The sequence below is a fragment of the Vulpes vulpes genome, chromosome 11 (assembly GCF_048418805.1).
Source record: "Vulpes vulpes isolate BD-2025 chromosome 11, VulVul3, whole genome shotgun sequence".
In the NCBI taxonomy this organism is placed as follows: Eukaryota; Metazoa; Chordata; class Mammalia; order Carnivora; family Canidae; genus Vulpes; species Vulpes vulpes.
In genome coordinates, this window is record NC_132790.1 from 56046507 (window position 1) to 56118595 (window position 72089).

The window sequence follows — 72089 nt, forward strand, 5'->3', positions numbered from 1 at the left end:
CTCAGAGCCTCTCAATTATGGTTTGAGCTTACTGTTTAACTCAATTTAGTTCACATAATGATTCAAAGGATTTGTCACTGGAGTGTACCATATTTGGAGTTTGGACTCTACATTTTGATATTGCTTCATTTAGTAATAAAGGGTGGCATTGGTGTCAAAGAAAATTGCTTAATTAATATTTTGTACGCAGGTCTATATTTCAGTTTTATATTTATTAATGGTAGAATTAAAGCTTCCATTCTCATTACATTATAATAACTGGAAACTTCTGGGAACACTGAACCCTGACTGGATGTTCTAAGTGATAATTTTCCCCTGAAGTTTGTAGTTCCTGTTATGAGGCCTTAGGCAAGTCCCTTACATAGTTTGACCATCATCATTCTCTGTGGAAAAGACTCTGGACTAGGCAAAATCTCCATCTAGTTCTAATATTTATCCTACGATATTCTTCACATACTAGACATTGAATTGTGTTCAAATGCAATGAGCTTTGTCTTAATGAATAAAACAGATGACAGTATAAAAAACTGAAAGTTTAGAGGAGGTGCATATATAGAGTGACTAGGTATTTTAACTAGATCATCAATCACCTGTTTCCTTTTGTCTCTTCTCTGCCCAGACTTCTGGGTTAAAGTATCTCTAATTGAAGTCTAGGAAAAGACACCCTGACTTCTTGCAGGTATTCCAGAATAACAGAAATCTGTGTCTCCAAAGCCTCCATAATTCTTGCCACAGTAATTATTGACTTAAACTGGATACATAATTAGAACTGGTTCTTGAGCTAGGTAAATGCAATGTGTGGACTGTTGTACAATTAATCAAGAAAAACTTGTTCTGAAAGGCAAGGACACTATCGATGACTACTGGACTATGTCCAAAGGACATAAGAACGGATTTGAAAATCTCTCACTAGTCAACGATGTAATAATTTAAACATAATTTAAGCACACCAGAAGGTGGTCCAGAGACAGTAGACACTGGACATGCTAAAATGGGGGTGGTAAAATCTGGGGGTGGGATTGCTTTTTGCTTCCTGTTTATTGAGGCTTTGTTTTTTACAGGCACATATTCATTTACATTGTCATGACTTTCCTATAAAAATTACCTTTTTATTGTTTTGAAACACCTTTCTTTATTTCTGATAATATTCTTGCCTAGAAGTATATTTTATCTGATGTTAATATAGGCATACCTCATAGATATTACTAGTTTGGTTCCAGACCACCACAATAAAGTAAATATCAGAATAAAATGAGTAAAATGAGGCTTTTTGGTTTTCCAGTGTACATAAAAGTTATGTGTACACAATACTGTAGTCCATTAAGTATGCAAAAGCATTATGTCTGAAAAAATAACATGCATACCTTAATTTAAAAATACTTTGTTGTTTAAAAATGCTAACCATCATCTGAGCTTTCCACAAGACATAATCTTTTTGCATATGGAGTGTCTTGCCTCTATGCTAGTGGCGGCTGACCCATTAGGGTGGTTGTTGTTAAAGGCTGGGGTGGCTGTGGCAATTTCTTAACATAAGACAACAATAAAGTTTGCCACATGGCTTGGCTCTTCCTTTTACAAATTATTTCTCTGTAGTATGAGATGCTGTTTGACAGCATTTTACCTACAGTGGGGTTTTTTTCAAAATTAGTCAATCCTCTCAAGCCTTGCCACTGCTTTGTCAACTACATTTCTATAATATTTTAAATCCTTTTGTTGTCATTTCAACAATCTTCAGAGTGAATAGATCCCATTTCAAGAAACCATTTTCTTTGCTCATCCATAAAGAGCACCTTCACATCCATTAAAATTATGATGAAATAGAAGCAATTCAAATATAATAATAATGAAAAAAATTGAAATATTGCAAGAATTACCAAAATGTGACACAGAGACACACTTGAGCAAATTCTGTTGGAAAAATGGCGTCATCAGACTTGCTTGAAGCAGGGTTGCCACAAACCTTCAATTTGTAAAACAGGTAATATCTGCCAAGTGCAGTAAAGCAAAGCACAATAAAACAAGGCATACTTGTATAGCCAATTCAGCTGTCTTTTCCTTTCATTTGTTTTTACCCAGTATGTGTCTTTATATGTAGAATGTGTCTTTTATAGATAGCATATTACTAGATCTTGTCTTCTTATACACCTTGATAATCTCTGGCTTTAAATTGGAATGTTCAGACCATTAATATAAATGTAATTATTCATTTGGTTAGAATTAGATATGTCATCTTTTATTTTTCCCTTTGTATCTCTGTTTTTTTTTTTTTTTTGTCCCTCTGTTCTCCATTTTTTAACTTCTTTTTATGACTTGAATTCTTTACTTTGTTCCATTTAATTTACCTCTTGGCTTTTGGCTATATATCTTTGTATTACTCTTTTAGTGGTTTTCTCTAGGAATTAAAATATGCTTTCTTAAACTTTCAAAGTCCTCTATCAGTAAATATACCATTTTACAAAATTATGCAATAAACCTATAACCATAGAGGTTCCTTTAGCTACTTCCTGATACTCTTTATAGAATAGTTGTCATATGTCTTACCCTTACTTACAGTAAGCATTCAATAAGACCATGTTATAATTTTTGCTTTAAATAATTATATATATCTTAAAGAACACAATGAAGAAGATAATATTACATATGTGCTGAGGAGATATTTGCTATTTCTAACGTTCCTAATTTGTTTTCATTTCTTTTTTTTTAAGTTTTCCTTTAAATTCTAATTAGTTAACATAGAGTGTTATATTACTTTCAGGTGTACAATATAGTGATTCAGCACCTCCATACAATATCCAGGGCTTATCCCCATCCCTTATCTGACCCATCCCCACCACCATCCCCACCACCACCTGACTCTCTCTCTGGTAACCATCAGTTTGTTCTCTACAGTTAAGAGTCTGTTTCTTGATTTCTTCTCTCTCTCTCTCTCTCTCTCCTCACTTTGTTTGTTTTATGTCCTAAATTCCACATGTGAGTGAGATCCTATGATATTTGCCTTTTTCTGACTGACATCTTCTACTTTGCTCCATCCACATCATTGCAAATGGTAAGATTTCATTCTTTCTGATGGCTGAGCAATATTCCCTTAAGTATATATACCACTCTTCTTTCTCTATTCATCAGTCAATGGACATAGGCTGTTTCCATAATTTGGCTATTGTAGGTAATGCATTTCTTTCTAAAAATATTTCTTTCTGATAAATTCACTTCAGCCTGAGGAACTTCTCTTAGCACTTTTTCCCTCCTAATATAGACTTGAAGGTTATAAAGTGTCTTGATGTTCTTCAGTTTAAAGTGTCTTTGTTGGGACACCTGGGTGGCTCAGCAGTTGAACTGCCTGTGGCCCAGGACATCATCTTGGAGTCCTGGGATTGAGTACCACATCAGGCTTCCTGCATGGAGCCTACTTCTCCCTGTGCCTTTGTATCTCCCTCTCTTTCTATCTGTGTCGCTCATGAAAAAATAAATAAAATCTGTTTAAAAATCTTAAAAATAATTGTTAAAAAATAAAGTGTCTCTGTTTGGCTTTTATTCCTGAAAGATATTTTTACAAGATATAGAATTCTGACTTGCCAGTTTTTCATTTTTTTTAAGTACTTTATAAAGTTTGTGCTCCACTGTTTTCTGGCCTCTGTGATTTCTCATGAAACATCCATAGTCATTACAATTATTGTTGCTCTATGTGTAATTTTCATTATTTTTTCTACTTGCATTTCTTTACTTTTTAGCCTTTATAAGTTTAACTACTGTAAATTTGTCTCACTTCTTCCTTTCCTTCCTTCCTTCTTTCATTCCTCTATCCCTTTTATTTTCCCTTTCTTTCTTTTCTATTTATCCTATCTGGGTTTTGCTGAAATTCTTGATTCTGAAAATTGATGCCTTTCAACAAATTCAACAGTGTTGATCAATAGGCCTTCAAATAGTTTTCCTGTCCTACTCTTTCTCCTTTTCTTTCTGGTACAAGAGTTGTACATGTGTTAAAACTTTAATGATGAACCCATCCCCCTCCCCATCCTTAGCCAATTCATTTTCTTTCTTTCTTTTCTTTCTTTCTGTTTTTCTTTCTTTCTTTCTTTCTTTCTTTCTTTCTTCCTTTCTTTCTTTCTTTTTTTCTTTCTTTCTTCTTTCTTTCTTCTTTTCTTTCTTTCTTTTTCTTTCCTCTGCAGATTGGATAATTTGCATTAAATAGTTTCCTTTGTTTATATTCTACTAGTAGTCCCAGTGAATGTTTTATTTAATATACTAATTTTCAGCTATAAATTGTTATTTCTACTTATTTGCTGAGATTTTTCATGATTTTATCTATTTTTTAGTGCATTTCCCTTTGTTTTACTGAACATTGTTAAAAATAGTTGATTTCACATGTTTGTCAATTGTAACATCTGGATTATTTTGTGGTCATACTCCTCTGATTTTATTTTCTATTGAGAGTGGGTCACACAAATTTTCCTGGTTCTTGAATGTTAAGAAATTTAGGGGTTGGTCTTGGATATTATGAATGCTCTGATGTGAAGATTCTGAATTCTGTTACTGTTACATTCTGTCAAACAATTTGATTCTTTTTGGTCGTTGTTTTATTGGGCAATTAATTTGTTTTCATTCAAGCTAAACACTCTGACTCTTGAATAACAATAAAATTCTTAGTTCAGATCATTTATTCTTTAAAGGAGGATTGAATATTTCTTGCTTAGACATTACTTAGTGGTCATCCAAGTACTTAGACAAGGCTATGCACTGATTTAGAGATCACCTCCTGTGGCTCTCCTTCATGGAACTACATATCACTTTTCAAATATCTAGATTTTCTATGAATTATTTCTCCTTGTTTTTCAGGTCAGAAAGATAGCGTGATTTCCATTAAAGTTCTAGCAGCTCTTTGTACCTAGGTGCATTCTATATTTAGAACAAAACCTATAGAAAACTGGAAAACCATTTTGTGGCACTCCCTTTTCCTTAATGTCAGCTTTCTACAATGTTTGTCTGCTTTTTATATTTTCTAGAGCTTCTGATAGTTCTTTTAAAATATTTTTAATAGAGTTTAAATTTATTATTTCAGATCCGAAAAGAAATGTCTTGGAAGTTATCACTTTTATCCACCAGAAAAATCTGTAAAAACTAAAAATAAAACTAATTTTTCTGGACCATCAGAGAAGTGAAGCTGTAGGATAAATTATTAACTCTGGAATCTGGTGTATTCAGAGACTTAGGAACTGAGATTCTGCTCACTAGGAGCAGAAGCTGCTAAATCTACAATCTAAAAAGATAAAGCGAGCATCAGAACTAGTCTCAGATATGACACAAATGCTGTATATTACTTAGGCATATGAAGTAACTAGGATTAATATGTTTAAGGATCTAATAGAAAAATAGAAAATATGCAAGAATATATGGGTACTGAAAGCAGAGAGATGGGAACTCAAAAAAAGAACTGAAGGAAGTAACAGGAAAAAAAAGAAACAAGAAAGATCCCACTGTAACAGAAAATAGAGTCCCTTTGACAGGCTCATCAGAACACTCAAGAGAGAATCAGAGGACTTAACGATAGGTCAACAGAAAATTCTCACATCAAAAATCAAAGAAAAGGTATTTTTAAAAATGACACACAATAACTATGGGACAATATCAAAAACTGTAACATATATATTTTGAATAAACAGAGGATAAGAAAGAGAATGAAACAGGACTATTTGAAGGATTAATAGCTGTGAACTTTCCAACATTAATTATCAAAAGCAAACCAGAGATCTAGAAACACAGAAAACACCAAACAAGATAAACTTAAACCAACTAAACAAACAAAAACCAACTATATATATTATATTCAACTACAGAAAACTGAGTAGAAAAACTTGAAGGAAGCCAGAGAAATCTTAGAGTTCTATATCAATTGAAAATCCTCCTTTAAAAATGAGGAAGAAAAAAGACTTTCTTAAAAATCAAAAATTGAAGGAATGCATTAATCAGTAGACCTGCCTTGAAAGAAATATTAAAAGAAATTCTGCAGATGGATGTAAAATGATATAGGTCAGAAACTGCTGTCTCAAAAACAAAACAAAACAAAACAAAAAACAGAAAAGTTCAAGAGAAGGAATAGGTGAACGTAAAATAAGATTTTCTTTGTTTCTTATTTTTCATAGGTATAAAAGATAACTGTTTAGTTTTAATAATTAATAATACTAATAATATCCTGAGTAGCATATGTAGCATGTGGATGAGTGAAACTAATGACCATAGTATCACAAGTATTGGAAAGGAGGAATTGGAAATAATCTGCCATAAGGTACTTGCACTTGGAGTGGAGTTATATAGCTGTATTCGAATCAGATGTGGGCCATTTTAGTGAATGTATATTGTAAATTCCAGGGCAACCACTAAATTTAAAGACAAACGTAATGATACAGGAGTCAATTCTCTAAGAAGACAAAAGAATCCTTACTGTGTATAAACCTGACAGAACTTCAAAATACATGAGGCAAAAGCTGGTGGAATTGAAAGGATGAATAGACAAATCCACTATTAGAACTGGAGTGTCTCACAGTTTTCTTTCAGGAACTGATAGATCAAGAAGGCAGAAAATCAGTAAAGGTATGGATGACTTGAAGAGCATGATCAATCACCTTGACCTAATTGACATTTATAGGTTTCCCATCCAACAGTCACAGAATGCACATTCTCCTCAAGCTTGCATGGAACAATCACCAAGAAATAACACATTCTGAGCCAAAAATACACTCGAATAAGTCGAAGATAACCAAAATGATACAAAATATATTTTCAGACCACAGAGGAACTAGACTAGAAACAGGTGACTAAAAATACCTTGAACCCCTCCCTCCAAACAAATATTTGGAAATTAAATGACATATCTCTGAATAAACTATGGGTGAAAGAATTATCAAGACAAACAAAAAATTCTTTTAAACTAAATGAAAATATGCATTGTACAGTGTACATTAGTTATCTTTCAGTCTAGTAAGACTTACTTGGCCATTAAATTATATAACGGTTCTTAGAAATATTATCTTACTTCTTGTTTTTTAATACTAGCTATACTATATAATGCAAACTGTTATTCTCTGGGATTTATCTGGTAAGTTTAATTTTTTCATGTATATTAAGATTACTGATATACTTGGTCTTTTTAGGTTTTAAATGATCAATTTTTTTCTCTGCATCTTTCATTTTTCACTTCTGGCCTTCCTAGATTCATAATATTTTCATTAGTTCCTCCAATTTCTTATCTGTTAGTAATGTTCTTAATACTTGATGTGATATGATATATGAGCATGTATAATATTTAACATAATTGTTAAGATGCAAATTATCATTACAGATCTATAGTAGCTTGTTCCAATCCCATGGTGCTAGATGTCTTTTTGCTTCAACATTTTTCAGATCTTAGAAAGATAATACATCCATTACATATTATGTAACATCAGGAGCAGGATCTGGAGACGCATTTCTTAAATTGCACATCAATCTGTCTGCACTGAATCATGAGGTCGTTGATACTGAATACGACAAATAAGACTTTACATATCCTTGCACATTAGTTAAGGTCACATTTTGCTGCCAAATTAGCTTTACTTCAAATTGAAGGGAAAGATTTCAAAAATAATTTTTATAATTTTTCATATTTCAGAATATCACATCAGAGGTTAGAAACCTGAATCTTTATCCTGCTTCTGTAGTAATATGGACCAAAAAAAAGTTTTTATTAGAATCTCGCACACCCATCATCTTCTGTGTTACCCTTTATCAATATTTTAGCTCTATTTTGAATTTAAACTCCCCAGCACAGTCATCACTATATTTACAATAACATTTCATTTAGATTTGGCAATATGTTGCCTCTTGTTCTACTTACCATTATTTCTTGCAACTCATTCCCTTTTCTGTGTGTCTCCTTTTGTTCTAAGGAAAATACTTTAGCATTTATTTAGTTAGTCTATGATTGGTAAGCACTCCCAGTCTTTCTAAGTCATGTATTTTCTTTTTCACATTCACTCTTAGATAACAGTGTAGTTGTGAGTAGAATTCTAGGTTTATACTTTCTCTAAATGTGTGAAAGACAGCATTATAGTGGGTTTCCATTTTTGCTGACAAAATGGCTTTTGATTCATGATCTTTCTTATATAGAAAAGTCTGGGGTTTTTAGAAGTCTGAGAACTTTTAATATTTTCTCTCATTCTCTGAGCTCATATGTTTGTGTTTTGAATTTGAAAGATTGTATTTTTCACATCTAGGGTTTCTTACTTTTTAAGATATGCCTATACCCTTCTATGCCTATACCCTTCTATTCTTGCTTTTGATCATCTTTATGTTTTACCTCTTGATTATCTGAAAGTATCTTATTATTTCAAGAGCTTAGAATACGAATTCTTGTGTTTGGAGGAGATGTGATCATCTCTTTCTTCATGCTCTCTTCAAATATTCCTTGGGAGACTTAGGGATTGTCTCAATGGGTACATCAGTCCAACCTTTACTCTCCTATTATTATCCCTGTACTGAGTCCTCAACTTTGAGCACAAGTTCACTGGTATTACTTCCATGGCCAATGACATCCAGCATCAGCACCATTTCCCTTCTGCCACAACCAGCACCATTGCAACAGGTACAGAGGCTCTTGCAACCCCTTCTGATAATGTCCAACATGGATTCAGTTATATGTAGACCCCTGAAAATGAATACTTTCTCAATTCACATCATTATGGGTGCTGGAACAAAGTAAACATGGGAATTCTTTCTCTACATTGAGATATTTTCTATTATATGGAAACCATAACAAGAGTGTTTGAGCCTCATGATGTTGTAGTAAATTATGTTCTTAATTTCACAGAAAGATATTTTTTCTCCAAAAAACACATATGGAATTTCTTGAAGTTTCCTAGGCCACAAACCTTTCAACGAACATCTGTGATGCTCAGTCCAAGACTACAATTATCCTTGGAAATGTTCACTCTCCTGCTCATTTTGGCCTTATTCTCAAGGCCTATGGAAAATTTGTTGCAAATGGACATTTGTACCCCTCCTACCCTACAAAACCTCAGATCAAAAGATGTACTTGTTTGTTTCAGAGCAGTTTTTACATAATTGAAATTCTTATGTCAGAAAGTGTGTTAAACTCTGTATATGTACTGGAACGCAAACAAGGATTACTTAGGAAAATCTCTATAGATTACCAGTATGCTGACATATCTCTGATATGCCCCTACATATGGGCAAAAGATATTTTCTCTTCCAGATTTGTTCAAAATCTAGTAATGGAGGTGAACAAAGGAATAGATCATCGCAGTACTACATAAGTGCAATTGTGAAGATAAATATTACCTCCAGTCAGACGTGTTCAGAGTATAAAGGACTCACTTTCTTGCAGGACACGTCTCAGTGGGTTTAATGTTGTATTTGCATTTGTTTTGTTTAGTAGCTGCATCAAATGACAGACTCATTAAGCCAAAAACTCAAAATAATTCATTTGTGAAAATATTTCACTACTTCTCTACTGTGTAGCCATAGTAGTTTTCAGAGGGAAAAAAGTAAAAGGAAAAGCATAATAGAAAGTTACCACAGAAAATTCTAACAAGATTTCTACTATCCTTGTTCAACTGTTAATTTAGTTTCACACATTTTGGGGGGCTTTTATTAGCCTTAGTAGTGAAACTTAGAAAGTGGAATGAGTAATGTAAAATTTTATTAGTAGTTGGAGCTGTTACAGATCATAGTTGAATACAGACATGCATTATAATGAAAAGCAAAAATAGATGCATCTAATATTTTCTATTGGAAGAAAAAAGATCCTATTAAAGAAACGAATGTGAAAAAGAGCAAGTAGTAAGTATGGCTATTCCAGTTAAAGTTTTCAGAAGGGAGAAAATATGATAGCTAGCATTTATTAATTTATTCATTTACTCAAGAAACATTTATTAAGTATCTACTGTCTACCAGCTCCTGTATTAGATGCTGATGAAGTACCAAAGAGCAAAACAAGTAAGAATCTATGTTTTTCTGGGACTTAGTTTCTAGTGTGAGAAAAAATAATCAAACATTAACTAGAAAATATATAGATTATGGAAGTGACCAGTGCTATGGGGAAAAATAAAGCAAGGAAATAGGACATAGTGTCAGAAAACCATGACTTTACACTAGGCACTAAGCAATTCCTTGTGGCATAGCTGATGTTTGAGTAGAGCCAGTGCAGGCAAGTGGAGCAAGTCATAGGTCCATCAGGAGGGAGAGCACTTACTTGCTGTGTTTTACAAGCCACATAGAGAATAATACGGCCATAGAGGAGTAGATGAAAGGAAAGTAGTACAGCTCAAATGTAAAACCAGAGAAGTAATGTTTTCAATACTATGGAGTCATTTCTAAAAGACCCCTCTTTACCATGGAAGCTAGCCTCATCTTACCTTACCAGCCCAGTTTCTTCCTGTTATCTTCTCTGATATCAGGGAGATATCTTGCCATCTATCTATGCTCTGAGCTTATTGAATTCTTCTTATCCTTCCTCCAAATTGTCTGTGTTCTTTTCAGCCACCAAGATTTTCACAAAGAAGTTCCTTTGCTTAAACAGTTTTCCATTATTTCTTCACTTTAGCGTCAATACTAATCTTACTCAAGAGCTTAAACATATAATTCCTTTAGATTTTCCTTCTCCTAGAATTGGTGAGGCATGATGCCAAGTGCTACCATATTACAATGTGCCTAACTCTTACCACTTACAATCACACCATGTATTAAATGCTGGTTCTGCTTACCTGTCTCTCTAAGTCTTCTTGAGTTAAAGAGCTTTATCTTATTTATATATATTTTCCTTATATGCAGCTCAAGTCTTGGCACAAATGTTTATGAATAAACAAAAATTCATTTGGCCTTGAAAATGATGATTACCACGATTACTTTAACCTCAAAAATCATAATAATCTTGCTTTGTAATGAAATGTTCACTCTGAACATGAGATAATATATTTTAAAAAATGACTTTCAGTTTGATTCATTAGCATTAGAAACAAAATCCACAAAAAGGGGAAATCTAAACACTGAGAAAAAAATCTTCTGAAAGATTTCAAGGAAAGCAAAGTAAATTGCTGTTGATATGATTAGTTTCACCGTTCGACACATGCATCTCAGAGGAAAAAAAACTACTTATGAAGGAGATTAGGCTGTTGATTAGCCTCTAATATGAGAGCAGTATTTCTTATGTATTCAAACTATGTCCTATGAGTGCTTGCACTGAGGGCTTGCACTTCCAAATTTCCAGCACTATTCTCTGTTTGAAGTACTTGAGTTTTTAAATTACATAGATAAGGATCCTCAAAAAATGGTGTCAGAAGAAAAAAAAAGTAGCTGTGATACCTTAATATTTTTGTTAATAAATTAAAATGTTTCATGTAAAACATACCTTCTTATAAAGGATATTGCTTTTCCTTATTTCAGTATTTTCAGGTATACTTACATAATCTTGTTAGTTAATGCTATGAAATGGTATTTTAATAATCACAGACAGATGGCTTCTGTTGGTTAAATACGCATCATGCTTTCATATACTTCCATGTCTTGTTGACTAGAGCAAAGGTGAAATTAACTCCAATATATGGCTCCTAAAATTAATCACGTTAGTATGACCACAAATAACTTATGCCAGGATATGTTGATTACTCACTAAAAATATTACTTGCATTAGTAAAAATATGTTGTCTGGGCAAAACATACCCCTGATATGAATAAATATCTCAGTGCAATCTTGCATGAATAAAAATATAGACACATATTTTTTCCTGATGATAATCAAATAAGAGTGGTTTAATATGATTTGCTTCGCATATATGTATGTATAATGTAAATTTATATACATTATTTCTTTCTTTTCTGCTTGCTTCTTTTATTGTTTTCCTCTGTGAAAGTATGAGTGACCAAGTTTAGTTTTGAACTTTAAGCCCTATATTCCTTCATATGCTGTTTTAGCTGAGCTAATAGTAAGATTTATAATAACTAATAGGAAGTGTGATTCCAAGTTCTCTTGATTTATTTCTGGAAAGAGCCAAGAAGATAGTGAATAGTTTCCTAAATCCAGGTTTGGAAACAGCAGGGTATAATTAAGAATATAATGTGGATAGATATTCCTAAAGTCACCTCTAACTGATGCATCCTTACATGGATCTTGTACCTGGCATCCAAAGTATTGCCTAATGTCACTTGCAAAGTGTATAGGATCTATTTTCAAAACATTCAAAATATTACTGAATAGATGGAAATAATCACCTGCAGAAAAATAATAGCAAAGAAACCCAGCTTGACATCTTTGGTTGTCTTTGTTTTTATCTTTCTCTGTACTCAAGATCAAGTGTGTTCAGCATAAACTGACCATGATCAAAAGAAGTGTCCCAAAAATCAGTCATGGTAAACACAGCTCACTACACACCATAAATCTAAAAGCTGAATACAGGTAGGTGTCTTCACATGTCTATAAGGTATGTCAGATTTCATTCTCTATCCTGGGAAGTCATTAGATCCAACATTTAATCTTATATCTGGACTTATAAAGAGTTTTCCACTGTAGACTCATCAGAATTGATGAATTAAAAAGACTAATATTACCATGAATTGGCGAACATACAACTCTAAAGGAAAGCTCATACATTGCTGGTAGGACTATAAATTGATGAGAAAAAATTGGTAAATTGGTATAAACAACAACACTTTGTTTATATATTTATAGTAGAATTATTTACAATAGCCAAGATATGCAAACAGCCCAAGCATGCATCAATTGATGAATGGATAAATAAGGTGTGTATACACACACACACACACACACACACACACACACACACATTATTCAGTCATTAAAAAGGATGAAATTATGTTCCCATTTGGACATAGATGGAGCTAGAGAATATAATGCTTAAGTGAATAAGGCAGTCTGAGAAAGACAAATATGATATAATTTCACTTATATGTGGAGTTTAAGAAACAAAACAAATGAGCAAAGGGGAAAAAAGAAAGACAGACAAATCAAGAATCAGACTCTTAATGACAGAAAAAAAATTCAAACTGATAGTTACCAGAGGGAGGTGGGTGGGAGCTGGATGGAATAGGTGAAGGAGATTAAGAATACTGAGTAACATAAAGAACTGTTGATTCACTATATTGTACACCTGAAACTAATATAGCATATATGTTAACTAACTGGAATTTAGATAAAAACTTAAAAAAAAAAACACTTTGAAGAAACGTTTGCAGTTTCTACTAAATCTAGGTATACAAATTCCCCTCGACTCAAAAATTCTGTTCATTGGCATATAACCAAAAGAAGTTGCATGCTTATGTATATTCGAAAAATATATGCAAGAATGTTCTTAGATGCTTTAATAATGACAACTAAAAGCAATAAAAAATCCCATATACCCACTGACAGTAGAATAAGTAAATAACTGTGACATATTGAGAGAATATCACAGAGCACTGAAAAAGAATCATCTCTGATATACTCAACAGAATGGATATATTCCATAGATACAATATTGAGTGAAAGAAACCAAACACAAAAGTAGTGAATTTTATATGATTACACTTATACAATGTTCAAAAACTGAAAAATAATCTAAGGTGATAAAACCTAGAATAGTAATTACCCTTGAGGTATACTTATGTGGATGGTCTACATCTTGATTTGGATGGTGTCACATGGATGGTATTCTGTGAAAAAAGCATCAGCCTATATAGATTTGGAATGTGTGTATTTTGTGTTTGTATGCATATGCTTTCTCTCACATTCAGAATATAACCACATCAACTGTCTTGGAACTCAGAGCTCCCTTCCAGCAAATATGCTGGAAGTAGGGAGAGAGCTCTGAGCTGCACAGCAGGTTGATATGGTGATAGGGTAATCAGGCCTTTGACTTGGGACAGGGAGTGTCATGAAACCAGCTGAGGGTGGATTGAGACGCTAGAAAACAAATAGCAGAGTAGGGGGGAAATACAACTGGGCAATGGGGGAACAGGAATCAGATTCCAAGTTAAGGGGATGCCTGGGGGGCTCAGTCAGTTAGTCGTCTGTCTTCAGCTCAGGTCATGATCCCAGGACCCTGGGATGGAGCCCCGCATCCATCCCTGCTGAGCAGGGAGCCTGCTTCCCCCTCTCTGTCTGCCTACTGCTCCCCCTGCTTGTGCTCTCTCTCTCTGTGTGTCAAATAAATAAATAAATAAAATCTTTAAAAAAGAAAAAACAAAGAATTCCAAGTTAAGGATTGGGAATAAAGAACAGACAAACATGAGAAGGTTCAAGAGGTTTACTCCAGATACAGGAAGAGGGAGGTACCTAAAGAGTACCTTAAGGCAAAAGGGCAGGTATCAAGAATGCTGAGTTAAGTTAAACATAAGATGTCCTTCGTATTCTGTCTCTTGGGCAGTGATTTCCCCTGGTTCACTTCTGCTCCGTGGGCTTCCTGATGTTTGGAGGCAAGCTCCGTCACATACCTCTCCAGAGTATACCACTGGACAAGCATGTATGGAACATGTACAGTGTGCCAGTTTCAGCAATCATCATTGCATCATCAAGATTTAGTACTTGCCTCAAAGCTTCCTCAGTTTTCACAAACCAAGTCATTCCAGTCTGTTACCAAGGCTAGAAGGTAGTGAGTAATAAATTAAGGAGGCATGTGCCTGGAATTTTGAGCTATTACTAGAAATACAAGTGTGAATGTATATAGGCCCTGTCTTAACCAGCACAAGATTTACTTGAACATCAAGTCAAGATTCCATTCGTTAAATGCTGACCGAAATACTGATCAAAAGAAAGAATTCTCATTTTGCTATCTCTGCAATGATGTATATAAGTGAATTAACATGCAAGACTCCAGATTTCAACTGTTTAATTGTTAATGACACCCATTTTGCTCTCAAAAGTATCATGGATAATATCTTAGTCGGATAATAGTAACTTAGTCGGTCATTGGATAATAACTTAGTCGGTCATTCTGCTTAGCTTGTGGGTCACCCTACCTATGATCTATGCATGTACATCATGTTAATGATTGTCATGTGATATTGAAATGTATTGCTTTTCTGTCTCCCTCCATCAATGATAATTTCATTTTTGTACTTGCCATGTATTCCGTGAGTATTTTCTGAGTGAATATGTGAATCACTGATTTAAAAGCCTGGATGTTTCATGGGTTTCTGGGTGGCTCTGTGGTTGAGCATCTACCTTTGGTTCAGATCGTGATCATGGGGTCCTAGGATCAAGTCCCGCATCAGGCTCCTGGCAGGGAGCCTGCTTCTCCCTCTGTCTATGTCTCTACCTGCCTCTCTCTCTCTCTCTCTCTCTCTCTCTCTCTCTCTGTGTGTGTGAGTGTGTGTGTGTGTCTTTCACAAATAAACAAATAAAGTCTAAAGAAAACCAGACTGTTTCTATAGTTTGGTGAAGTAGAAAGTAATATGGATAACTAATATGGGAGTTGTTTGCCTGGATGTATCACAAAGCTGGCTCAGGAGAGCAGTAGTTTAAAAGTGTAAAACAAAACAAAACAAAACTAGTGACTACAATAGGCATCCAGAAGAAGCATTTATTAGCTAAATACATTCTAATTCAGGAAATAAAATCTCTCTTGGATATTTCAAGTTATGCTAGTTAGAATTAATAATCAACCCATAGTCATTTATCTATCTCATTTCAAAAATAGGCAATTATACTGTCAAGTTCAGGTCAAGTAGCTTGTTAGGTAGAGTTTATCTGGAATGAAGTGTGGAAAAAGGAGGAAATCATCCATCACTTAAAGCTATATTAAGAAAGTTAAGCCATCACTGCAAGTATGTGCTTCATCAGCATGATTGCATATTTTTGTTAACATTTTTAGCTTCAAAGTCTCTTCTTTTAATTGAAATCCAATATGTGTTTATTGCTGACACATGTTAAAAATCTTGCTTATACAGTACATAGATCTCTCTCCCAATCCAATAGTCCTACATTGTTTGTTTCCTAATTAGCACAGATACTATATGAAAAATGCAAGAGACACTGCCAGGTGAAGATGCCTATCAGTTTTATTTTTTTTTTTTTGTCCTGGATAGTCCAGAGGTACTCATGGTTTTGGCTCATCTTGAAGGCTCTCTTAATGAGCACATTTTCCAGGTGTGTTTAACATAATACTAATTTGGAGGTATTTTTAGTAAGTTCTAGATTCACCTCACATAGTGGTTGGTGGCAGCGTTGAACAGCAGGGATCATACTTTCTTGTCTAGATTGATCCAGAGTTTGAAATGAAGTCAAATAGTGTTGTAAGTGTCCTGATAACAGAATGGCATAAGCTGCAGAAGACTAATTATAAAATGTGCTATTTACTTTGAAGCTATTTAAAAAACTCACTACCTAATCTGCAGCAGAGCTTGAGAAATAGACTTCAAATCTTCTATAGAATTATTATTTTTAATTAAAATGTATTTGTTCTTGTGTTCTAGATACTGCTAGACAATTAGTGGCCTATGGACTATATTTATGGTACCATGCAATACCCTCCCTGTCTCTACCCTACACACACACACACACACACACACACACACTTTACAATACACCAGCCTTATATGTATAAGGAAATTTGTGCCCCTGTGCTGGCACTGCACATTAACTAGTTACTTTCTGTTTACTGTCTGAAATCAAGGCCATTCCTGCCTTCATTTTTGTATTCCTAATGCGTGGTATATTATCTGATATACTGAAGGAGCTAAGTAAATAATTGATAAATGAGTAAAACCTTGGGCAAACTATGATAAGCTTGTGTCCTCAGCTATAAGATGGAAATGATAATATCTGACCCATATTGCTATTGTGAAACAGATACCTCACACGAAATATGAAATTCCACATCTAAAATACAAAATAGTATACCAAGGAATTAAGAGTTATATTTTCAAAATAAATTAATATGATTTTCTTTTCTTGCATATAAGTATCCCTGAATTTAGCCGGGAATATCTATGGTCTCAGAAAGGATTAAGATGAAAGATAGCTGATCATTTATTTAAAGGGAGTTGTTCGTTGGTGGAGGAGGGTGGTGGTGGTAGTGCATTTGCACACAGGTCAACACTAAATGTATTAATTCATTCCCCATACGTGACCACTGTCAATTAGAGAAGTATGCTGACATATACTGAGAGTCAACTTTATTCCTGTTGCAGCGCTATTTGATTTACAAACATCTTGTCAGCTAGTCATTACAGCAAACTCTGAGTTTGAAATTATTACCTACATTTAACAAAGGAGGGCACCAAGGTGAGAGAACTCATGTGCTGATGGTGGATTGGTATTCAAAATGCAACTTTCTCAGAATCATGTTTCTTAGGAGTCCAGCAGCCTGAGAGAGAAGAAAAGGGAATGTTCTAGGCATAGGAAAGACCTGAGTGAGTGCATCATGAAACTCCCAGATGCGTCTGTGAATTGTCTTTTCTAGTTTATATTCCCTACAATCTTTAAATCAGAGCAAGATATAGTTAGACAAGACTTCATTAAATTTTATCTAACTCCCTGACCTTATTTATGTCAATGATGAACTATTCAGTGGCATTTTGTCTCTGTCCTTTCTTCAAATTTCTCCTCTTCACCAAGAAAACCCTCAGGTTTCTTAATCCAAAGGAAGTAATTACAATCAGAAGTATGGCTATCATTTGCTTCGTACTTTTTCTAGTAGCAGCCAGTCTTCTAAATGTCAAGCCTGTAAGTTAATTTTATCCTAATTTTACAGATGAGTAAGCTGAAGCCCAGAGACATTAGTGGTTTATTCAAGGTCAAAATTTAGTATGGGACAGTCTCTTCTCTCTGACTCTAACATCTCTTTTCTTTACATCATGCTTCATCTTAGATTGAAATCGTTCAGCATAGCATACACAAAAATCTAACCAAACCAACCAATATACAAGCAAACAAACAAAATGAGGCCGGAAAGTCTTGTGCCAGAAATAATGCACTCCAAAGTAAATGGAGATGTATCAGAAAGGACATCAGATTTTGAAAAGTCTCCAGTTTATCCGTCACTTTACTTCATTCTATTGTTGCTGCTAATTATTACTGTTCCATATAATTAATTACTTCTGACCTTTAGAGCATATATATTCTCTCCTATTTCTTTGTTTTTACACACTTTCAACTGCTATGATGTAATTCATGATCTGGTTGTAATATTCACTTATCTACTGAATGTCTATTTAGACTCTAAATCTTTTGATGGATACCGAGGATCCTTCCACAGTTTGGCTATTGTGGACATTGCTGCTATAAATATCAGGATGCAGGTGTCCTGGTGTTTCACTGCATCTGAATCTTTGGGGTAAATCCCCAGCAGTGCAATTGCTGGGTCATAGGGCAAATCCATTTTTAACTCTTTGAGGAACCTCCACACTGTTTTCCAGAGTGGCTGCACCAGTTCACATTCCCACCAACAGTGTAAGAGGGTTCCCCTTTCTCCACATCCTCTCCAACATTTGTGGTTTCCTGCCTTGTTAATTTTCCCCATTCTCACTGGTGTGAGGTGGTATCTCATTGTGGTTTTGACTTATATTTCCCTGATGGCAAGTGATGCAGAGCATTTTCTCATGTGCGTGATGGCCATGTCTATGTCTTCCTCTGTGAGATTTCTGTTCATGTCTTTTGCCCATTTCATGATTGGATTGTTTGTTTCTTTGGTGTTGAGTTTAATAAGTTCTTTATAGATCTTGGAAACTAGCCCTTTATCTGATACGTCATTTGCAAATATCTTCTCCCATTCTGTAGGTTGTCTTTTAGTTTTGTTGACTGTATCATTTGCTGTGCAAAAGCTTCTTGATGAAGTCCCAATAGTTTATTTTTGCTTTTGTTTCTTTTGCCTTCGTGGATGTATCTTGCAAGAAGTTACTGTGGCCGAGTTCAAAAAGGGTGTTGCCTGTGTTCTCCTCTAGGATTTTGATGGAATCTTGTCTCACATTTAGATCTTTCATCCATTTTGAGTTTATCTTTGTGTATGGTGAAAGAGAGTGGTCTAGTTTCATTCTTCTGCATGTGGATGTCCAATTTTCCCAGCACCATTTATTGAAGAGACTGTCTTTCTTCCAATGGATAGTCTTTCCTCCTTTGTCGAATATTAGTTGACCATAAAGTTGAGGGTCCACTTCTGGGTTCTCTATTCTGTTCCATTGATCTATGTGTCTGTTTTTGTGCCGGTACCACACTGTCTTGATGACCATAGTTTTGTAGTACAACCTGAAATCTGGCATTGTGATGCCCCCAGCCATGGTTTTCTTGTTTTTAATTCCCCTGGCTATTCAGGGTCTTTTCTGATTCCACACGATGGAATATTACTCAGCCATTAGAAATGACAAATACCCACCATTTGCTTCAACGTGGATGGAACTAGAGGGTATTATGCTGAGTGAAATAAGTCAATCGGAGAAGGACAAACATTATATGGTCTCATTCATTTGGAGAATATAAAAAATAGTGAAAAGGAATAAAGGGGAAAGGAGAAAAAATAAGTGGGAAATATCAGAAAGGGAGACAGAACATGAAAGACTCCTAACTCTGGGAAACAAACTAGGGGTGGTGGAAGGGGAGATGGGTGGAGGTGGGGGTGACTGGGTGATGGGCACTGAGGTGGCTTGATGGGATGAGCACTGGGTATTATTCTATATGTTGGCAAATTGAACACCAATAAAAAATAAATTTATAAAAAATATGCAAAAATGTCTTAATAAATTCATAAATATGAAAAAAAAACTCTAAATCTTAGGTTAAAATCTCCCTCCTCCTTGATATCCTTTTCAACTGCCTTACAAGGACTTAAGGCTTTCTCTTCAGTATGCACATATTAAGTGCTTCTATTCCAGGTATAGTTTATCATTATATTAACTCAGAGTTATTTGAGAGTTGTGATGTTTACTTTTATATGTCAAGCTGGCTAGGTCCTGAGATGAAGATATTTGGTCAAATATTATTTCCGATTTTTCTAGATGAAGTTATTTTTATACAAGATTAACATTAAATCAGACTTTGAGTAAAGCAGGCTATCTTCCATTCTAGTGGGCCTCATCCAATCAGTTGAAGGCCTTAATAGAAAAAGACTAACCGTTCCTGATGAGAAAAACTGCCAACAGTCAGCATTTAGACTAGAACTACAGCATCAACTCTTTCTTGGACTCCAGCATGCTGGTGTCTTCTGTATACTTTGGACATAACAGTCTCCACAACTATATTAGCCAATTTCATAAAATAAATCTTTCCAGATCGATAGGCAGATAGGTAGATAGAAAGATAATATAGATACAGATATAATTTTCTGAGTGTTCTGTTTTTTCTGGATAATTCTAAGACAAAAACCTTGTCTTGTCATCTTGGTATTCTTAGATACTAGAGAGTTTGGAGCAGCATGTTCTCAAAGAATGAAAGGATGAGAGATTTCATAAGAATGGGAAAAAATGGGATGGTACTGGGTGATATGGAAAAGTCATAAATATATTTAGTATAACAAGAGCAAAGAGATTAGATTTGTTTAGGTTATATGAGAGTAGGTTTAAATTAAAATGCTTTTAAAAATTATGTTCTACAGTGTGTTGACATATAGTATATGCTGGCCATTAAGAAAAAAATGTTTTTCTATTCATATATGGAAAAAGTAGATGGAGTCTTTAAATAACCACTCAAAGAACCTTGCAAAAGAAGATATCACAGAAATCTCTAGGGTATTAGGTCTATAGGATTTTTTTTTTTTTTTTTTTTTTTTTGGTCTATAGGATTAATCAGTATTGTACCATATGGAAAGCCGGTTTGCAATAGATGATTGGAATCTTGGTCTGGCTAACCACCAGGAAAGAATTGTGGAATTATCCAGTGATTCTGCCTGCATATATTATGTTATATTTGCACAGAGTCTAAAAACCATGATTGCTGGATACATGGAAGACATATGAGTCAAAAAAAAAAACCTGTCTTTTTCACCTAAATTGTGAATTCATATATACGAAAAGTATTCTTAAATTATATGAAAAATGCCTTTAAGCAAATTCCAAATTACTCTTATGATAAAGAACTAAATTATACAAAATTGATACTATATTTGAAAATTTGAGGCCTATAATCATATTAGCTTAAAGTGTTTAACACTCTTATAGAATTAAAGCACCTTAAAGATAAAATAAGTTCTGAATTCTTATAAGGCAGAGCTTCTCAACTAGAGTGTGATTTTGCTCCTCCTGGAGGATATTTAGCAATGTTTATAGATATTTTCGATTGTCACAACTCAGAGGCATACTACTGGTACCTAGTAAATAGAAGTTAGGGTGCTGCTAAATATTCCACTTTATGCAGGAAAGCCTCCCACAGTGAAGAATTACTCAGTCCAACAGGTCAATAGTGCCAAGTTGAGAAACCTATCCTAGAGATTTTGGATTTTCCTTGAGGCGATCTGGAGCCATCTAAATAATTAATATCAGCATTTTCAAGGTCTTTACAGAAGCAGACCTAAACAATGCCTACCTCCTTGGATGCAGATTTTATTATTTCCCTTTCTCACTTGTGGCAATAAACAAAGGCCATCGAGATGAAAACAAGTGAAGGTTATCTTTATATATAACCCAGCCATCATCAATTTGTGTTTTTGGTCTCTAACAGTCCCACCCACAGACATAACTGCATGAGTTCCAGCATGAATGCTGGACTTAGATCTACGGATGTCCACTACTAGGCATCTGTGGCTCAACCCAGAAAGTACAATTTGAGAGAAAGGTTTATACAAATGAGCTTCCAAGTAGGAGATGAGACAATATGTAACTATTAACTTTAGAAAGTTTAAAAAGGGGATCCTACTCTCTTTATAATTTCATTATAGTTTATACATATGTTATTTTTCATGGGTACACCCAACTCTATGCCTTGATCTTTTCTGCTTGGATTGTATATTCCTTATTTCCTTGCCTGCAAACTCTAGGTCAGTCCCTTCCAGTACAGAGTTCACAAAATAGATCCGAATATGGGAATAAAATTTAAAACAATGAAAACTAAGCCTCCCTGCTTCTGGCATCAACAAGGTAGCAGTTATTAACAATTCCAGGAACAACGTGGGAAAGGAATAATCCCAGATTATAGCAGCCCAGGAGGAAGTAGTATTTTACTGGTGAGTCTTTAAAGAAGCATCTTCAGTTCCACAGCAACACACTATAACTTTTGGACTCTGACCCAGACACATCAATACTTTTGGTGCATGGGAATCATGCCTCTCTTTCAGCCATTTTCTTCACTCCTATGCCCCTAGTCTTCTTATACCAGGTCCCTACACTCATATAAATATATTCAGTGTATCTATATAGAGATATACATCTGTCTATCTATTGAGAGAATTACTACTATATACAAGATTCTAACCAATATACTTATAAGTAATGCTCTGGGGAAAATGTTGAGGCTTTGAAAATGAAACTTTAATTTCACTTAATATAAGTAGAATTTATTAATATCTGATATTTATTGAATATCAGATATTAATTGACTCATCATTGAACTTAATCTTATCAACAGTGTATTGTTCAAGTAGCCAAGACTTGTTCAAGTACCTGAAGACTCTTAATTCTTTACTTCTACCTCTGTTATGAAGAATCATTGTCTGAGTTTTTTCAAATATGTTGTAGAGAAATTACTTCCATTATTACTAAAGGATTGTTGGTTACAAAAAACATGCTTACTCAGCAAAGCCATCTATGATGTTCACTTGGCTACCTTGAAAAACAGAATATCTACTTTTCCTTTTGGATCATGCTTCCTGTTGATAAACCAAATACAGTTTTAGAGAGTGAAGGGTCATGCTGCTACATCAGCTTCTTCTTAAAGCCACGTCTATATAGGGCTAGGTTCTTTCTGAAATAAATATGCCTTGTAGTAGAATATTTAAGTTTTCTAATTGCTTTTCCTTTAAAGCTATCTCTTGTGTTTAGAAAGAAAAGGAAAAGAAAAAACTTTGTCTCCCTCACAATGCACACATCCCTTTACCTCATTTCACAAGGCTTTCTTGTATTTAGTAAGTTTTCCTGATTTTATTTACATCAGAATACAGATTTAGAGTTCAATTCTAATAAGATTGAAACAAGGTGTGAGTAGAACCTAAGCTGGCAAATTTTGCAGTAATCTTTCCATTACTAGAATCCAATTTCTGCATATATTGTCTTAGAAATAAAGCTGGAATGACAGCAAAAGAAAAAACAACTCATTCTTTTCAGCCTAATTGATTTAGGGAAAGCAATAATCCTTTGATAATTTCTTCCATCAGAGCATATGTTGTAAAGAAGCACATTTAGAACAAAAGTAAGCTACATTAAGTACCAAGAAATAATGCAAAGAATGGTTTGCTTTCTGAATATGTGAGATTTTCAAGAAGCAAAGAAAGAGCCTTTTTCTATGGGATATGCAAACTCTAAGCAACAGCCACAAATTCTTGTGGGATACCAATCTTGCTATTTCAGGTTATTTCAGAGTGATACTGACTTCTTCCCTCATGGACTATGTTGTTTGAAAGTTGTAATCCAATTCGAAGTAATTTGGATTGCAAAAACACCAATTTTGAGGAAAAGTGTATTTATTCTAAGAGATAGAAGTATCTCACAGTCTATCAGTTGGCTTCTACTGAAAAACACACCATCCCAAAGCATAGTGCCTTCATCTTAGTCTGTTTAGATTGTTATAACAAAAAAAAATTATTCTGGGTAGCTCAAACAGGAAACATTTGTTTTCTCACAGTTCTGGAGGTTGGGAAGTCCAAAATCAAGGTGCTGGCAAATTCAGTTTCTGGTGACTGTCCATTTCCTACCGAGTTCATAGATAGCTATTTTCTTGCTGGGTCCTCACATGAAGAAAGGCGCAAGGAACTCTCTGGGGTGTCTTTTATAAGGATACTAATCCATTCAAGAGGGCTCCACCCTCTTGAGCTAATCATATCCCAAGGCCCCCACCTTCAAAAACCATCATATTGGACATTAAGTTTCAACATGTGAATTTTGGGAGCATACAAACATCAGTCTTTAGCAGCCTTAAAACAAGAAACATTTATAGGCACCAGGGCTCTGCCAATTATGGGTCATGGACCACCATATCAGACCAGCAGCCAGTTCTAGTATAATTCAAGGGTGGTTTCCACACTTTTAAAGGATTATAAGTGAACAAAGAAGAATATGATATAGAGAAGTTATTTGGCTCACAAAGCCTAAAGTATTTATTTTCTGGCCCTTTCTAGAAAAACTGTGCCCACATCTGGTTTAGGTCATGCTTCTGTTATTCAGAAACACTCTGGGCTCAGCAGTCTGGGTTTTTTTTTTTTTTTTTTTTTGGTCTTCACTAGGTTCTGTCACTCACCTATGGTCAGAAGCCTGTCAGTTAAGGGGCTCTGCTTGTGGAATTAATGGCTGTTGATTGGGAGTTGGGAGTAACCAGACTTATCATCCACTAAGTAACCCAGACTTATTTACCTGGGGGCTCCAAGAAGGAATACAGTAGTACCCAAGGCTTCGCCTTCACATTTTATAGGCTAAAGTAAGTCTCAAGACTGGGGGATGAGAGGGTTATGTGTAGCTGTGTTTACAAACTACCACACACAGAAAACAAGGGCTTCAAGAGCAACCGACATTTCCCTGGAACTGTAACAACGAAGTGGAAAGCTTTCAGCCACTGCAACCTCCATCCTGAGGCTCTCCTGCTTTCACATTTACATTTTGCTTTCTCTGTATTTTTTTAAAGATGTTATTTATTTATTCCTGAGAGAGAGAGAGAGGCAGAGACATAAGCAGAGGGAGAAACAGGCTCCATGCAGGGAGCCCAACGTGGGACTCGATCCCGGGTCTCCAGGATCACGCCCTGGGCTGAAGGTGGCGCTAAACCGCTGAGCCACCCTGGCTGCCATTTCTGTATTTTTATATCTTGGTATCCACTCTTTGACATGGTTCCCATGCCTCTTCATTCTTAGCCTTCTGTGGCTTTCTCTGCTTCTCTTTACCTAGATGCCAACTGTATCTCAGCCACCATGAGCTCATATAGAACTTCTGGGGTAAGTAGTATCTTATTCCTCTGTCAAACACATTTGGCAAATGAAGCACAGGCTGGTTTTCACGCAATATAATTTCATGGGTAAAACTTGCAAATTCATTTCCAGGAGCCCTAGTCACAGCCTAGTTCCAGATGCCTATGTATCTGCTCACCTTGAGTATCAACTAAAACTGACTTCAGCAAGAATCTGACTATGTCTCGTTTCAAATACTTGTTCCTGGCCTATTTGGAGCTGACAGGTGACTAGAGGCATCCTGTGTCCCAACACCTATCCTGGGAGAAGACATCAGCACAAGCTCTGAGAAGCACAACTGGTCAAACTTTTAAAAGAGGTTGTAGAGAAGAAATGATTAGGAAGAATGGCTTGGACTCGTGAATATATTTTGTGCTAGAAATTGGAAGAAGGCTGAGCTTTATTTTATACTTACCTAGAGATTATAAATGACACAAGAACACATTTCTATCTCTGCTATATGTTTTGTATGTTATTATATAAAAACAACATATGCCTTACCTAGTCTATAATAAACTGATTAAAGAAAAAGGTTTTGCTTTCATAACTTTTTCTCAGTGGGTACCTGAATATTGATGTAAATTTTTAAATAGGTTTTCTCAACCCATGTATCATTACCTCACTATCTGGAAGGATATAATGCCTGGAAAATTTAATAAAATAACACAAAGAAGAGGTAAATATTATCAGATAATACTTTGCAATGAAAACTATGTAAAATTTACCAGTTTACTCAAGCATAATTGCATATAATTAAAACATGCTATGAGATCTGTTATGAATTTTCAACTAATGAAAGCATTTAATTAGTTCTGAGTAAGAAAAGAGGCTACATAACCAGTATAGATTTTCTTTATTGTTCACATTCTTTTCTTCTGGATAATCCATGCTCTGTTTATCGCCTTCCCACTGGTGCTGAGAAATCAGTATCGGGTCTTTTTTTTTTTTTTTTTATTGTAAGATTTATTTATTTATTTATTTATTTATTTATTTATTTATTTATGAGAGAGAGAGAGAGAGAGAGAATCCAAGCAGAGGGAGGGGCAAAGGGAGAGGGAGAAGCAGGCTTTCCACTCAGTAGGGCTCAATTCCTGGGCCCCAGGGTCACAACCTCAGCCAAAGGCAGATGCTTAACCAACTAAGCCACTCAGGTGCCCCTCAATATCTGTTCTTATATTCCCCTATTCCATATTGCTTTCCTCAGTTTCTAAATGCATTATCAAACCACATTATGTAACTTAAAACTGTAAAGTATTTATCAAGAGTGCCTCGTTTCCTCCAGAAACCAGGGATGCCTTCTCATTTTACTTAGTACTGTCTGACTTGCTGGGTGAGGGGCCAAAAAACAATTTGCATTTGGTGATCTCTTTAGCAAAAAAAGATCAGTGGATCCATGCCTATTTCTGTCATTTTGTATGCCTCTGTTTTTGGTACAAAACTCAAAAGACTTTGAAAGAATTCTATGTTCTATGTTGGGGGGCCCTGGCTCATTTTTATTTTCCTGTGTCTTTCATAATCTTTCAAATAACTTTAAGGGTAAACTGGAAGGTGAGTTATTTGGGCAAGCACAGGTGACTCTGAATCCCAGTTCCAGAATGTATAGCTGAGTAGGGTTTAAGTAAGACACTTACACGTTCTAAGTCTCCACTACAACGTCTGCAAAATGGAAATAAAAATATGTATCTCTTTATACTGCTGGGAAGATTAAAAAAGAAATACATATGCATTCTGTGTCTGGGACATTTTTAAATTACTGGAAACTATGTTATTTTGTATTTTTAAATTTAAATAAAGGAAATTCTTTTGCTTTCTCCCTTCATCACCTTCATAGAAGTTAATGAGTGACTCTGTTCCTATTAATACTCTCTAACAGAGACTTAGTGTATAAGCATTTTATACTAAATGAAGGACTAACCTTTCCTTAAATGCTGCATCTTTAGGATTCAGCCACATATAAAAGTAATCAACACATGCAGTTCAACTATGTTTAGATTTCACTGATTTTTTTTCTCAGATTACAAAGCACCTAAAGGTAGGAGGTCTAGGATTAGCACAGTAGCTTCAATAATACTCCCTTTATCTTCTGCTCTGCCATCCTGTCACAGAATGGCTGTGACAGGGCATTCTGGGCATTTTGTCTGTGCTCTAGGCTGAAGGAAGGCAGGAGGGGGGAAGCAAAGGCATGACACCTGAACCTGCCACTATTTATATGTGCAAAAACAGCCTTCTTGCTTGTCTTGACCAGTCAACTTCTGCTCATATCACATGACAATGCCTATACATTTTTTGTTCATTGCCTTTTTAAAGACATATTGCCTTACCAAATAAGATTGGAATTCTGTTAGCAAGAGGGCAATGGAAAGTGGTTATTAGTGGGCACCTAGCAATTTTTGACACAGATACCTACAGGCACTTCAAAGGCAGCTTCTCCAGAAATATTTTAGCTCTTTTATAATCAGATGAAAGTGTAATGGTAATATTGTCCAGTAGAATAATTCAGACTTCAGTAAATATGGTGAGGAGTAAAGTTCTGCCCATGGGTTGAGTTGTGAGGGAAAGATAGAGGTCATCCTCTCTAGATGAGGGGTGGTGTTCCCCTCAAAATGACGGGACAATCCCCACACTGTAGGTATAAACTAAAAAGAGTGGCAGAGTATCCAGATTAAGAACTCAAACATATCTACAACGAAAATCATTTGATATGGTCTTAAATTTTAGAACATTTTTTTCCTCCCTTGAATTGGGAGGAGGAGTACAGTAGGTATGCTACGTAATTTTTTTAAAACTCTCTTAGTTTTCTTTACTGTGTCCTAAATATCATTAAAGTATTAAGCACTCACAGAGCCTAATCAGATGCTGTAGGGAATAAAGTCCTGAGACAGTAGAAGGAATCCTGGTCCATTGCAAGTCTTGTTCCCTGCTGCCTGTTGACATTTGGGATGAATTAGCAGTGGTCTCTCAAAAGAACTGTGCATGTAATTCCAAGGAAGTGCCCAGTGATGAAGTCTGAGGTGGTTAGCAGGAAGGAATGATTACGAAGAGCTAGCATCTAGGTAGGCAGTCCAAGGGTTGAGACAGCTCCATCTTTCCCAAGATAGACTAGAGGAAGAGGTTTCTTGAAAAATTGATGATGGTGTCAGATTAGCTCTAAATTTCTTATCTGAAAAATTATTCTGGGAGTCTGAATTTTAATGTAGATCTGATGAGTTTGGAGAGGAACCAAAATGCTTTGCAATAATCAAGGTATGGAATGAGCTGCAAATCAGGCACTCCCATTTGCTCTCCAACATAGTTTTGAATTGGTTCATCTAGCAACAGGAAAGAGCACTGCATTTCTGTTCACCTGTACTATAAGGGGGTGGTACTAAATGTTATTATCAAGCACTTGCCCTGTTTCTCAATGCAGAAAACATTTTATCCATTCTACAACTGTTCATAAAGAAATATTCTAGACAAATTAATGCATACATGGACTGCCAGAGAAAGCTGCCTGGGAAGTCATTAGCTATCATGTAAATAATAGAAAATTGCTACCAAAGTTTTATAAAAGGACAGATGAAGGAAAATTTTCTTTACCTAGCGGATTAAGGAGTCAGTGGGAAAATGGCCTTTAAGCTGAGCTTCAAAATATGTGTAGAATTTAATGGGTAGAGAAGGTGGGTGGTGTATTCCCAATTAAGAGAAGAATGTTGGAAACTCATGGAATTATAAATTAAAAGGTTAAAACAGAGAGGTGCGGTTGGAGATCCATAGTATTAACTGGAGGAAGATAAAGATAACTAGTTATTTTTCTTCTTCCTGCTTTACTCCTTCCACTCCCTCCCTCCCTTATTTCCTCCCTCCTTTCTTTTTCCCTTCCTCTTTTATCCTTCCTTCCTTCTTTCATCCCTTCCTCCTTTCTCCTTCCTTCCTTTCTCCCTTTCTCTTTTATCCTTCTCTTTTCTTCCTTCCTTTTTTCCTTCCTTCCTTCTTCCCCCCTTCTTTCCTTCCTTCTTCCCTCCCTCCCTCTTTCCTTCAATTTTTTAAAAAAGATTAATAAGCTTATTCAAGGAAGGAGAAGGGTTTTATCTAAGGTCACATTATTAGCAGCTAGGTATTGTGGCGTCTAAAAAATAAGAAAGAATCAGATCATGAAGCGCCTTGAATTCTACAACAGTTAGACTTATGACTTAGGTAGTCAAATGCCAAAAGAGTAGCAGAGCCTTTCTTGGGATTTAGAAAAACGGTTCCAGAACTACTGGAAAGAATATGATTAGAGTTGGGACAATTAGTAAGAAAATAGTTGTAATCTGTAGGCAAGACCTGAGGAATATCACTGTAAAGGATTGAGAGAAGTTGAACATGAACAAAATGAAGATTGTTTAAATGTTCACATTTTGACACCTGAAAAACCTTGTCACAACATTCCATTCTTTCTAGATGTGATTATCTATGCAATGCTACTGTGACATAGTGGTGACTATAAGATACTGAGAATGTAGATAGTTGAATGTGTTTCTTCTTCCATTCCCATTTGTGGGAGAGAAGGTTGGCCTTACATCTCTTCTTGCTCTATTGTCAGAATGCTGCCTGGGTAAGATAGAGCAGTGATTGCTGTTTCTACTGCAATACTTACTATCAAATATCCGTCCCCTGCCTCCTTTATCCCTATGGTCAAATATATCAAACTTCTCAACTCCACTATCATCCCTAACAATACAAACTCTTTTATTTTCATTTATTTATTTACTTTTAGTTTCTTCTAAGTTTAATCTCAGAAAACATATATATTTAAAAAAAAAAGAGGAACACCTGGCTGGCTCAGTTGATACAGCATGTGATGTTTGACTTTGGGGTCACGAGTTCGAGCCCCACATCGGATATAGAGCTTACTTTAAAAAAAGAATAAAATAAAATACTGATACGTGGTACAATTAAAAAAAGAGAAGCGGAAAAAAAAAAAGAGAAGCGATTGAATCATATATCTAGAGAGTATGGGGGACTGTGCTAATTGTTCAGCTAAGCCCTACATCATTTTATAGCCTATCTAGCATGTTACCTACAAGTAATTTCCTCAAACATGTTTTCTATCCTTCAGTAGCTAGTATCATGCTTCTAAGCTTCTGTTTTCTAATTTGGATAAATGAGTGAGCTTGGCTGAGGGGATGCATTGTCAAAGCTGATTTATGTTGTTGTCAATCCAAACTGCTTAGCTCTGTAGCTGAAATTATCCTTTATATGCCCATTGTTCAGAGTTCAGAAAAACACCGTCTGTTCTATTGTTCATCCATAGTCAGGATACAGATTTCCTGTGCTGCTGTTGTTCTTTTCCCTATGTATCAAGCTTTTCTGCAATAGCAGATGACTTTACTGCAGAGGTTTTTGGAAGCCACTCAGGAAAGGAGAGAGCAGTTTTACAAATGGGCCACAGTGTGCTGGAGGTGATGTAAAAAGAATATCTGAAAGCCTAAATAACTTTACCAGTCATTTTTATTTTCATAGAATACATTAAAATACTAATGAGAGAAACCAGTTTATTTTTCATTATAGAATAAGCCATTAAAACCATAGTTCTTAGCGAAGACAAAGACAGCAGCATGTCAGAAGTATACATAAAGTGTGTTTAGTGATTATCTATGAGAAGCTCTGAGTAATTTCTCCGACAGTAGAGGGAATGGGGCTTTTCAATATATGCCTTTCTTTGATCAAACAGAATCTAAATAGAAAACAAAAGCTATACTCAAATTTGAGTAATTTGAGAAAGTTTGTTTGTAAATGAATTGTAAAAGGTAAAACAAAAAGGTGCCTGCATTGATCTTGGGAAAACTTTCTATTCTTACCACCCTGCACCTGAGTGAATTGAATGGTTATTGGGATCTAGAACTAGAGAGCTATGCAGACAGTTACCTTGAGAGAAAGACTGGCTTCTGGTCAAAGGGACACTGCTAGCACCAGTGTGTCTCAAGGAGGAAACTAGAGAAACATAGAAGTCCCTACCCTCCTACCTTTCTCATATCTATTGGAGCTCCCCATTGGCTAACCAGAACTGGGAACAAGAGAGCAAAGAATCCCCATGCTGCTGCTATAGGTTACAAGGCAATCTCCAAGATTAAAAAAAAAAAAAAAAGCAGGATGGAATATGGAGAGGGGCAATCTGGTAAATTATTTGTTAAATTTTCCAATACTTATTTTCTCCTTGAAGTCACCTTTTCTTAAGGTTAATATCTTGACCTATTGATCACTGCATTTTGTTCAAGATCAAACTAATTTATACGTGGTATTTTTTTTTCTCTCCATACTTAGTGTTTTTACACTAATGCTTAGGAGGCTACGCCTCCCAAGGCTAGGCCTTTGATAAGATGTGTGGCCAAGGAATCTGCTCAGAAAAGAAGAAAAATGATTTTCACCAACTGTATCACCTCTCAGCATGGTTACAAAATGTTTTCCAGTGCTTTACCTTACCCAGTTCTCACAAGACCATGAGATAGGCAATTCTATCCCTGCATCTGAAATAAGAAAACTAAAGCCAAGAAGCTGATTTTTCTTGGGTAGCATGGTACTTCTTTCTTTTTTTTTCAAGATTTTATTTGTTTATTCATGAGAGACACAGAGTGAGGGAGAGACATAGGCAGAGGGAGAAGCAGGTTCCCCACAGGGAGCCCAATGTAGGACTCTATCATGGAACTCTGGGATCATGCCCTGAGCTGAAGGCAGGGTCCCAACCTCTGAGTCACCCAGGTGTCTCAGCATGGTACTTCTGTTTTGGGTTCTGTATGCTTGGCCCTGGGTCTCTGTATGTTCCTTGGGTCTGGAGAAGTTGCTATCATAATGCAGCTTCTAATGTTTGCTACTGTTTAGAAACTTCACAACTTTGAAAAAACTGTACACATCTTGCTTAAGTAAACCAATTCAAATCTTGAAAAATGAGTCATTTATAATAAACAACAAGCATCTGAACAGTGGCTTCTGGGTTGTTCAGAGTTACAATTACATCTGCTGGACTGGAATGACTTATCTTTAGCCTCAGCATTATTCATAGCCTTTATATTACATGAGAGCCAAACAGTCTTTGGAATGGTTTTGGATGAATCTAGCAACAGCCCTGCAACTCACATCTTTAAGCATAAGGACAAACTTTGGAGTTCTTCATCTGACCTTTGCTGAAAGAAGGAAGTGAATTTCAAGTGAATTCAACTTTTCTAAATGAATTCAACTTCTCCTAAGATCATCATTTTATTATATTAGTAGACCTAAAATTCCATTTTTCCCCAAAAAGGATTGCTAGCACAGCATATACAGCTTGTCAAGAATTTTGGAGATCTTCCTTTGGAATAATCCTTTGAAATTATTATTATAATAATTCCTTTGAAATTATTCCTGACCTAAAATGAGGGTCTCACTTTCTTTCCTGATTTTAATGACAGCTTAAATCACTTTTGCTTTTAGCAACGTCTGTATTCCCAAAGTGAGATCTTGTGTTTCCCCCACTGTGTATGAAAAAGTTAGACTCAAACTGGAAGTGAACATTTTGTTAGTCTTAATTTAAGCACTTTGTAAAACATCAAATATGAACATTTACCTAGAGATGGGAAATATACTGTAAAAAATGGTCCTGTTCTTTCCACTTTATAATGTAAATTGAACTGAAGAAATTCATGGATTTTTCCTTTTTGCAGTTAGTTAGCTTTCAATAGTTTCTTAGTAAAATGCATTTCAGAAAAAAAAATTCAATGAAGTCATTTTTGAGCTTCTTTCTTCCCACATTTGTGCTAGTGAACAAGAAACAATCACAGCAATGAATTAATTACTCTAATAACATCTCTCATAATCACATTCTTTAAAGAACAAGGGTCCTTTTCCTTCTTGTATTGAAAAGCAGCCAATCAAAATACAGAGATAATTGTTCTAAAACCTCCTTGCTCTCCTTTTTAATACAATTATTTTAAATATCTAGGGAGAAAAACTAAGGAGGCACAATCAGAGGAGGAATTAATTACTCTATTAACTTTGCTTTTACCCAGTTTCATTTATTCACAGTTCTGGAAGGGGCCCTCCAGAGGTCACCATTCCATGTATCTGCCACCTGTCAGGGATGCTTCTAAGCTGTGCAGACAGATGGGTACCCTACTAATGTTTTGCTCCACCATGTAAGTTTCATTTTTTTTCTTTCTCTGTCTTTCATTATTCCTTTTTCTGTGCCTTTGGGCTATAATTACCCAGAAGAATAAATAAATAAATATATATACACACACACACACACACAGTATCCTCTTCTTTTTTTTAAATAATTTTTAATAATAAATTTATTTTTATTGGTGTTCAATTTGCCAACATACAGAATAACACCCAGTGCTCATCCCGTCAAGTGCCCACCTCAGTGCCCGCCACCCAGTCACCCCCCCGCCCCCGGCCTCCTCCCCTTCCACCTCCTCTAGTTCATTTCCCAGAGTTAGCAGTCTTTCATGTTCTGTCTCCTTTTCTGATATTTCCCTCTTATTTTTTCTCCTTTCCCCTTAATTCCCTTTCACTATTATTTATATTCCCCAAATGAATGAGACCATATAATGTTTGTCCTTCTCCGATTGACTCATTTCACTCAGCATCATACCCTCCAGTTCCATCCATGTTGAAGCAAATGGTGGGTATTTGTCGTTTCTAATGGCTGAGGAATATTCCATTGTATACATAGACCACATCTTCTTTATCCATCATCTTTCGATGGACACCGAAGCTCCTTCCACAGTTTGGCTATTGTGGACATTGCTGCTAGAAACATCGGTAGCCCCTTCTATCATTGTCCCTTCCCGTCATGATAGGTAGCAGATGAGCAGCCTGGCAGAGGTGCAGGGAACCCACCCTTTGCTTCGGTGGGCTTGCCTGCATCCCCCAGCAGGTGCTCAGGACCCAAATGTCAGCAACACTCAGCCCTCCTCTTCAAAATGTACTCCTGAGGGCTCCACCCAGCATCACTGTAGCACAGTGTGTCACTAACCTTTCTTTTTGTGATATGGAAAAAAATGCTATAAATGTTACAAGTAGTCATTTGTATGTTGTACAAGCATTTGTGGACGTGTAAAATAAAAGTTACATAATGCTTCTGTTTAAAATATATATATGTATATCTACATATATATATATCTTCATTTTTCTTTCTTTTCCAGGACCTTCTCCAATTTCTTAAAGATAATACACTATGTCAAAAGCGTACTTCATTAAATCTAGAACTTATTTTTGGAAAGGTAGCATGTCTTTAAAAATCTGTTTCTATTTTGAAGATGTAAGCTGAAAAACTGCAAGATGGATAATGATAGCATTCAGGAAACACTCCAGGGAGTAGAAAAAGACATGTTGGTAATACTGCCTCATTCCTACTCCTGGCCTTAAATTACATTTTGAACAATTTATTAAAAGCTTATTGTTGAGATTTTCTTTAGTCCTCTGCATGTTTATCACCTTTTAAACATTCTCTTTTAACATTTTAAAGAGAAAAAAATAAATTGTTCAAAATAAAAGCGATCATGTTTTTGTGTTTTGTTTTAATCTAGTGCAGTAATATTCTTTCGGAAAAAAATGTAAAATAATTGAAAGACTCTGTGCTGGGGAATATCAGAGGAAAACTCCTCTAATCTTGTCCCATAAAATGAATGGCTATTGCAACTAGTCCTATATCCACATTCTCATGCTTTCTCTTTCTCAGCATTCGGGAGTTCAGAATTTGAGTTAAAAATTGAGTAGATATAAGTTATAACCTTTGAGTCCACATCTAAAGTCATAATGATTCTGATTTTAAGGAATTTTGGAGCAGAGTCTAGGTAATAATAGTTCTTTGTCCAGAGGTACCCTGTAGCCAGGAGCTTCTGTGGAACTAAATTCAAAAGATTATATATTTCATACATCAGTCGGGTTTCATGTTCAAAGATGCCTAATGATCTCAGGTATTATATTTCCTCTATGTATCTTTTTCTCCTGTGTGATTCTTATGAAAGGTTAATTAACAATACCGTAGTATCTTCAGCACTGGTGTTTATTATATTCATTTCTCTCTGACCTCTAACAAGGAGGATGTTCACAATCTCGCAAAGAGAAAAGACTGGAGTTATGTTCTCTCTGTTGTTTTATGTTGATTTTGATATCAAATCTGCTCCCAATAAAATGAATATGGACAGCTGCATTAGCTTTTGCTATGGACAAACATTTTAAAACAGTGGCTTAAAGCATCAACCATTTTCTCTAGTTCAGTTATATGAGTTAGCTTGATGTTTCTTCTTGTACATCTGTGGTCATCTGGTGGGTTGGATGGTGGTTAGATAATCCGTGACATGGCCTCATTTGAAAGTTTGGTGGTTAGAAGTCTGATTGGTCTATCGGGGTCTCACGTGGTCTTCTGTCTTCCAGCAGGTTATCCCAAGCTTCTTCACCTGATGTGTACTTTTGAATAATGCTCCTTCAGAATTTTTGCCTACCTGGAACCTCAGAATATAACCTTATTTGGAAACAGTATCTTTGCAGACAGAGTTAATTAAGATGAGGTTAAATGGATTATAAGGGCCCTATAACTGGGGCAGACACTTGACGGGATGAGCACTGGGTGTTTTTCTGTATGTTGGTAAATTGAACACCAATAAAAATTAATTTATAAAAAAAAAAGAAAAAAAAAGTGGGCCCTATAACCAATAATCCAATAACTGGTGTCCTTATAAGAAGGCAAGAAGACACAGAGACACACATAGAGAAGGCCATGTGAAGATGGAGGTAGAAAAAACGGGAAAAAAAGATGGAGGTAGAGATTGTAGTGATATAGCTATAAGTCAAGGTAAGTTAAGGATTGCTGAGAGACACCAGAAGTTAGGGGACACATAGAACAGATTTCCCTTCATGACCGTCAGAAAGAATCAACCCTACGGTCACTGTGATTCTAGATTTCTAGCCTCTAGATATGTAAGAAAATAAATGTGTTTTGTTTGTTTGTTTGTTTTCAGTACCAATTTACAGCATTTTTAATGGAAGCTCTAGGAAACTAATACATGGTGACTTCAGGAATCCAAAAAGAGAAAAGATGAGTAAATCTAATGTCCAAGTGTTTCCTAAGTCTCCATATCACATATGCTAATATTTCATAGATCGAAGTAAGTTATATGGCTAACCAGAGTGAAGTAATGAAAAACAATCTCCAGTTCTTGGTAGGAGGAGCTGTAAGTCACATTGTAAAGAGCCATGGACATATATGAGGATAATATCTGGCTGGTTTTTTTACATTTCACCTCTACAAACTTGAGATGTGGCTCCTACCCTATGTCTGAGGGAAGCACAATTTAGTCTATGGCTCAGGTATGCCCCTAAGGAGCATGTTGTTTTGAAAACGCTAAAAAAAGGACATTATTTGATTAACTGATAAAAAAGACCACCTTGAGTTGTACATTTAGGTTCTTAAATTCACAGATCAGAAATACAGTCTCTTGCGAAGAATGAACTGCAATTTAGATTTCATTGGACATTTTGGACAGTTACAAAGAAGAAATTCTCATAGTTGCCCTATTGGCATAAAGACCTCTTAGAAGACAGGTTCGACCAGGAAGTTTCCTAAGGTCATATTCCTGTTTCTCTGATTTTTTTTTTTTTGTCTTCTACATGGCTATATCAGTTTCATGCAAAGGCATAAATGACAAGTAACACAGCATCTTTGTTATTGTTGGTTTCTTTTGGTGCACTGGAACATTAAGAAAACAATTCCCTGCAATTTCTCATATATGTTTGTTCAGATGATGTACTAACTAAGCTTAAGTTTCAAATGACTTTGTTCTTTTGAAAATGACATAAAGGACATTACTAAGCCAAATGACAAAATTTTTATGTGGATCTTAGAGTAGACAAAATTACCATATCAATGTAAATTTATAAGTGTGTCAACTATATTGGTAGTATGTAGGGGAATATTCCTATTCTTAGAAAATACTCACTGAATATTAGGGGTATCAGGGACATGTATACAGCTTACCTTCAAATAGCTCAGAAAAAATTATGTAAACATCACACATAAGACATGCAATAAATTGTAACAAGTCAATAGAAGTAAAAATAGGTGTTCTTTTTACTATTTTAATTTTTACATTTTTAAGTTTGAAATTACTGCAAAACATAAAAGCATCTTATTATTTTACAAAATCAAATAGCAATCAACTCACATCAGTTCTAATTTCTCAAGTTTCCTCTCTAACATTGCACAATTTTATTTTTTTTATTCTGGGAAGAGGTGACATTGCCTTCTGTGGGAAGATTTTTATCAGGTCAGCTCAACTTTGGAAAGGCCAAATTCTTATGCTTTTTTATACTCATGCAGAGGGTCTAAGTAGGCAAGCAATCTGTCTGTCAGGCTGCACCAGATGTCCCAGCTATTAAGTTGATCTACTACCCAGTGCCCACACTCTCTCAAAGGCAGGCTAATGGGAGAGAAAAACAGGTAAGTGAAATGTCAAGGAGAACAGCAGTAAAAGCTCTGAATTGTATTCTAGTCTGCTTTGTAAACAAGAAGATGGATAGAACGTAAAGGCATTATGTTCAATGGCCCTCACTGAACATGAAAAATAACTTTTTCTATATTAATAAATGGCATTAGGTATATTCATGCCTCCCTTTTATCACAGCCAACACAGTCATGCAGTCACAAACCCAATGATGAATAAGAAAAATAGTCAATGTCTTAAAAATCATTTATTCAGTAACCAGTTTGTCAAGAAGGCTCAATGTGGTAGGGTTTAAAGGTGAAATGGCTTTATTTTTTCCATCACAGCTTTGTCAAATTTCACATTGCTATTCATTAATGATATGTGAATTTCACAGCTTTCCATTCACTCACAGTTATTAGAATTTGGACCATGTTAAAGCTTTAGAAACCAAACCAATTCACTGGCAGTTATTAAAATTTGGTCCATTTTAAAACTTCAAAGTTGAACTCAATTTAAAATTCATTTCCTTACCATACTCCACGTAATCCCGCATTCTCCTCCCAGCATCACTGGCAGCCAGTGCAAGCTTGAGCTAGGATGCTGGCTATAGAAAGAGAGGGTAAGATTTCTGGCTCTAAGACCCACACACGTCTTCTAGTCCAGCTCATTGAGAGAGCAGCAGAGGAGCGGGGAGGCATAAGTGAAATTTCTCCTTTATTAACCAGATACAATTTTAATGTTTTTGTTATGGACCATTCCTGTTGCTTGGTTGGCTGACCCTGGTTATCTTCTAAAGGCAGACCTGCTTTCCTCATGCATCTCATTGATGCATGATATATGTTTGACTATCACATTGTGAGGTCTCCCCTTTTTACCTCTCCCTGCTCCTGAGTTTGGAGATCTTAAATGGCACCAGATGACTCAAACTCAGCTGCCATTTGACTCATGGAAAACTCACATATTCCTCTCAGGTGTCTGCTATGTGCCAGCTCACTCTACTTCTCTTCTTATATCCTTAGAAAGATCCAGTGGATTTACTGGTCCTTTGCCCAAGCAAGTGTTCAACCAAACAATTGAAAACCAACCCCTCTCCATCTTGTAGCCATTCTTAACCACTTGTAGTCACCTTTCATTTTCTTTGACAAGGAATAGTTGCTTTATTTTTCCTATCTACAAAACTTGAAAGATTTCCAATCCAAATCAAATATGATGTGATTATATTCACCAGATTTCTGATACAAAAATGTTTTTTTTTTTCCATGTTCTATTTCAAGTGTCCTGAAAGAAACATGTCCTGAAAATTCCTCATAAGGAGCCTGGAATTCCATTATCATTAGGCTATAACAAGGCACTCCATCCCCATTCCATTCTTGCCAGGGGAATGATAAAATATGGAAAAATGGGGAGCTGAAATTGTCACCCATGCTGGGTAATAATGAACCCCTTTGCAATTCCACCTTTCCATTTCTCTATCCCCCACAATGTGCTTGACAGTGGAGACTTCTATTCCCAGCTGGTAATACTGAGTATTGAGTTACATCTTCCTTTCCCCAATGGGTTGATGTCAGAGGGGTTCTAGTGGAGAGGTAGGAGTTTTCCAGCCACTCTGCTGTAACTAGAACATTCACAACATGATGTAACCAGCCCCCTGCTCCCACACGGTAACCTAGAATTCCCAGTCCTACTCAGCAGTAATAAAAAGGCTCTTTCCTTGAATATGAACAGAGATTGCTTGGGAAACCTAGACTTTCACCTTCCACTGGCAGCAATGAGATAGCATTACTCTTTTCTTAATGCAGCAGTATAAAAGGAATACCACTTAAACAAAAAATTTAAGTAAGATTCATGTAAATACCCCAAATTCCAGGTTCATATGAAAAAAAAAAAACAATTACCTGTCATATCAAGAACTGTGAAAATAACTTCATTGGGAAAAGACAATAGACATCATAAAAAGGGTGACATGAATATTAGAATTCTTTGAAAAGGATTTTTTTCAGAAAACTATAGTTTAGACTACTTTTGGATTAGAAAAAATAATATAGTACAGGGAGTTCCAATATAACTCATCTCCATTTCTCTTATTATTATTATTATATTAGTATGGTACATTTGCCACAATAAATGAACCTTTACTATTACTATTACTATTACATTGTTAACTCAAATCCATACTTTAATCCAATGTTCTTATTCTTTGCCTGATGTCTGTTTCATTTCTATTATCCTTTCTAAATAAAACATTACATTTGGTTTTCGTATCTATTTAAGCACCTCTTCTTAGTGACAGTTTTTTAGACTTATTTTTGATGATCTTGACCATTTTGAAGAATACTGGTCAAGTGTTTTGTAGGATTCCCTTCTATTGGATTCTGCCTCATGTTTTTCTCAGACACAGGCTGGTGCTATGAGTTTCTAAGAGGAAATTCATGAAAGTAAAGTGTCATTTTCATCATACTGTTACAAGAATACCTACAAGAATACCTAATATCTACATGATTTATTGCCTTTGGTATTGACTTTGATTAATTGGTGGAGATCACATTTGATGTCTCCACTGTAAGGTTCCTCCCCCTCCTTTCCATGGTCTAGGTTCTGGAAGAAATTCTGTTTGCAAAATTAAGACATAAAGAGTGGAGACTTATGGTTGCCTATCAGATTATTTACATACATTATTTGGAATTCTTCTGCAAGTGAAATTTATCTCCTTTATTAATTTATTTATTAAATCATTGCTTTATATCAGCATGAATATTGATCTTTTAGTTTGTGATCCAATACTACTTTATTTATTGTATTGTTCAAATTGTTCAAGATTTGGCCTTTGGCAGCACTTTCAGTTGGCTTCTGAAACCATTCTTTTTAGACTTTTTCACTTAACAGAGAAAAAAATATACGTGTTTATACTAATCTGTGTATACACAAATATTTATAAATATTTCTATGTTTAATTATCTCTATATTAAACAAAATATAATTTTTTACTAATGTCTCTAACTCTAAACCATTAATATATGACTCATTCTTGTTTCTAGTCCTTGCTCACATGTGAATTCCACTCCAATGATAAAAAAGCTGGCTACCACTATCTGTCATCCATTTAATTAATTCTTTAATCCTAATATACATGTATGGTGGTTTCCAGTATAAAGATAAACAGACTGGTGACAAAGGACCTAGCTCAGAAATAAACCTATGTAAATATGTTCAACTGACCTTCAACATATGTACCCAGAATATACAATGAGGAGAGGAAATGTATATAAGGTTAACTGAATACAAAATGAGGAAGTACAGTGTTGAGAAAAATGGATATCCATATGCAAGAATGAAATCAGACCCTTATATGATACACACACACAGACACACACACAGACACACAAACAATCAAAATGAATTAAGGACTTAAACATGAAACTATGAAACTCTGAAAAAAATATAGGTGGAAAACTTCATAATATCAGTTTTGGCAATTATTTCTTGAATATGACACCAAAAGCACAAATAACAAAAAACAAAAACAAACAAATTGGACTACTTCAAACTAAAAGGCCTCTGTACAGCAAAGGGAACAATCAACAGAGTTAAAAGACATCCTATGGAATTGGAGAAAATGTTTGTAAACCATATCTTTAATAAGGTGTTAATATCCAAAATGTATAAGGAGCTCCTAGAAAAACAAATAATGCAATTTTAAAAGTGGATGAAGGACTTCAGTAAGAATATTTCTCAAAAGAAGACATACACATGGCCAACAGGTATAATGAAGGGTGGTCAGCATCACTCATCACCAAGGAAATGCAAATTAAAACCACAATGAGATGTTACTTCTCATCTGTTACAATGGCTAGTATTAAAAAACAAAACAAGCATTGGAGAGAATGTGAAAAAATTGGAACCTCTGTACACTATTGGTAGGAATGGAAAATGATATAACTGTTATGGAAAATAGTATGGAGATTCTTCAAAAAATAAAAATAGAACTACCATATGATCTAGTAATCCCACTTTGAGGTTTTTGTCAAAAACAAACAAACAAAAACAAAAAAACCTGAAATCAGAATCTTGAAGAGATGGCTGCGTCCCTATGGTCATTGAGGCATTATCCACAATAAACAATATATGGAAGGAACCAAAATGTCCATTAATAGGTGAATGGATAAGGAAAATGTGCTATATACATACAAAACAATATTATTTATCCTTGAAACAAACAGAAATCCTGCCATGTGCAACAACGTGAGTGAACCTAAAGGGCATCATGCTAAATGAAATAAGCCAGTTACAGAAGAACAAATACTGCATGATTCCCCTTATATGAGAGATCTAAAATAGTCAAACTCAGGATGCCTGGGTGACTCAGTGGTTAAGTGTCTGCCTCCCGCTCAGGGTGTGATCCTGGAGTCCTGGGATCAAGTCCCACATTGGGCTCCCTGCATGGAGCCTGCTTCTCCTTCTGCCTGTGTCTCTGCCTCTCTTTCTTTGTGTCTCTTATGAATAAATAAATAAAACTTTAAAAAATAAAAATAAATAAAAATAAAATACATAGTCAAACTGATAGACACAGAGAACAGAATGATGGTAGCCAGGGGATGGGGGAAGAGGGAATGTGAATTTGATGTTCAATGTTTATGCAAGATGAGTAAGTTTTAAAGAACTTACTACAGATCTGCTACATAACATTGTGCCTATAGTTAATGCTATGTTGTGCACTTAAAATTTTAATAAGAGGCTAGATCTCATGTTAAGTGTTATTACTATAATACATACATACACAATTAAAATTGAGACCAAAAGGAAAGAGAGAAAACAAGAATTACTAATATCAGGAACGAACTGGAGGACATCACTGAAGACTCTACAAAGGTCAAAAAGAGTGCACTACAATAAGGTGCACTACAAACAACTTTACACTATAAATTTGACAACTTAGATAAAATGGATCTAATCATCAAAAATCACAAAGTGCCACCACATGGTTAAAATAGATAATTTGAATAGTTCTATAATTGTTAAGGGAATTGAATTTTCTTTCTTTCCCTTTTTAAGAAAGCTTTTTTTAATTTAAATTCCACTTAACTACCATACAGTGTAATATTAGTTTCAGGTGAAGGAAATTGATTTTTTTTACATTTCTCAATATTTATTATGATCTGAAAGTCAAAACTATCTAAAAAGACAAACACAGGGGTGTCTGGAAGACTCAGTCATTTATGCACCCAACTCTTGATTTTGGCTCAGGTCGTGATCTGAGGGTCATGATATGGAGCCCCAAGTAGGACTCTGCACTGGTCCTGGAGCCTGTTTAAGATTCTTTCTGTCCCTCTTCTTCTGTCCCTTCCTCTCTTTCTCTAAAAAACAAAAATAGACAAACACAGAAATCCTCTTCTCTGCTTCAACCATTCCATTTCCCTTCCTTCTGTAGGCAACCATTTAAATTGCTTTCTTGTTTATCTTTCCAGCTACTTTGTGCAAACATATGTATATATTCTTTTTTTTCCATTTTTTTATTAGCTTCAGAGGTAAAATTTAGTGTTTCATCAATTGCATATAACACCCAGTACTAAAAAAAAAAAAAAAAACACCCAGTACTCATTACATCAAGTACCCTCCTTAAATGCCCGTCACTCAATTATACTTCCCCTACCTACCTCCCCTCCAGCAACCTCAGTTTGTTTCCTAGAGTTCAGCATCTCATGGTTTGCCTCCCTTTCAGTTTTCATCTTATTTTATTTTTCCTTCCCTTTCTTTATGTTCAATAGAAAATCTCATGAAAAAGAAATCTCTAGGGCTTGAATGTTTTTATTGTAGAATTCTATCAAACGTTTAAAAAGGAATTACTGTAGCATCTCTTCCAGAAAATAGAAGGGGAAAGAATATTTCCGAAGTCATTTTATGAAACCTTTTGTCACTACCTTGACACCAAAACCAGAGAAAGATAATATAAAAAGAGGAAAAAAAGCAAAACAAACCCTACATATCCTACGTGAACATGAATAAAAAATTCTTAAGAAAATATCACCAAGTATAGTTCAGCAATATATTTAAAAAATTATATGTCATCACCCAATGGGACTTGGCCTTAGGACACCAGGAATAAAGAGCTTCTTCAGCTTACTGAGGAATATCTACAAATAGCCTACAGGCAATATATATAATGCCTAATAATGGAAGACTGAACGTTTTACCTCCAATATTAGAAACAAAGCAAGGACATCTACTCTCACCACTGGTATTTGACATCATGTTGGAGACCTTAGATAGAACAATAAGACAAGAAAAGGAAACAGAATGTACATAGATCAGAAAGAAAAAAATGACACTTTATTTATAAATGATATGACAATCTTCATGGAACATTCTGAGACTCTAAAAGTAGAAATAGCAAAAACAATAAAAACTCCTAGAATTAATAATTTAGTTCAGCAAAGAAATAATGTACTATATAAGATCAACATGTAAAATTCAATTGTATTTCTATATACTCAAAATAAACATGTGGAAATTAAAATTAGAAATACAATATTTTTTTACAACAGTTTAAATAATAAAACACATAGGTGTAAATCTAACAAAATATGTATAGGACTTAGATTTTGAAAATTAGTTCTATATTAGTAGAACTATATATGTATAGGACTTAGATTTTGAAAATTAGTTCTATATTAGTAGAACTACTATTAGTAGTTCTATATTAGTTCTATATTAATATCTATAAATACTGTATCTAGTTATTTATAGATCTGTCTTTCCCAGACTATGGTTCTTTAGTAGAAGTCATATCTAAACATTTTGGTATATCAGTATTAAGCATTCTTCTTATTTTGTAAATGTTATGTTTTGTTTTACAAAGAGACTAATAAGTAGATGAAATAATTACAAGTTGTATTTGGAGGTTTGAAATGTAGAACTTAATTTGGTAGTTAAACATCTTTTAATCATTAAATCCGGGCAGTGGAAGTTAACACTGCCTCATGACTTCTGTGTTACTCTGGAGACTAGACTTCATTGTGATTTGAATCTTCAAATTGCCTTACAGCTTTCTCTGTGATACTTCCCCATTCTCTTCTAAACATACTTGAACTTTAGCTCTGCTAAAAAGACAGGGAGGGACTGATAGAAGAAGATTTAAAAATAATAATTTTCCAGGAGAAATACCTGCTCACCCTAAGGACATAGTTAATTAGGGTCCTTAAAATCTCTCAAAGAAAATATTCCAATGCCTGTGACCTTTGTTTTGGTTCAAGTTCTTGGTTTCTCTCTATTCTGTGACTTCAATTTTTGCTTTGTTTTATGTTGATTATATAAATTGACACCTTCTAAATTAAATGATCTTTAAAGGCAAGAGCATGGATTTATACATCTTTATATCTCTCACAAGTATAGCACAGCCATAATGCTTTGCTCATAGTAAGTGCCCAAAAATAGTTGAGGAAAAAAAGAACAACTATTTATTTATTGCCTATGTGCAAAGCACTATGTTACATTTTGAAACACACTGGTGAAAAAAAAAAGACATTTAAGGGTAGGAGGCATACATTAAAACAAATAATCACATATGGAAATGTAAACTTACGTAGTATTATAACTAACATTAAGGGAGATAATTGATTAATATGACTATGGTGGGAGTGGAACTATGCCCAGAGCCATAAAAAATATCTCTGAATAAGTGATATTTAAGGTGACCTCTGGGCTAAGGAGTATAACCAGGTAGAAAGCAAAGAAAAGAGCAGTCTAACAAGAAGGAGCAATTTTTATGAAAAGTAGGCAAATCCTTGGAAAACTGAAGTAGGTAACATAATTAGGGGCCCTCCCTATCTCTCTCTCCCCCCACTCCATATTCCTTCTCCATCTTTCCTCCATGTAAGAAGTTAGAAGATGCTCATCTCCCAAAGAAATAAGCTCTACTAGAAGGTAGCTCCATCTTACCCATATCTGAAATCTATAGCAGCGGGGGATATCTAGTCACAGCAAGAAACACAAACATGTGTACCCCTGTTTCTCCAGTGTGATAAAACAAACAAACAAACAAACAAACAAAATCTTACTAACCCACCAAGGTTGGGAGACTTACATAGTCAGGTAACCTTGATGTAAAAAATATTGACTATCATCTTCCTTATTCTAATGACTTTTGTCTTTAGTCAGTGACTGCTGAATTTTACTAACCTTAGCTACAGCCTAAATATTATTTTGTGTCTGGGAGGTTCATTTTTTTCATTTGGCAATTTTAAATCAAGTGCATTAAAACACATTTTAGATTTGTTCAAAGTAGAGATACAGTTAATGAACATACCACATCAAATTGTGGGAGACTAAAATATGAATATAAAAAGATTTACTGTGTCTAAATTTTATGTGATTGAGATTATTGATAGATATACAGTAAATTGAAATTTTTTCCACATCCTTGATATTATCAAAACCAGTTCTCTTTTAAATGACATTGGAAATGCTGTATCATTAAGAAAAAGAAAATTGTGTTGAAACCCTAATCAACCTTGATATATAATGTAATAGCCATGCCTGCTATTATTATTAGCCACTGATGTTCCAAATAATTTGAAAGCATAGAGAAGATAGTTTTGTCACAGTGGAGGTCATGCCGAGTAGAATAAACACTAGGCTAAAAAATTAACATGTTCTAGAGAATTCTGGTAAGAGGTAATTTGTACATTTTCCTTTAATTTCTTTTTGTTCTCTTTTTTCAACTTGGGAAATTATCTAGACCAGTCTTTTGTATTTGCTTTTCCATTAATTGTCAAGTAAGTCCTATAGCTTAGTATCCTCATAGAAACAGCAGCCCCTATTAACCATCTGTTGTCCTCTTAATTATGGTTCACTCTGATGACCAGAAGCATTCCTGTTAGCTTGAGAGAGTATTTCTATTTGACATCTTTTTATTCCACATTCCAAAACCCATCAGGGAGTTTTATAAGATAAACGTTTGATCTATTTGACAATGTGTATTAATAAATGATGCTTTTCAATAATGTTTAGGTTTAGAATAATTTAAATGACCTCCGTCACACAGGAAGAATATGGTAAATTGATGAGTGCTTTGTAAATATAAGCATAACTATTTGACCTCAATATTTATTTTTTTCAAATTTACATTATGAGAAAATATTCAGGTGAATTATTCTTTCTTTTTTACAGCTAAAGGAAATAGAGACAAGTTAGATACATAGCTACCAGAAAATTCCTAGTGACACCACAAGCATTTGATATTTGAACAGAGGACTTGGAAAACACAAACTAGGCTCATACTTTGAAAATATCCCATTTCACATGAAAGAATAGGAAAATAACCACTGTAATCAGTGCTTAACATTCGGATTGAAAAAAACAGTCATATGTTTTGAATTTCCACTATACTTTTTTTACTCAAAAAATAACATTTTAGACAATGAGTTAGGGTAGATAGATTCTGTATGAACATAATATAATCGTGAACTATTCCTGAAAATTTTTATAGTTATGAGACTTTGGAAAAGTTATTCATGTTTTTTGGGTCTAGGTTTTCTCAATAACTAAAAGCTTGCATATTAAACAAAACAATTAAAAGTTGTATATCCTGACTTCGAAATAATCTGTATTTTTCCTTCCTCTAACTTCTTTCAAAATGTTCTCCTTGTCTTTGGTAGCTGCAGTTTCATTATGATGGTCTAGCTATGGTTTTCTTTTTACTGCGTTCAATGTGGGATTTGTTGACCTTCTGAAGTCTTTCTATTGCTGTTGTCATTTGTTTTGGAAACTTTGCCTTGCACACTTAAAATATTGCTTTGATCACATTTTATTTCTTATTCTTGACTAGAAATCTATCTGGGCTTATACTTACTATCCATCACTCCCTTTACTCAGGTATCCTTGGTCTTCTATCAGCTTTCTTTTTCTTCCAATGTATACAACTTTATTGAAATATATAATTCACATACCACAAATGTTGCTAATGTAAAGTGTGTAATTTCATAGTTTTAGTATATTTACAGAGTTGTTCAAACATTGCCATAATTAATTTTAAAATATTTTCTTCAACCCCAAAAGAAACCCTGTAAATATTAATCATCACTCCTCATTTCCTCTAAAATGACCCCCAGTCACAGTCAATTAGTAATGTACTTTCTGTCTCCATAGATTTCACTATGGTGAACATCTAATAAAAATGAAATTAGGCAATAGGAAGAATAATGTTTTCAGTGTTCATCCATGTTGTATCATGCATCAATTTTTCATTCCTTTTATTACCAAATAATCTCTTGTATAAATATACCACCTTTATTTATCCATTAATCAGTTGATGGACCTTTGGATTATTTCCACTTTGGTTATTATGAATAATGCTACTATGAATATTTGTTATGGGTTGAATTGGGTCCCCTTTTCATATGTTGAAGCCCTAGCACCTAATATCTCAGAATGTGACTGCTTTTAGAGATAGGGCCTATACAAAAGTAAATGGGATCCTTGAGATGGGCTATAACTCAATATGACTGATGTCCTCACAGGAAGAGATGATTAGGACACAGAAATGGAGAGGGATTAGCAATACCATGTGAAAACTCCCAAGGAAGATGATCAGCTATGAGTCAAGGAGAGAGGATTCAGAAACAGCCTGACTTATATACCCTGATCTCAGATTTCTAACTTCCAGATATATATATATAGATATATATATATATCTATATATATCTATATATCTATATATATATATATATAATACATTTCTATTAGTTAAGTCACATAGTTTGTAGTATTTGTTACAGCAGCCTTAGAAAAATAATGCAAGATATGTCTACAAGTTTTTTTTTTTTAATATTTTATTTACTTATTCATGAGAGACACACAGAGAGAAAGAGAGGCAGAGACACAGGCAGAGAGAGAGGCAGGCTCCATGCAGGGAGCCTGACATGGGACTCCATCCCGAGTCTCCAGGATCAGGCCCTGGGTTGAAGATGGCGCTAAACCACTGAGCCACCGGGGCTGCCCAGTCTATAAGTTTTTATGTCAATATGTTTTTATGTCTTTTGGCTGCATGCATATAAGAGTGAAATTGTTTGCCCTATGATAATTTTTAAGTTTTTAAGGAATGGACAGACTGTTTTTCAATATGACTGTACCATTTAACTTCCCATCAGTAGTGTAAGAGACTCCATTTCTGTTTCCTAATCATCTCTTCCTTTTTTATGTTGTATATCTTCTTTGGAGAAATTTCTATTCAAGTCCTTTGCCCATTTTTATGATTGGGTATGTGTCCTATTATTGATCAAAATTTGTCTTATATTCTCTAGATGCAACTCCTTTATCATATACATATTATCCAAGTATTTTTTTTTTCCATTCCATCCATTGCCTTTCCACTTTCTTAATGGTGTCTTTTTAGGTTGCTGGATTTAGTTTGCTAATATTTTGTTGAGGACGTTTTCCTCTATACTGATGGCAGATATTGATCTGTAGTTTTCTTATAATAATGTTTTGGTCTTGTTTGGTATCAGGATAGGGCAACTCATCAAATGACTTGAGAAATTTTACTTCCTCTTCTATTTTTTTTTGGAAGAATTTGTGAAGAAGTTATTAATTCCTTACATATTTGGTGGAAATCATCAGTAACAACATATAAGTCTGGGCCTCTTTTTGTTTTGCCCGAGGATTTAAAACCTCTGTACTTGTTATAGGACTATTTATGTTTTGTATTATTTCTTGAATCAGTTGATATTTGCACATTTCTAGGAATTAGGGTTTTTTTCTCTAATTTTTCCATTTTTTTGTACATTTGTTCATGGTATTACCTTATACTTTTTAAATAAAATTTAAATTTTATTTCCTTAAGTTATGTATCAATGTCTTCTGGCTCTAGTCATTTGAGTTCTCTCTCTCTCTCTCTTTCTCTCTTTCTTTCTTTCTCTGTACAGTCTAGCTGAAAATTTTGTTTAATTTTCAAAGAACCAACTTTTGATTTTGTTGATTTTCCCTACTTTTTTTTGCCAATTCTCTGTTTTATTAATTTCTACTCTACTCTTTATTATTGGTTCTTTCTGCTTGCATTACATATTGTTTCCTCTGTTTTTTCAGTGTCTTCTGGTAAAAAGGTTTAATTACCGATTGGAGTTCTTTCTTTTTAGTACAGACATTTAGAGTTTCTCAATTCCCTCTAAGCACTGTCTTAGCTATATCTCATAAGTATGTGTGTATGTGATTTAATTTATTTTTTTACTAAGACTTTATTTTTTAGAGCAGTTTTTGGTTCATTTTTAAAATGAGGAGAAGTCACAGAGATTTCTTATATACCTACCAACCACTCCCCAAAATGTACAGATTCCCCATTTATCAATATTCCCTACCAGAGTGGTATATTTGTTATAGTTGACAAACCTACATCAAAATCACCAAAATTCCATAGTTTACATCACAGTTCACTCTTGGCGTTGTACATTTTATGGGCATAGGTAAATGTATAATAACAATATTCATCACTGTGCTATCATAGAGTATTTTCACTGCCCTAAAAATCCTCTGTGCTTTATCCAGTTATTCCTCTGCCACCAACATCTGGCAATCACTGATCCTTTTACTGTCTCCATAATTTTACTTTTTCTAGAATGTCATATAATTAGAACCATGTAATAAATGGGCTTTATTTTTTTAATATTTTATTTATTTATTTATTCATGACAGACACAGAGAGAGAAAGAGAGAGAGGCAGAGACACAGGCAGAGGGAGAAGCAGGCTCCATGCAGGAGCCCCACTCAGGACTCGATCCTCGGTCTCCAGGATCAGGCCCTGGGCTGAAGGCGGCGCTAAACTGCTGAGCCACCTGGGCTGCCCTAAATGGACTTTCACATTAACTTGCTGTGCTTAGTAATATGCTTTTAAGTTTCCTCCATGTCTTTCATGGCTTGATAGCATTTATTTTTAGCACTGAATATATACCATGCATAAATGTAGAAAAAATTTTATCCATATACCCACTGCAGGACATATTTGTTGCTTTGTGGTTTTGGTAATTATGAATAAAGCTGTTATAAACATCCATATTGCAGGTATGTTATACATATTTGTATGGACATAGTTTTTATTATTTGTTCTTTTTGTTTGTTTATATATATATATATCGATTTTAATTACTGTCTGGTGCTACTTAATTTCATTCTGAAGTACTTCCTTATTGTAGGAATGGATTCCTTCTGCCTTTATGTTTTTAAGTTTGTTTTGTTAATGTCATATATTAGTATGGTATATTTGTTGCAACTAATAAACCAGTATTAATATATATTATCTACATAAATATTAACTAAATTGAATAATTTATTAAGATTTTCTTAGTTTTTAATTAAATGTTCTTTTTCTGTCCCAGAATCCCATTCAGGATATTGGGACAAATTACATAGTAATGTAATGTCTCTTTAGGCTCCTCTTAGTGGTGACTGTTTATCAAATCTTTTATTTTTTAGTTTTTGATGACTGTGACAGTTTGGGGAAGTAATCATCAGATATAAGTAGTCATCAGGTGTGTCAGGGGATGTCCCTGTACTGGAATGTTTTTACACATTATTAGCCTAGAGTTATTTATTTTGTCTTCATTTTTAAAAGATAGTTTTCTGGGATATAAGAATTTTGGTAGCTTTTTCATTATTATTATTATTTCTTGTAGGAGTTTGAATATGTCATTCCACTGTCTTGTGATCTACATTATTTCTCATGTGAAATCAGCTGTTAATCTTATTGGATTTTTTTTTTTTTTTTTAATGTACTAAAAGACATTTCACTGCTCTCAAGATGTTCTCTGTGTTTCAATATCTATGCCATGATAAGTCTGGTTGTGGATTCCATTGTTGCTAACCTACTTGGTATTTTTCTTGCTTCTTGCATTTGCAGGTTAATGTTTTTTATTCTATTTGGAAGGCTTTATTACCATTATTTCTTGATTATTTTATCTATTTCTTTCTCTATCCCCTTCTGCTAGTCCCAGTATGCACATGTCCGTAAGCTAAATGAAGTCCCACATTGCTCTGAGGTGTTTATTCATTTTCATTTTCTTTCTTTAGTTTTTCAAGTCACATAATTATTGATCTCTAAGTTCACCAATTCTTTCTCTACCATCTTAAATACACTTTTTTGTAACTTCTATTACTTTATTGAAGTTATCTATTCAATGAGACACTGTCACTATATCTTTTTTTAATTCTTAAACACAGTTTTCTTTAGTTCTTTGAACATAGTTATGGTAAACTGCTTTTAAGTTTTGTTGGTTGAATCCTACATAGGGGTACTCTTACACTCAAATTTTGTTCCCTACATTTTTTCCCTCATGCATGGGTCAAATGTTCTTGTTTCTTTTAGTGCTTTGTGGTTTTTGTTGTTGAAAACTGGAGGTTTTAAACAAAATGTTGTGGTAATTTGAATAGTTATGCCCATTCCTCTGGGGGTTGGTGTTGTTGTTTGTTTGCTTATTGCTCTACTGGTTTAGTGAAAAGTCACTCCTCTGGAAGCACAGCCTTGGCATATGCATAGTTACCCTGGGATGATTGCTTTCAACAGGACTGTCTTTAGTTATCTCTGTCCTTGATCTCTCCATTAAACTGTCTGACTTTGTTGGTCTCACATAAAGCTGTTAGATTCCATTAATTGCCAGCTGATTGCTTATTGATTGATAATGTTCCAGGACATACATTGCTCTATAATTTGAGTTCCATAAATTAAAGCCCCTCCCTGGTGGTAATTTTGAGGCCAGTCTTTGAGGTTTTTTTTATCAACCCCAAAGGGCTCTTAGTTGCCTCTTTCTCCTGTTTTCTCTGGCAAAATAGGTGGCCTAGAGTTTAGCTTGGTATTCTCTTGAAGCTACCAGCTTTCTTTTAATTGCTTAACACAAAAATTCTCCATTATTTTCATAGGCATTGAATTTCTTGAATTTCTTTATACTCTATTCTAATAAAGTTAGCTATTTCATATGATGGGGGCTTCAGAACTCTGTTCTTATGGCCTCTCTCTCACCCTGAGCAAAATCTCTATTTTACTACTCTGGACTTGAGAGCATGATCAATGGCTAGCTTCTCTTGGAGTGACAACTGTGCATTATGAGTTGGGAGCTGGGCGGGGACAGTGGCCGCTGGTTTCCTTAGCATGTCTCTCCCAGCATGGCTTCCATACTATGAGGGGCTGGGGAGAGGTTAACTGAGGACCTAATATACTGGTCTGACACTCCTGGAGGAAAGATTTCACTTCATGAGTGGAGGATGGGTATAGGACAGGAGTCTCTTACTCTCAGCTGTGATCATCTAGAATTTAATGTTTATAACAAAGATCTGGGAGGATAGGATGAAAATGGTCTTCTTGGTCACTCTCACCTTAAGTGGACCTGGAGGTGGTAGGAGTAGCAGCTTAGGGCTCATGTCCCATACACATCAGTTCTTCCTTACTCAGATACAGTAGATTTTCTTGAACAAATGTTCTTCATCTTTTGTATGCCTTGAAAACAATTTCTAGAGACTTTAAATAGTTGTTTTTTTAAATAATTTTCATAAATAAATAAATAGATAGATAGATAAATTTCATCAGTTATGATTGTTTCATTGGGAAGTGGGTCTGTGGTTATCCTCATAATGTCATTTCAAAATCAGATTCTCTTTCCACTCTCTTTGTTTTTCTTTCATTTTCCTAACTCTATCTTTAATTGTGTATAAGGCTTTATATTTTTTAAATTTCAATTGCTTTGTAGTTTATTTCTAGAAGTTTTATAATTCCTTTTTAATCATCTATGTAATTTCTTATAGTTCCTAATCTCTGCATTTATTTTCAAATTTGCTTCTTATTTCCTTAAACTTTTCATTATAGTTGTTTTATAATTCCTCTTTTATATGTTTGTGGTAAATATACATAACAAAACATTTACCTTTTTAACTATATTTAATTGTACCATTAATGGCTTTAATTACATTCAGATTGTGCTCTCATAACTTGATATCTATTTCTTATGTATGTTATTTCTGCTGTTTTTTTTTTTCATGGTGCCTGCTTTCTTGAATGTTTGATGAATTTTTAATGTAATTCATTGGTATTTTTGGAAACATATTTATGTTTGAGGGCTGCAATAAAGCTGTGTATTTCCAGAAATGTTTGCATGAGTTTCTTCCAGATACCTAAGAGGATACCCAAGTACCTCCTGAGAGGTAACTACTGTCACTTAAATTAATACATTACTTGAATATTTTTGGATTGCCTCCTATTTTAGGCTAAGCAATGACCCCTGAAGATACCAATGTCTTAATCCCTGGAAACTATGAATATGTTATCTTATTAGATGGGAAAATAAACTTTGCAAATATAATTGAGTTAAAAATTCTGAGATAGAAATATTATTCTCAATTTTCTGGGTAGACCCAATGTAATCACAGAGGTCCTTATTAGAGTGAGGCAAGAGAGTCATAGTCATAAAAAGAAGATGTGAGGATAGAAGCAGAGGTCAGATAAGAGAGAAGATGCTAGCCTGCTGGCTTTGAAGATGGAGTAAAAAAAAAAATGAGAAGGCCTCTAGATGTTGGAAAAAAGAAACAGATTCTTCCACAAAACCTATAGAAAGAACAAATCCCTTCATACCTATCTTAGAATTTAGAGAATATTTAATTATGGTTTACTCTGACTTGAAAAGTATAGTCTTTGGAGCTAAAGTTTTGGGGGAACTGTCTCCTATTAAACTCACTTTGGCTAGGCTTTAGGATTTTCCTCTCTTCTCTGTACTCACTGAAGTTTAAAAGACATCTTGTATTCCATTGGTTTGGCAAATGTCCTCAGGACAAATTATTTTAGGGCTTTGTTTATTTCTTTCATTTTATGCATTTGTGTAGATACTATACTATCCTTTCCCTTTGCCATCTTACTGACAATTTTAAGATATTCTATTATTTTGTTTTAGTTTTGTTCTATTTTGTAATTGTTATATCTCAAATGCTAACATGAGTAACTTTTCATATTATCAAAAACCAGAAAATTGTATTATTTCTTTAATCTTTCCTCCTACCTTTATATTTAATGTTATATATATACATATATATACTTAAAATATCTAATATTTAATTTATATTTCACACTATAAAGAACATTTTAGATAATGTAGTATTATCTTCAATCTGCATACTCATTCAAAAGTCCTGTCGTCATTTTGATGCTGTGTTCATGACTATAAATACTTTATGTCATTAAGTTTGTTATCTCATCCTTTCATGTGGATGACTCTCCTAGAGCAGTGTTGATTTTTTTAAAGATTTTATTTATTTATTTATATTAGAGAGACAGTGTAGTAGGGGGACAATAGAGGGGGAGGGAGAAAGAGGAGGAAAGAACCTCAAGTAGACCCCATACTAAGTAGGGAACCCAACATGGGACTCAATCTCATCACCCTGAGATCATGACCTGAGCCCAAACTAAATTCTGACACTTAACTAATTGAGCCACCCAGGCACCTTGGTGTTGATTTTTGTTTGAGCACTCCTCATGTGCTTTGGATTGTCTGTATATGCTAACAATAGCTGCACACTCAGCCACCATTTGAGGAACAATGGGTCATGTTGCTGATCTGTTTTGTATTATATTGGTGAAGGAAAGCAAATACTTGCATGTATTGGTCAATAAAATTCTTTTTTCCATTTTTAAGAATGGTAAGGAATTTACTCATTTTAATAGATTTTGGAAAATTAGAGTAAAATATAGCATGTGTCTGATATAATAACTTGAAATCAATATATAGCATATAGAAATTAGTATAAGATAAATTAATGTATATAAAGTATGACTCTGGAAATCAATGAGTTAAGGATAATTTATCCAACAAATTCTGTTGGTATAATTATTTAACTCTTTGAAAAATTGGAAGATATTGTCAGATCATGTTTAAGAGGCTGTTTTAATCATAGAACAAACAGGAAAAATGATAGATTTGACAATGTAAAAATTGAATATTTCTTTTTTTTAAACTGAGTAAATAAATTGTATAGTAAACAATTCACAATAACACTTAACATAATAAAAATTTGTCAGTTTACTTTTGACTCCCCCAGAACTTAACTAATAGTCCACTGTTGATTGGAAGCTCTGAGTAACAGAAACAGTTGATTAACACATATTTTGTATGTTATATGTATTATATACTGTATTCTGACAATAAAAGGAGCTAGAGAAAAGAAAATGTTATTAAGAAAATGATCAGGAAGGGCACCTGGAAGTCATGATACCAGCAGGGATCCTGAGATTGAGCCCCACATTGGGCTCCCTGCTCAGTGGGGAGTCTACTTCTCCATTTCCCTCTGCTGCTCCCCCTGCTGTGCTTACTCTCTCTGTCACATGAATAAACAAAATCTTTAAAAAAATAATCATAAGGAGGGCAGCCTGGGTGGCTCAGTGGTTTAGCGCCACCTTCAGCCCAGGGCCTGATCCCGGAGACCCAGGATCAAGTTTCATGTCGGGCTCCCTCCATGGAGCCTGCTTCTCCCTCTGCCTGTGTCTCTGCCTCTCTCTCTCTCTCTGTCTCTGTGTCTCTCATGAATAAATAAATAAAATCTTTAATAAAATCATAAGGAAGAAAAAATAAATTGATAGTACTGTACTGTATTTATAAAACAAAATCTGCTGTCTGTATATATTCATCTGATGTTCTGTAATCCTTTCAAAGCCATAAAATGACCTTATAAGCAATGAAAGCTTCTAAGTTTTTTGAGTAGATGAGTGACAATGTTAAAGTGTGTGTGTTTTTCTGTGTATATGTGTACATGTGTGATGGCTAATATGGTGGGAACACACAGTTTGATGTATTATAAACTGGGGGTGCCTGGGTGGCTCAGTGAGTTAAGCGCCTGACTCTTGATCTAAGCTCAGGTCTTGATCTCAAAGTCCTGAGTTCAAACTCTACATTGGGCTCCATGCTGGGTGTGGAGCCTACTTTAAAAAAAAACAAAGGTGATGTATTACAAACTGTATGTTCAGAGGTAGGGGTGTAAACTGAAGTATTATAGCAAGATTTGGAAAAGGAAGAGAGAGAAAATCTAAAAGGGGTTTCACGATTTTGGAGAGAAGGCTTAATAATTTATTGATTCTCATATTAAAGGAACCAGAAGAATGAGGGAAGAATCAACACTGTTTATACTCAGAGTGAAAAAATTTTTTTTTTTGAGTGAAAGTTTTCTGAAAATCTTTTGAAAAGATTCCTGAGAATTTCCTTTGATAAGTGCTGATACTAAAGCCAGAGAACCACCTCCTTCTGAAGATGTACATTTAGCCAAGAGTAGGGAATGTGGGAATTATATTCATGTTTCTTTTTATCTTTACAGGATTCTAATATTTTATTGCAAGAATTACAATGATTAGAGCAATGCAATGTAAAACAAAATGAAGGCTTCATTGAGTTAGCAATTTAAACTTGTGCTATGTTAGCATCATGCTGAATTATTACTCATCCTTGCTAATACAGCATTTAACAGGGAATTACACTGTCATGCCAGTCTAGTGTAAAAAGAAACCCTAATGGGGCATTTATCTTGCTGTAACATAAAATAAATCCAGATGTAAGCAGCATAGAGCTAGCTTAGAAGCTTTTGTCAGAGACCCATCCTGTTCCAGCTCTTCTTTGCCATCCTTAGGTCACCTATGGCTGATCAATAATGGCACCGATTGTTCACACTTCTCCTATTTAGAGATGAGGTCTATGTCCCCTCTCCTTGCATCTGGGCAGAATAAGTGACTTCTTTGAATAATAGAGTATGGCAGAAATAACACTGTGCCAATTTCAGACCCATGCCTCAAGGTACTGTCAGTTTCTACCTCCTCCTTCTTGAAACACTTGTTCTTAGAGCCCTGAGCTGTCATGTAATAAATCCAACTATCCTACTGGAGGGATCATCCAGACAAGCTCAGAGACTATATAAAGGCAAGGGACCCAGCTGGGTTTCACCTTTTAGCCATTTGTATCACAGTGCCAGAAATGAGAGTAAGTTGTCATGGTTCTTGCAAACCAGCCCTGCTGTCCAGCTAATTTTCAATGGGAGACCTCAAACAATGCTCTATGGAACAGAAAAATCATCTGATCACAAAATTGAGATATATAATTATATGTTTGTTTTTTAAGACACTAAGCTTTTAGGGTATTTTATATAAGTGCACCAATGGATACATTAGTAGATAATATATCAATAGATGCTGTAAGTATCACCTTGTGGTGCAAGATAAATTTGAGCCATCATATCATGTTTCAGAAAGACATACAGCAGAAAGGAGAAAAGACAAAAAAGTATTTAATCCCTATCTTTAGGAAGACTTCTCAGAATAACACTTCTTTTTAAATGCAGTTGGCCAAAATTTGGTCACATTAGCTACCCATCCAAACAGATTCAGTTATTTTACCAAAGAAGAGGAGGAATGGATGCTGAATGAGACAAATAGAATGTGCAATATATCCTTTCAATTATTTCATTAATATAATCAATATTTTTTCTCATTAATTTTTTGATAATTTATTTTTAGGGAAAATTCACTTCACAGCAAAATTGAGAAGTTTCAGAAATTTCCCATATAGTCCCTGCCACCATATGCATAGCATTCCTCATTATGATACTCCCCACCACAGTGGTGTCTTGTTACAATTAATAAATTTACAATGACACATCATAATCACCCAAAGTCCATAGTTTATGATTCATTCTTGGTGGTGTACATATTATGGACTTGGACAAATGTATAATGATATTTATCCATCATTATGGTATTAGTATAGAGTATTTTCACTGTTCTAAAATCCTCTGTGCTCTATTTTTTGCCTAAACCCACATCAATCTCTGACAGCCAATTTGGAGATCTTTTTACCATCTTTATAGTTTTTTTCTTATTTCAGAATGTCATATTGTTGGAATCATACAGTAAGTAGCCTTTTCACATTGGTGTTTTCACATAATAATATGCATTTAAGGTTCCACTATGTTTTTTCTTGGCTCAGTAGGGCTTTTTTTTTTTTAGTCCTGAATAATATTTCATTGTATGGATGTACCACAAATTATATTTACCTATTCACCTACTGAAATATTACTTACAAATTTTGGCAATTATGAAAAAGCTGCTATAAACATCCATAGGCTGGTTTTTGTGTGGACATCAGATTTCAACTACTTTGAGTAAATGCCAAGGAATACAATTGCTGCATCATATGATATGAGTATGTTTAGTTTTGTAAGAAACCACCAGACTGCCTTCCACAGTGGCTGTACCATTTTGCAGTCCTACCAGCAATGTATGACAGTCCCTGTTGCTCAACATCTTCATCAGCATTTGCTGTGTGAGCATTTTGAATTTTGGCAATTCTAATAGGTATGTAGTGATACTTCATTGTTTTGATTTGCCTTTCAATGATGACCTCTGTATTAAGTTGAGGAAGTTCACTTTTATTCCTGGTTTACTGAGTTTTTATCATTGGATTTTGTCAAATAGTATTTCTACATTTATTAATATGATCATGTGATTTTTGTTTTTAGCCTATGGATGTGATAGATTATATTACCTGATTTTTGAATGTTTAATCAGCTTTATATGACACTTGGTTGTGGTGTATATTCTTTTTTCCATTCTTAGGTTCAATTTGTTAATATTCTGTTGAGGATTTTTGTATCTATGTTTATGAGAGAGATTTGTGTGTACTTTATTTTTCTTGTAATATCTTTTCCAGGTTTTGATACTAGGATAATGCAGCTTCTATCCTTTGAAAAGGGTTATGAAAAGCTGGTATAATTTCTTCTTTAAATGTTTGGTCAAATTCACCAGTGAACTCATGTGGGTCTGATGTTTTCTCTTTTAGATGGCTATTAATTACTGATTCAATTTCTGTAATAGATATAGGTCTATTCAGATTTTCTCTTTTTTCTTGTGTGAATTTTGGCAGCTGTGTCTTTCAAGAAATGATCCATTTCAGGTTATCAAATATGTGGGTAGAGTGTTGTTCATAATATTTTTGTATTATCCTTTTAATGTTCATGGATTCTGCAGTTATGTCCCCTTTTCATTTCTGATATGAATAATTTGTGTCCTACTCTTTCTTAGCCTAATCAACAGTTTTTGAACACTTAACGTATTCTCAAATTTTCTTTTTTCTCAAAGATTTTATTTATTCATGAGAGACACACACAGAGAGAGAGAGAGAGGCAGAGACACAGGTAGAGGGAGAAACAGGCTCCATTCAGAAAGCCTGACAAGGGACTCGATCCCGGGATTCCAGGATCATACCCTGGACTGAAGGTATAGCTAAACTGCTGAGCCACCAGGGCTGCCCTCAAATTTTCATTATAAAAAAATAATACACAATAAATTTTTATTACTTTTTATTGATTCATAACAAATTACCAAAAATTTAGTAGAATAAAAACAATATACATTAATTAGCTTCTAATTTTTTAGGCCAGAATTCGGGTGGGCTTGACTGGGCTCTGCATAAAAGTTTCACAGGGCTGAAATCAAGGTTTCATCTGGGCCTATTATGCTAAGCAAAATAAGTCAGGTAGAGAAAGACAAATACCTTATGATTTCATGGGCAGCCCGGGTGGCTCAGTGGTTTAGCACTGCCTTCAGCCCAAGGCGTGATCCTGTAGACCGTATGATTTCACTCATATAAGGGATATAAGAAGCAAAGCAGATCAACATATAGGAAGGGGAACAGAGAAAGAGGGAGAGAGAAACAAATCATAAGAGACCCTAAGATAGTGAACAGACTGATGGTTGATGGAGGATGATGGGTGGGGGGATGAGCTAAATGGTGATGGACATTAAGGAAGGCACTTGTTTGTTTGTTTTTTTTTTTTTAAGATTTTATTTATTTATTTATGAGAGACAGAGAGAGAGAGGCAGAGACACAGGCAGAGAGAAGCAAGCTCCATGCAGGGAGCCCAATGCGGGACTCGATCCCGGGACTCCAGGATCATGCACTGGGCGGAAGGCAGATGCTCAACCACTGAGCCACCCAGGTGTCCCAAGGAGGGCATTTGCTATCATGTGCATTGGGTGTTACATGTATGTAATGAATCACTAAATTCAAATAATATTATACTATACATTAACTAACTAGAATTTAAATAAAATTTTGAAAAGAAAAAAAGAAATAAAATTTTTAAAATGTGTCACCTGAGCTAGTGTTTTATTAGGATGTTCTGATGAAGAATTTACTTCCATGCTCTCACTCAGATTTTTGTTTGAGTTCAGTTCATTGTGATGGCAGGACTGAGGTCCCTGTTTCTCAGCTGGGGGGATTCCCTCAGCAACTTGTGCCATCTGTGCTCCTCTTATCCAGTTTCTCCATCTTTAAAGCAGCAACTCTGAGCTGAGTTCTCACACTTTGAACATCTCTGACATCTTAGCATTCAGCCAGAAAAGCCTCCGTATTTTAAAAGATAGATATGTTTGGATTGGGCCCACCCAGATAATCTCTCTGTCTCAAAGTTAACTTTATGTAATACCATATTATTATAATATATTCAAAGGAATGATATCTCATCATATTCACAAGTTCTGTGGATTAGAGAGGAATATCTTTGGGAGTATATTTTAAAAATTCTTCCTACCATAAAATTCAATCCTATATTCATATTTACATGAAAGTTGACACTAAATTCTTCACCAAAATATAAAGTAAAAATAAAGACTAGGAAAGAACCATGTTTGTGATTTGTGCTCACCTGGCCTTTTATGAGTACAGCACTTTATCATCCTTTCTCTTTCAAGTTCTCTATTAAACAAAAGAGTTTCATGCTTCTATGTCTCTGCCACACTACTAAGAATTCAGTTTCCTAAATGCGTGTTAGTGATGCTGGTTTTCAGATCTTAATTCAACTATTACTTCCTCTATGAAAGATTTCTTATTCTCCCCTTTAGATCCCAATAATGCTGATAATTCCATTTTTGTTTTCCTTGTATGTTCAACAGACTTCTATCCTTGTTTTCCTTGTATGTTCAACAGACTTTTATCCTGAATTACTATCCTGAATTACTAGAATTGTTGGCTCATATTCTACTTGGCCTACAAAACTGAAAATTATAAGCATGCATTTGTGTATGTCTATAATATTTAGCATGGATCCTAATACATGGATATCTGACATATATTTGTTCACCAGAGGAAAAGCTAGAAGACATTGAAACTAGTTTAAGTGGCCTTTAGGAGGGCTCCACCACCCTGCAAGCATATATAGAAGAATTCAGGGAGAGAGAAACCATTTAACAAGCTGTAATTTAGACATTTACCTCAATAATTTTTTCTGCTGCTTAAGCTTATGCATAACAGTGAGAGAATTCTTTATTTTCCATTGGAATCTAGAGACACCTTTTATTTCTTTAAAATGGCTCTTAGATACTGTCCTACATAAAAATCACTACTACTTTTAAATTTTTCACAATTTGGGACGCCTGGGTGGCTCAGTGGTTAAACATCTGCCTTTGGGTCAGGGTATGATCCCGGAGTCTCAGGATTGAGTCCCACATCAGGCTCCCTTCATGGAGCTTGCTTCTCCCTCTACTTATACTTCTGCCTGTCTCTCTCTCTCTCTCTCTCTCTCTCTCTCTCTGTCTCTCTCTGTGTGTGTGTGTGTGTCATGAATAAATAAATAAAATCTTTAAAACTAAAATAAAATAAAAATTTCACTATTAAATTGGATTGCCTATGTGAAGAGCTGGTTCCCAGTGCCATCTTTTGCATTGTGCAATTTTGGGACATCATTCATTCAAATATTAAGGATCGAGTTTCTGTTATTTGGAAAATTGGTGTTCACAGGATGGGATAAAGCTATAGTGTATGTATTGGAGAGTCCCAAAGTTCAATGGGGAAATAGACAAGGAAATAACTGAAGCTAATATCATTTGGACTAGTTTGGTCATGGGCAGCCCAGACTATATTAAAAAACAGTAGTGATGTCTTGAACTTTAATGAAAGGGAAAGCTTCCATGAAAAGTGACAGCAGAACTAAGTGTTAGCATCAGGGGAAGTGATGGTGAGGAGGAGAGGTTCCAGCAGAGTTTCTTCTTTCTGCAATAAAATTACAAAATTTTCTATTTGGAGTTTAAGGGAAAATCAAACTGCCCTTGAGGGAGCAAACACAGCAAACCGTTACCCCTCCCTGCACTTTTTAGACTTTAAACTCCAAAGACAAGATTATCATCACACATTCTATATTGGAAATATTTACAAATAACAGTTTGAGAACTTTGTTCCTGCTTTTTGACTCTAGACGTACCTTTGGTTTTTTTGTTTTTTGGTTTTTTTTTTTAAATGGCTGCCAAATCCTGTCTTACGTTACTTTTTAAAATTTCACAATTAAATGGTTAATCATGTACCTTAATTACAAAGGGAAATTGAAGGATACCATTATTAAATAGAAATGGCACATTAGTTACCTCTAATGAAAAAACTCAACAGACTGGATCATAGGACTTCAACGAGTTTAGAAAACAATAGGTAGATGGGGCCAGTATTTTGAATCACTGTACATAATAAATTTTTCCATGGGTCTGCTTAGAAAATATTTTTCTGCTGGTTGCTTCTGAAGAGTTCTGAGTTTGTCCTCCCTTTGACTTTGAATCTCTGTGTAGTAGTTTTCAGAAATTAGCTTTTATGTGATCAAACTGCTCGTTTTTGATTCCGGATTCAAAGCTTTTGTAATTATGTTCAGAGCACTGTAAAAAAAGTATAAATGCATCTTTAATGTATGGAGATGGGGAGATCAGCAGTCAAGTGAAACTCTGCAGCATAGGAGAGAGTGCACAGGAGGTCAGTGGAACTGTTGAAAAGAATAGAAATTAGATCCTGTCAAAAAGAGGTGAAAGAATCAGATTCATCCTAGAAAAGAGCTGCCAAAGAGGAATTTAATAATGTATTCTTTTATTTGTGGAGGCAGAATATTAGACATTTATAAAAATGTAGACAATATGAAACCTGGCAATACTCACTACCTACTTACCCACCTACCAATTCAGGAGGAATCCAATTATTAGGTATTTAAGAAGTTCTATTGCATAGACAGCATTTGCCGAATGTTAATGGAAATGTACAGCAGTTCACAGAGTATTTACAAATATCCAAGACTGAGAAGGAGAAAGCACATACAAGGTAATATATGTTACATTATGAGAGATTTTTTTTTTTAGATCTCCAAAAATAAAAAGAATTGTAGAATTAAAAACTCTTCTAATTATTCTTTTATGGTATAAAAATCAAAGTGTGTCCTGGAGATGAAATTTTGAAAAAAAAAAACAAACGGTACCTCACATTCAATGTACTTTTTAGATTTCTGAAAAATATACCTTTTTGCAATAAGCCCCCTGGCATATGCTCATTACCTAGGAAAATAAAACAGTTATATGACTAATTAGATTTCAGTATATCAGTTCAGGAAAAGCCTGACAACCCACCCCTTGTTATCCTAAACTAATGATGCCTTCCCACATTACATGAAACAATCAGTGGTGGTTCATTACAGCCATGTCGTCTTGCTCCATAAATGTCAAGAGATTAAAAGTGAAAGCTTTAGCTTCACGTTTTTTTGTAGATGGGTTTTTAAAAGTTTAATGTAGTTGGATTATTTTAGGTGACAGTGACAGTTTCTTCATGATACCAAAATGTCTAGTAGAAAAGTGAAAAAACTGGTCAAAAACTTCTATTTATTCCTATTTGTATTCATATCAAATACTTTGTTTTATTGATTTCTTTCTTTTACTGTAATAGTTCACTGACAGGGTAAGCCAATGTTTGGAGTTTTAAAGACAAAAAGGCAATCTTTGTGTTTCTCAAACAGTTTATGGTGAATGAGCTTTGTGTACACACAGTGCTCTAATTGCTTAGCATATGAACTTCACAAGCACAGAGGTACCTTTCTTTTAAGATGTTCACAGCTTTCAGAAAGTCTGTTGTTTCATTTAGTTCAGTTCAGCATCTCCATGGTTTTGTAGTTAAGGCAATCTTTCAGTGTGCAATACTGTATAGAAATGATGTTCCCTGAAAAAAAAAAAAAAAAAACTATGGGAAAAGCTGTTTTAAATTACAGTGTGGAATATTTGTGACACACTCAACTCTGCTTGAAAATTCTGAATCATTCATTGGAATAGATTTCTATAATAATGACAGGAGTCTATAGTAGCCTTCTCACCAATTTAAGCCTTTTACTGAATAGAAATCCCTTCCCTATTCTAGTTCCCTAATTATTCCCTCCAGAATTCAGTAGGAAATTAGAGATCACAATTAGGTTGGTTGAGTCTGAGGGTTTCTTTAGGAGTTTTTCCTCAGCTAGAAAAAGAGAGTTGGACTAAACAATTTCTAAGATCATTTGGAGCTTCTAATCTGATGTCTCAATGACCTAACTCTGTGACTAATTAATACCAAAAAAAAAAAAATCTCATTTTCTAAATGCTTTACATCCTTCATTATTATTTCAATATTCGACTATCAAAAAAATACTATAGATTAAACAAGATGGAACACACAAAATCCATGGATAAAGTAGCAATAACAAAAGTAAAAAGCAGTAACATTTTTTGACATCTGCTAAGTGCAATACATTCTTCTAAATATGTTACTATGATTATTTTACTTAACCTTCATAGTAAACTTTCCTGCTGCCATACTAATAGTTCCCATTTACAGATGAGATTGAATCTCAAAGAGTTTGTGTAAACTACTCTATAGTTTACCCCTAGAAGTGGAACCATTTGGATGCAAATCTGGGTCAGGCTAATTTCAGTTTCATTTCTTTTTCATGTTATTTTGCTGGTATTAGCATAGAAACAATCAATTTTAAGTTGAATGAAGAAAAAGAGATGGAAGCAAGTGGCATTTTCAAAGAATGGAAAAACTAAGGAGAATCTGACTACAGGCACCCACTAGTAAAGCCCCAGGTAAGACAAAGTGAATATAAAATCTATTTAACTGAGAATATATTCTCAGAAAATAAAAAATGCTGATTAAAAATACTGAGCTGAAAAAAATTGAACTGAACACCTGATTTGTATTCAATTAGATTGCAAGAGCAGGTTTTGTTTAATTTGAATTTTCATATTCACATTTTTGTTTATTATAAGAACTCTCTTAATGTTTTAAGAACCTGCATGCCACACGAAGCAGGGGATAAGAAGTAGTGTCATGGTTTTTATTGGATTCTGGAGAAATATGGACTGCTAATGAGACCAAACCCAGACTGCAGTAAAGAGGATTGTTGAATTACAGGAATTTAAACTGTGATGAAGTGAAAACAATTTTGTTAAAAAAAATCAATTTTTTTTAGAAATCTAGGCTTTTAAAAATTTTCAGTTCAAAGATATTAATGCTGTCTCATGTTTAAGACACTTAAAGCATATTTTAGCGTTCTTTTAAAGAAATGAAGAAGAAAAGAAATAAGTTTCCTCTGAATAAGATTTTAACAATTGTGTCAGTAATAGTCTAACTTCTCAGAGAAAAAACTAAAGGAACATTTATTTCAGGGATGATGGGGAATCTAGAAAACCAAATCAATTTTCCACTGAGATGTTATTCAGTTGCTAGAGAAGACATGATAATGGTCATAATAGAGTGTGATCAAAGGGTTAAAATAAATGAGAAGAAAAAGAAAAAAAGACCCAGAGGAAAAGAATGCCACAAGAAAGTAGGTCCACTAATGAATGAGGAAGGGCATGAAATTAATGATGGCTCTAAAACGGCTGAGTTATTGAACTCATTTTTTAAATCTGCCTTTAACAAGAGAAATGAAGCAAAGAAATATAGACAATTAGAGAGTAATGAAGACATTGCAAAAATTGCTCTGGCCAACATGAAGATAAGGGAATTCCTTACTTGGCAAACATTGAAAGGCCCACCTCACCCTGAGTTATTCACAGGATAGGTCAGCATGTTTACTAATCCACGCATGTTCATTCTTAGAAAATGAAAGAATGTTAGAATATTGGAGAATATGTAGAAAAGAATTTCTTGAAAGGCAATGGAAACTTTTGCCCAGGGAGGTAACCATCAGTAAAGGTGTGGCATATGATACCCATGAAAAATATTAAGAATGGGAAACTGGTCTACTATCTTCAAAATGAATAAAATGGGACATACGAATTCATACCCCAGAAGAAACTGAAGGGAAAGTTTTTTAAAAAGCAAAAGTCAAACATTGGGACATTAGGGTCACTTTTGATTTGGTAAGTCACCCAGTTGTGCTTGAAAAATTAATCAGAAAAAAAAAAAAATTAATCAGAGCGATTCAAAGAAAAGTGATTTAATCATGGCTTTGGAAATAGGTCAAAGATCATCATGAGTGATGAGAATATATGGCAAATTATATAAATAACTAATGCATCTCAGTATGGGCTGGTATTGGTTCTGTTTTGTTCTAAAGCCTTGTTATTTATGATTAGCAAAATGATTAATGATTTGTTTAAAAGATTTTAAAATGGTATTATTCTCTTAGGCAGGGAACACTTGCAAAAAAGAACCAAAAAGATCAAAGCAGAGATTTACAAATCTCTAAATGAAGGTTATGCTAAAATGGAGGGGAGTGGTGAGAGTTCTATAGAACTCAGGGTCTGAGGTAGAGAATTATGCAACATCTTGCAGCTCAAATGGTGCAGAAGGTTAACATTTGTGGGAGCAGCAATGATGAAAGAGATCCCTGCATGTTCCCTTTCATCTTAGCTGTGCTAAAATTCTCTCAAAACTGGAAAGACTAGTTAATGTCGTTTCTAATTTCATCAATAAAAAGCATGGGAAACACTGCATCTTGAGAACTGTAGATTCATAGAAATGCTGCTTAAAAGAAAAAGAAATAGACACAACAGAACCTGATTATGAGCAAGAATGCATTAACAAATCAGAAAACTTTGAGAACCTTAGTTCTGGGCTCCAGGTTTTTTTTTTTTTTTTTGAGGAAATTTAGCAGATATGCCCAATTCAGAAAGTAAAAAGGCTAGGAAAAGTAGAACCAGATGAGAAAAGTTCTGATTGAGTTGGTGAGTTCAAGTCACAAAATTTGAAATGAAGCAAAAGGATAGAGTAAGCAGTGATGATTTGGCATTGCAAAGAAATAAGTCATAAGGCATCTAAGGAACACTTGCTGTTGCCTGAGATAACTAGGATGTGACAGCAGTAACTTCATCCACAGAGTGAGCTGGTGGGCCTCCTGATGCCTCTTGTATTTCACTCATGAGATAGAAGGGGAAGTATTCTAACTACCCAGTTCAAGGCATTTAAGTTCTTCTATTGATGAGAAGGCATCACTTCTCAAAGAAGATACATTATGTATTTTCCTTCTTTTCTTTATATAACCAAATACTCTCTCAGTGTTAAGGAGAGCTATAGCCTAACAAACACTTGCAATGTCTGACACACTGACTGTTATCACTACCATTCACATCACCCTTCCAGGGCAGACACTGTTATCTGTGTATCACAATAAGGAGAGGGATAGCATCTTCAAGTAGCATTTCCAGTGTTGCATAGTGAGGAGGTGAGGAGGCTGGAGAGCAAACTCAGGTAACAGGCTCTAGAACCTCTTCTCTTGTTCCATGCACTGAGACCAACTTAAAGTGCAGGATATTCTGTTCCTCTCACTCTCTGTAAAATCTCTGGTTTCACACTTTCTGTCAATGCTCTTTAATATATATATATAATATTAATTAATTAATTAATTAATTAATTAATTAATTTGAGAGAGAGAGAAGCAGCTGAGCAGGGACCTCGCTGGGGGGCTGGATCCCAGGAGTATCATGACCTGAACCTAAGGCACACACTTAATGACTGACATTGTTCTTAATCCAAAGGAACTGAATTGTGTCCTTGGCAGAGTCAGTGATCTCAAGTGGAACAGCCCAAAGGGATTGCTAGTGATGAAGACATTTCCCTCCCCTGAAAGGTCTATGTCACATTGGCCCAGTGGTCACAGTTCTGACTATGGCCTTTGATGACTTGCCCTTGATACAAAGCATCCACAGCAGTTCTGTAAACACAACCAGTAACTCCCATGGCAGTTCAGTTGTAGTTTCTGTGCTCAATAGCTATGTTTTGCCTGAACAAAATTCAGCAAGAGATACGGGAGTTTTTGTCTTATATCCCTCGCACAACCATCTATATACATACCATATACATACAACATCTATATACATACAGGCACTCATCTTGGTGGCCTGTGATTTCAAATTCTTAATTCAAGGTTTTGGGGGTTTGTGCCAGATATCTAATTATTCAGAATAGCTGTTGATAGAGATGTAGGTCTCATTGGGTTCCTTTGAAATTCAGTATCTTCCTGAGCATAGCTTTATGTGAAAATATAATGTCAATTACCCAAATAGTTCATTCATTCATTCATTCATTCTATTCATTCATTCATTCATTCATAGAATCATTATACTTATATGTGCTAAGCTCTGACAGCATTTCAGGCATGGCATCCATCTTGGAACACAAGGAAAAAGCAAAAGATTCCATATATCCTCATCTTTTACTGCTGAATCTATTAAATTATGAAGCATTTGCTATTATTTGTTAAAACACTAAAACTTACAGATGACTTACTTATTATATAAAATAGATTCAAGGTTTTCCTTTTAATGTTTCACTCCCATGATTCTAATATGCTTTCCTAAATATGGAAGCAAACGAATTACTAACATAGGAGAATAAATAGTTTATAATATTGAATATCCCCTTGGGAGTATATTGCTTAAGTGAACTTGTGGTTAAAACAGAAAAAAAAATAAAGTTGAAAAAGACTGGTTATTAGGAACAAAGTGTGTATGAATGACATGCAACCACAAATGTTATGTTATACAAAGCACTGTGGGAACACAGAGTATACTGGGCAGTTTCCTATCAAAGTCGAAATTAGAAGTGGTCCACAACAGAGGAATCAGGATGATGAACCCTACCAGTGCAAGAGCCTAGTGCAGAGAGCTGGTTTGGTGTCATGGATTTAAGCAGTGGTTTTGTCTAAATGGAGCACAAGGTTTATGAGCAAAGTGTTAGAATGAGCTAAGTTGGGAGAGGTGTCTGAGGGCGTTTTAAAATCATGCTAAGCATGTTTTGGACTGCATAATATAGTTATTGGCAAGCCTGCATACAACTATAGAAAATTTCAAAATACCACTCTTTTCATAGGCTTCTTTTCAAACTGCAATTATGAGCTAGGTCATCCAGGGCAAAGCAGCTTCTAGGTTCACGGAGAGTCAGTTCTGAGTCTGAGCCAGGCAAATTTCAGCCCCTAAACCCTCTCGGCAACAAAGAACAATTGAGTGTAATCCACCATGATGCCCAGCCCTGTGTACCTTATTCACTGTCCCAAAAATCTCAAGCCATCAGTCCTCCACCATAACTTGACTCAAACCATTCTAGATGCTCTGCCCCACCCAGAGTTTTTGATGCCTTCTCTGACTCTCAAATATTTTTCTGTGCCTTTGAGGTTTCTACTTCTTAACTAGAAAATCCTCATAGGTTCTTACCCCTTCTCTGAGTGTATTTGTGTTAATTGAAATAAGGCTTTTACCAAGTACACTTTCTCAAGCTGCACATCTCCCCACCTTAGAGAAGCCTGGATAATTTGTCATGGGTCAGATTTGCAAGCTACATTAGGGAGAATTCTGGACTTTTAAACAGTCTACATTTAGCCCAGGTCAGAGGATCAAGAAGGCCAATGGGAATATTTCTTATTTAGGAAAACTTATGTAGACAGGGTTTAGAAATTAAGAAATCAGATATTCTATAAAAGCAATAAAAACAGATTTGAATCCTAATCGTTAGTTATTAATGCTCTTCTATTCTAGGATCTCATGATTCCTGTATGAAGTTCAAACTTAAAAAGGTTTGTTTTGGGAGACAAAGAGAAGTATGAACTATTAATATTAATACACTGTAAAATCTGCTGTAGTTGAAGTATAAATAAATGTTATGTGAATATCCACAGAAAAAAAAAGTTTTGTAAAACACTAGCTTTCTCCTGAAGAAGTCCAGTTTGAACACTGAATCCTCATAGTATTGAGTTTCACGCTATAGCCCCAGTAAATTCCCACCAATTCTCCAATGTGTCAAACTCTGTGTTATTACTTCTCTTCTGTCTGAAACATCCTTTTCCATCCAATACCTTTACTCACTTGACCAAGTCCTTCTCGCTTTGTAGATTGCAGCTAAGATGTTACTTTTTTTCTGAAAGCCCCATCTTATTCACCAAGTTTAGATGCCTCTAATATAAGTTCACATGCAACTTATATTTTCCTTTATTTTAATACATGCCATGATATGCATGATATGCCACTGTTTGTTCCATATTCCTTGATTTCCAACACCTGGAACAAGGCTTGCCATCATCAGTGTTCAATAAATATATCACTTGAACAAATAAAAGATGGAATGGATGAATGATAAAATTAGTAAATTGATGGATGTATAGTTCTTCTTTGCTAGTTTCTGAATGTGAGTTATACCAGAGAAAGTTACCATGTATAAAAAGAATGAAGTCAAATGAACTCAGAATTCAATCGAGAAATATACAAAAGTCATATTGAATTTATTCTTATTCAATAATCAAATATTAAATGCCTAGTTGTTATAACAAAAGTAACCCTTTTTAAAAACTGATTAAAACGCTTATTGGATTATTACTGTGCATGTCATAAAGTATTCTTGCTACTTTGCTCCAATAATTTGTAGTTTTTCATGTGTTTTAAGAAGTGAATCATGAGCTAAAACATTAAAAAACAACCTATCAGTTTTGCATATAGTACATATGTCAAAAGCTTGTTAATATTTTTTCTCTTTTCTTTCAAAGGACTTTTAAAGCATACATTAAAGAATATGTATGCATATTCAAAATAAGTGATTGCAAATCAATAGGGAAATTAGCTCTGTTCTGTCTGTATAGAGATCTCATTCGTAGTTTGGTGATCAGCATTCAAAACAGTTATAGCCCTAAGATTGAAGGAGAGCTCTGTCGATATACAGTCCACCATACACTACGAATTACTTCAAGAGTTGAAATCTTGTTTCACTTAAGAAATTTTTTAAAAATCAAGGTGAAACTAGGCACATGCAAAGAGCAATACTTATTTCAAATTAGACCTGAACTTCTGGATATCTAGTCAAATAGAGTAAATTGTCTTGAAGGCAGAAGAAAGTTTGTAGATGGAAAAAGGATCTCTGAATATACCAGCCTTCATTCCTTATAAATCCCATGCCTTGTGGGCACCAGTGCCATCATTCTCCCCATGTTTGGAGTTGGCTCACTATCTGTCCTTAAATGACCTACTGATAACGTTACTATACTTACCAAGGTGTGGAAGCACGCACTTTTTACCCAAAGAAACATGTAAATATCTCCAGGAATTTATGTAGTGTTTTTATCAGTATAGGGGCAGAAAGAACAAAAGTAAAAGAAAGGATGCATATAAAGTTATTAATATGGATATTGAGATAGATTATATAGATAGGTCACATACATAGAGAGATTATATATTCTAAACTAGATTTGGATTGTCACTGTTTATAAATTAGATGAGATTCTCCATTCCAATTACAGCCAACTTCTAGCTTTTGTTTGTAGGCTATATTCCAGTAAGACCCCTCTCACCTTAGGCTGGGTTGCAGAT